The sequence below is a fragment of the Apium graveolens genome, chromosome 1 (assembly GCF_009905375.1).
Source record: "Apium graveolens cultivar Ventura chromosome 1, ASM990537v1, whole genome shotgun sequence".
Lineage (NCBI taxonomy): Eukaryota > Viridiplantae > Streptophyta > Magnoliopsida > Apiales > Apiaceae > Apium > Apium graveolens.
This window is the reverse complement of record NC_133647.1, coordinates 78,869,884-78,941,972: the sequence shown is the minus strand read 5'-3', so window position 1 is coordinate 78,941,972 and position 72,089 is coordinate 78,869,884. Positions and strand designations below refer to the sequence as shown.

The window sequence follows — 72,089 nt, the reverse complement described above, 5'->3', positions numbered from 1 at the left end:
GAACTTCAGGGTTCGGAGTCCCACTACCATATACGATAACGAACTACGCTTCTATCACGATAATTATAAGGGTTCCCATAAGGGTTTTAACTGTCAGTACTACGTTAGGTAGTCTGACTATGAACTTGGCAAGAGTTCTTATTATCTTAGTGAACTTCTTATCTTAATGTCGCATCATCTCTGAGGTTTATAACGCTTAGCTCTGATACCATTTCTGTAACACCCCCAAATCCGGGGTCGGGGATCCGGGTTGTCGCGAGTTCCATTTCCCTTAATAACACTTAATCTTAATAAACAACCAACTACTGCGTACTGTGACCCCACAATATACACACACACACCACAAGTTATAGTCTCAGAGATGAATACCAAAAATAAAACAAGTCATTTTATTCCACAATTATAAGCCATTACACTCAAAAGGTTTCTGAATAAATTTACAAATTCCTTGCCATTATTACAATTCATAAATATACATAAGTCTGACACAATAAAAGTTGAAAGCCTAGCCTATTGGTAGTTTCTACCTCAGCTACAACGGCATCAACGCCTACAGGAAACTGCGGAACATTTCCTAACCGCTCACGAATTAGGAGCTTGATCATGTTCATCTTGTCTATCTGTTGTTGTGTGATGAAAGAAGAAAGCAAGGGTGAGCAACAAGCCCACCAAAATAATATGTATAATAATTAACAATATACGAGCATTCTCATAGTTTTCATGAAAGTATTGGTCAAAAAGAAATGAACCAAGTTTGATCTCTTAATGCGACCAAGTCGCAAAATATTTAGTATATATGTATATATACTTTTCAAAATCTTGAAATCCTCTGCCATGTATAATATACACAGAGTTCCAGTTTATAACTGTATAAAAAATATCGTTGTAAGGTGATCTCATATATTTAACCTTGTCTCAACGTTTTTATGAAAATCTTTGTCATGCATAAGATAATCATTAACCAGATATAAGTTGAAAAGGTGAAGTTACGAGATACTCCAATATACTTATATCTTTTCCGAATACTACTTGAACTACCACCGTTCAAGGTATAATCAGTTTCAAAAGTTCATCACATAGATGAGACTACAAGATAAGATTTGAATAGATTCAATCTTTGAAATATCATTCAGAAGAAATGAAGTTACAAGATACTTCATTAAGTCCCGATATATATATACACCTATATATATCTCATACTTTCCTTGGAAACCTCTGTTATGAAAAGTGAAAACAGAGATATAATATCCAATGAATTTGGAAAGAAGAAAACCTTGGTATAAACCTGATATCTTGCTGATCAGGCAAAGATACAAATAAGTAACCTTTTCTACGAGTAGATGGACGAATTCCCCACTGGTCATCACCCTGGACGCATTAGGACCTATGTTGGACTGCCACTCAGCCACTTACGCATTGATGGACTCTCACTGAGCCACTTACACTTTCATGGACGCCTATTGAGCTCATGTTGCTTATGCCGACTAAAAAAGATGGACTTACTTCCTGAATGTTGGGCAAGTAATCAAAATGTTCTCTCAAAATAGCAACCTCGTTGCGAATATAAAATACACCACAGAGCCGGATCCCTCAGGTTTTGAGCGAGTATTTAAATCCCCTTTGAAAGGAAGATCTTAAATCTAAAAATGAGTTTTAGGATCCGCTCTAACTTTTAAAAATTATTTTGAAGACTCGAAAACATTTTTAAGAATGTTTGGAGTAATGCTGATTTAATAAAATAAATCAGTCTCGATATGTTAGAAATTATCTGAATATTATTATTTAAATAATATTCCCATAAAGGATAATCTTTATAAAAATAATCGAAGTAGAAGTTTTACAACTCATAATTGAAATGAATAATAAATAACCAAATATATACTTATACGAAAGTACGATCTTTATTTGAATAATCGAAAATAAGTTTGATTAACGAAACATTATTCTTTAATAAAATAAAGAATATTATTTAATAAAAGAAGCGGAGTCATAAGTCCTCGAATGAATATTCAAAATAATATTCATTAAATAAAATAAAGTTATTGAATAAACCTTATTTGATTAATAATTTTGAAAACTATATATATATATATATTATACTCGGGAACATCGACTCCCGGTTTAGAAAATGTTCACCTTTGGGTCCCCTATACTAAGGGTATACGCAACTACTGTTCATCTCTAGCATAGGTTTTATGCAACTTATAAGCATTTGAATCAACAATTAGATATCAAGATTATGAAAAAAACATGCATATATACCATATCAGCATGCTCCAATATATCGCAAAATTTGCTAATAACAATCATGCACTTATCACAAGATAATGCATATACATATATTTACATCACAACAACAGTATAACGGGTAGAAAACTTGCCTGAGTGTTCCCGGATAGACTTAAGCTTAGAGTGGGTCCGATAACCTATGAACAACATAAGTTGAAATTAAACCCCGGTGGCTTAAGAAACTAGACTTTAACCAATTGAACCCTAACGTTCGCTATGGTCACTCCTACGCTTAACGAATCACATAAGTCGTTCGAGTACCCTCGGCTCCACCATTTTTAATAAATTAAGAATTAAGAATTTTAAGGCGATTCTTTTGCGAGTACTCTACCAACTGCCTAATACACTTTACATAATTGTTTCATACTCCAATTAGTCATTTAAGGGTCTTAACCAAGGTTTCAAAGTAAGGCGAGGGGTAATGGTTCGTTCGCGAAACGCGGTTACTTAAAACGGTCGTTTCTCCTAAACCGTACATCGGATTTTAGAGAACCTCATATCAAAACGAAGCTCGTAACATGAACTATCTAAACATGGCAATGGTCAGAATCTTACAGTGAGTTCACGGGTCCTGAAGTTAAGAACAAAAACAGTCTAAGGTAAATCGGGCATTACGACCGCTATGTTTACGCGATTACCAAAGTTTATACTACTCCAAATTAATCACAAAACAACTTACAACCAACATTACAACCAAAATCCATTCAAACCTCACTACATCAGTCCATTACTTCATGTTTTATCCAACTCATTCAATCACAAACAAAAGCTACTAACCATACTAAGGTTCATTAACTATAAACAAGATTCAATCATCCAAATCACTACAAACCCAATCCAAACTTTAAACACACAAGCATCATGCTTCTCATGAACTATATTAATTACAACCACTCCTAAACATTCAAGTAAATCTTAAGGTTTGAAGTTTTTATACCTTCTTGAAGCTTTTAATCAATGAAAGATCCTTGGAATGCCCATGGAAGCCTTGATCTATGCTTAAGCTACCTTGACCTTACAAATAAAATCAAGAATCAAAAGTTTGTTCTTCAAAGTTACTATTCACCCTAAACTAAAATGATTTATTTGAGCTAGCAAACCTTGGATTCAAGCAATCAAACTACTTGCTCTTCTTAGTTATGAAATATAGGAGTTATAGAGACTAACCTTTTGATTTATGATGGAGTAAAGCTTGAGTTTTGAAATTTTCCTTCTTGTTTAAAGAAGAAAAGCCGAGGCAATGAAGGAGAAGAAGAAGAAATAGCTTCTTGATTTTTGTTTTGATGATTTGTGTGGTGTTTAGCTTGGTTACATGGAATTTGCCATGGTGAAAAATGTGTGGCTCACAATCAACCAACCAATCCTTCCCACTTATCATGCTTATGTCATCAAGCTTAGGTCATCTTGTTACACTTATCTTCTTCTTGTTGGTGTGATGACATCATCATCCACTAACCTCTTTCATTAACCCTTAATTACTTGGTTAATGACCGCTTATCTGTTATACGGTTCGCTTAACTTTCGTTCGCGTTTATCGTTCGAGGGATCATATCCAGGATCTTATTACTTGGGTTCCCCTAAACCTTTATCAATATTTTATATTCTTCTATGATCCTCTCTTATAATCCTTGAATTTAAATCCTTGTAATCATGTTACCTTATACTCAATTCTTTCGGTATCTGGTGGATTTTCGGGGAAAAATCAAAGTGTCCGGATTCGAATTCTAACGACCTTTACATACATTCATTTACTTTATGGAATACTAATACGATCTTAGAATTTCCATAACAGTACTCCTATATAGCGTGGCCTGATAATATTCCTTAATCAGCATCATCAGCAAAAGTTACTATTCATCCGTATTTCAAAAATTCCAAAAATTGGGGTTATTACATTCATGCTCAAATCACCAAAGTTCAAGGTATTGAGTACTTTTGTGATGCAGCCTGGAAGAAGAATAAGGAGAAGCTGGAATCCAATTTGGTTGAAGGATTGCTAACGGATGTGGACTCGACGGATGATGAGTGTCATCTGTCGGATAACCAAAAGGATTATCCGTCGAGTGACATAAATCCTCATCTGTCGGCTATGAGCAAACCTGTGAGTAAAGCCAAACTTGCCAAGTTAAATGAAAAATATGGATCAGTTTCCAAAAACTTCATTTCAGGAGAATCTAGTCAAGTGAGGAAGGAGAAGAAAGTGAATGTTGGTCATCTGTCTATCAAGCAATTGAATGACAGACTAGAAAAGATTGAGGTTCAAAACAGATGCTAAAAAGAAAAACAATAGAAATGGTAAAGTAGGGATTAACAAACATAACAACTACACACCTGATAAGTATGCTCCAAGAAAAATCTGTGTTAAGTGTGGTAGTGTAAATCATCTGTCTGTTAATTGCAAAACTGCCATGCCTACTTCCATATCTGTGCCACCTCCTTTTCCCAACATGAATGTCATGCCTTCTATGCCTATGAATGCTATGTCTACACAGAATATGAATGCATAATTTGCTAATATGTCATTTGCACCTAATCCTTATTATGCTGCATTTAGTGTGCCTCAAATGCCATTTAGCATGCTCTACTGGAATAACATGTTTGCTAATAGCATGCCATTTCCTGTTAATCAAAATGTGCATGATAATTCTGTTTTAATGAATGGTTTCAAAGGTCCAACTCACATGACTAAGGATGAATCTGATATCCCCAAGTCAAATGAGATCAAACCTAAGAAACAGAAAAGAAAGCTAACGAGGAAGGACCCAAGGAAACTTGGGTACCAAAATCTACTTGATTTGATTTTAATGTGTGCAGGAAAACAGAAAGAATCTGTGGTACTTGGATAGTGGTTGTTCAAGACACATGACTGGTGATTCTACCCTGCTCACAGAGTTCAAGGAGAGAGCTGGCCCAAGTATTACTTTTGGAGATGACAGCAAGGGGTATACTGTTGGATATGGCTTGATTTCAAAAGACAATGTCATCATTGAGGAGGTTGCCTTAGTGGATGGTCTTAAGCACAATTTGTTGAGTATCATCCAACTTTGTGATAAAGGCAATTCAGTGACCTTCAACTCAGAAGCCTGTGTTGTGACAAACAAGAGGAGCAACAAAGTGGTTCTCACTTGAGTGAGAAAAGGAAATGTGTACCTTGCTGACTTCAACTCATCAAATGCTGAATCTGTTACTTGTCTTCTCAGTAAAGCAAGTCAAGATGAAAGTTGGCTTTGGCACAAGAAGCTATCCCATCTAAACTTCAAGACCATGAATGAGATTGTAAAGAAAGAACCGGTTAGAGGCATTCCTCAAGTGGAGTTTTCTAAGGATAGACTGTGTGATGCTTGCCAAAAGGGAAAGCAAATCAAAGCATCATTTAGAAAGAAGCTTGATTCAACAATTGAAGAACATTTGCAACTACTACACATGGATTTGTTTGGACCAGTCAATGTGTTGTCCATCTCAAGGAAAAGATTTTACCTAGTAATTGTAGATGATTTCTCAAAGTTCTCTTGGACATATTTCCTTAAGTCCAAAGATGAGGCTAGTGAAATCATCATCAATCATATAAGGCAAGTCAACAATCATCCTGATTTCAAAGTTAGAAGAATCAGGAGTGACAATGGAACTGAGTTCAAGAATTCTATAATGAGAGCATTTTGTGAAGAAAATGGGATTTTGCATGAGTTTTCAGCAGCAAGAACTCCACAACAAAATGTAGTAGTAGAAAGAAAGAACATATCACTTATTGAAGCTGCAAGGATAATGCTTGAAGAATCTAAGTTACCAACATATTTCTGGGTTGAAGCTGTAAATACTGCATGCTACACTCAGAATATCTCTTTAGTTAATCAAGCAAATTGCATGACTCCCTACCAATTGTTCAAGAACAAGAATCCAACTCTAAATTTTCTTCATGTCTTTGGCTGCAAATGTTATATCTTGAGAAATCAAACTGATCAGAATGGGAAGTTTGATGCTAAAGCACATGAAGGAATTTTTGTTGGATATGCTATTGGTAAAGCATACAGAGTCTACAATATGAGAACCAGCATTATTGTGGAATCAATACATGTTGTGTTTGATGATAAAAAGATTGAAGGACTACGAGATGGAGATTACCATGAGAGCCTCATATTTGACAATGTGGAGATGGTTAGTGATGACAGTGATGATGAAAGTGTTCAAGAAACAGTATCAAAGGATAATGCAGAAAAATCTACTACCAATGAAGCACAAAATTCAACATCTGTCGAGTTGCAAAATACTTCATCCGCTGGGAGACAATCTGCCTTATCCGTCGGGAGACAACCAGCTTCATCCGTCGGTACTCAAAATTCACCATCCGTCGGGACATCAAAAGAAGCTGAAAGTCAGAATAGATCACTTACAGAAAGTTTCCCTTTCTCAAATCAAAGATCCATAAACTCAGGGGGAGTTTTTAATAATCAAAACTCAATCACACATCAAGACAACAATGAGGCCTCTTCATCTAAAGCTAATCTACCTCAACAAAGGAAATGGATAAAGGATCACCCCTTTGAGCTCATCATTTGTGATGTATCTTCTAAAGTTCAAACAAGAAGAGCAACTCAAAAAGAATGTCTATATAGCAGCTTCCTCATTAAGGAAGAACCAAAGAAGGTAGAAGAAGCTTTGTTGGATCCTGATTGGATTTTAGCTATGCAGGAGGAGCTAAACCAATTTGAAAGGAACAAAATATGGAAGCTGATACCCAAGCCTAAGGGAAAGAATTCAATAGACACCAAATGGGTATTCAGAAACAAGATGGATGAAAATGGCATAGTTGTCAGGAACAAAGCTACATTGGTTGCTAAGGGCTATTGTCAACAAGATGGAATAGATTTTGATGAAACATTTGTTCCTGTTGCAAGACTTGAAGCAATCAGAAACTTCTTAGCCTATGCAGCCCATGCCAATTTCAAGGTCTATCAAATGGATGTCAAGAGTGCTTTTCTAAATGGAGATTTGGAGGAGGAAGTCTATGTCAGTCAGCCTCCTGGTTTTGAAGATCCAAATTTTCCAGAATATTTCTACTATCTTTTGAAAGCACTTTATGGACTGAAGCAAGCACCTAGAGCCTGGTATGACACTTTGTCAAAGTTTCTTTTAGAGAATCACTTCACTAGAGGTACTATGGACAAAACTTTATTCTTTAGAAATGGTAATGGCTCTAGCATATTTGTTCAAATTTATGTAGATGACATTATTTTTGGCTCTACGGATGAGAAACTTTGTAAAAAGTTTGCCAAATTGATGCAAAGTAAGTATAAAATGAGCATGATGGGAGAACTAACTTACTTTCTTGGTTTGCAAGTTAAGCAAGTTAGTGATGGAATATTTATTAGTCAAACTAAATACATTTATGATTTTTTAAATAAGTTTGATCTAATGGATTGCACATCTGCAAAAACTCCCATGGCCACTGCAACTAAGCTTGAATTAAACACTACTGAAAAGTCTGTGGATATTTCAAGTTATAGGGGCATGGTTGGCTCACTTCTGTACTTAACAGCTAGTAGGCTAGATATAATGTTTGCTACATGTCTTTGTGCTAGATTTCAGGCTGATCCTAGAGAATCTCACTTAGTAGCTATTAAGAGAATTTTCAGATATCTCAAGGGAACACCAAAACTTGGCATTTGGTACCCTAGAGATTTTGATTTTGATCTAACTGGTTATTCAGATGCAGATTATGCAGGTTACATAATTGATAAAAAAGTACAATAGGAACCTGTCAATTTCTAGGAAACAAGCTTGTGTCTAGGTTCAGTAAAAAGCAAAATTCAGTTTCTACTTCTATAGCTGAAGCTGAATATATTGCTGCTGGTAGTTGTTGTGCACAGATTTTGTGGATGAGAAACCAATTGCTAGACTATGGTCTGCAAGTGGAAAGGATTCCCATTTTCTGTGATAACACAAGTGCAATTATCATCACTGAAATCCAGTACAACATTCAAGAACAAAGCACATAGACATCAAGTACCACTTCATAAGGGAACATGTAATGAATGATACTGTGGAACTACATTTTGTTCCAAGTAAAAAACAGCTTGCAGATATATTTACCAAGCCACTGGATGAATCCACCTTTTCAAGGTTGGTAAGTGAGTTAGGTATGCTTTATTACTCTTGAACCTTTTCAGATAATTTGCAAGTTGTAATACAGCCAGAACTTTAATTGATTTTTCAGTCTTGGATGAAATTTTGGCTAAGTCAAAATTTAGATCTCGGCGGATGATCATTATCCATCGAGTTTGATCATCCGTCGGTATATAATTTGTTAATAAAATCAATTATTTTTCTGGAATATTTATGTATCGACGGATAACTGATTTATCCTCATCCGTCGAATTGTCTTATTCTTAACCGTTGATTCTCTGAACATTATTCATCGAGTATACTTACAGTTTGTAAGCATAACACGACGGATAATTGATGGAATTTTTACAATTTATTTTGAAACGGCTATTTTGGGCAATTTTTATTGCTTACCTTATTTTACTTTATTATTTTTTACAGTTATTTTTGAGATAGTATAAAAGCATAATTCATTTTCATTGCTTTTCTTTTATCATTCTCAAATCATCTGCTCTAACTTCTCTCTTTCTCAAAAGCAATTATCATCTCTCTCTATGCAATTTTCACTCTCTAACAATGGCACTAGTCGTCAAGATCATGTCTCAAACTGGATTTATCTATGAGAAGAACAACTTCACGGCTCTAGTGAACAAGGGGATTCAGCAGTCTGGCGACTACCACAAAATGACGGATTTTGTGAAGAACTGCAAACTCAACTATGCCATGTTGGAATCACCCACCATTTACTGTGAGGTTGTAGAAGAAATGTGGATGACTGCAACATACAACTCAACTGATAAGACTATCACTTTCACTATTAAAGGTAAAGAATTATGTGTTAATAGTGATATTGTTAAAGCATGTTTCAAAATTCCTGATAATACTGTAACTTCTCCACACACAAACACTGACATTGTTAATATCCTTAATTTCATGGGCTATGCACTCTCTACTTCTAAATTAATTGAAATTATGAGGTTGGGTCTTAGGAAGAAATGGAGTTATCTGTGTGATGTAGTTACTAAAATTAGCAATTTTGATTCAGTTAATATCTCTATGCTCAACATGCTTTACATGCTAGTAACTGATAAAATTTTCAACTTTAGTGATCTTGTCATATTTGAGTTGGGGTTTAAGTTAGGGGAGCTAAATAAGAGGGGTAAAAATGTTTACTATGCTAGATTTTTAATGATGCTTGCTAACCACCTCTCTGAGGATATTGTGCTTGAGAACTCAACCAACGAATTAGATTGTTGGGTTCAAGAAAGGAGAATCATTGCAGATTTGAACAGGGCAAACCATCAAAAAGAGGTGCTACTCTTCTATTTTCCGGTTATGGAGGCACCTCAGGTAAGTGAGGTAATTTCAACTGTCTCTACTCTTCCAACCTCACAAACTTCTTTGCATTCTAGTGTAGCTATGGCAACTGTATCATTGACCCAACAGTTGCCTACCCAAGCTACCAAATCCAAAATTTCAAAAACAAAGAAAAAGAAAGCCCCCTTTGGTGTCTCTCAAAAGACGCCAGTTGTAAACTCCATAAAACCTAAAGAGGGGATTGTGAAGGTGGGTAAGAAAGGTGAGGGACAGGGTGAACATCAAAAAACCCTAAGAATAAGGTTGGAGAGGTGAGTGTTTCTCAGCTTAGCCACACTGCAGTTTCCCAACAAACTGCAGTGCTTAATAAGGATATAAGCCCATTAATAGTTGCATCCTCCCAAAAGGATGTGACTATTGAACATAGCTCTCAGCCAAGAGCACATTCCAAAAGGGTAAGGGACACAAGCTTACCCCAAACTTACACTAGAAAGAAGAAGTCAAAGACCCTTGGGGATGCACAGGGTCCACACACTGTACAAACTGGTGCTAAAGACATAGTCACTGCACCTTCTCAAAGTCAGGTTGATGTGGCTCCAATAAATGTGGAGTCACAGCCAAAATCTCTAACAATAGAAGCACCTGAAACACCAAATTCTCCCACACACTCTTTGGATGTTGACATGATAAACACATCACTTCCAAATTTTCCATCTTTAACTCTCTTGGAGAAGCCAAAAATTCAAGCAAGTGAGCATCATCTTCAAGATGATTTGTTGGCTCAGTTGCCATTTTTTTCTGAGACTGTTGAGACATGTGTGCCAAAATTTTCATCAATCTGCACAAAGTCCACAATAGTCTCCACTCCAAACTCATTTATTTCTACTCGCTCGATGGATATTGTTCATCCGTCGAGTAGTGATTGTATCCCGACGGATGTGCCTAACAGCAGTCATCCGTCGGTTAGCAAAATTACTACCCCGATGGATATTCCTTATTCGTCGAGTGTCTTTGCACAGCTTCAAATTTCATCAATTATTACAAGTGCTGAAGACTTAGTAGTAGTGCAATCACTCCTAGGACTGAGGGAAGGAAGTGAAATGAGTGAGAGTCTGGGTTGCTCCCAGGAAAAAGGAGAGGAAAAGAGTGAACCAATGCAGTCCATTTCTTCAGTTTGGCAAAAGAGAGTGTGAGGAGTCCCACCTTAGATGGTGAAGGTGAGGGTGTGAGGGTGGGGAGCCAAGGTGAGACCTTGATGTAATAAAAGAGAGATCATGAGAGAAATGCAGGTACAAGAGTGATAAGGATGGAAACCATTGCAAGTGAGTCAATGAATGTCAATGATGCAGAAAGGGAAATGCTATTTCAGCAAGAATATCAAGCTGTTATGGATTCTATTTCCCTGGATGTTGAGACATTTACTCACCCTGTGACAGCTTACCAAACACTAGCTATACAGGGCAATGAGGAGGCTGGAAGATTGCTGAACTTGGTGCATACTACACAATCTTTACAGAGAGCAAAGGATGCAATCACTGCTATGCCTTCCAACATTGGCAGTGATTTTGAACTGGATGAAACTTCTTTTGGGGATGCTGGTGGGGATGATGAGGAAGATAGCATGGACATAGGGGGAGATGCAGATGTTCCTACCTGGATGCTAACAAAAGAATGCTCCTACTCACATCTCCTATCAACACTGTTCAAGCTAATTCATGACACCCAAGCAGCCATTCAGACATCTACTAATGCCAGCACAAAGAAGCTACTCACAGCACATCTTGAAGCACTTCAGCTGCATAAAATTCAAGCCCTCCAACACAGTCAGAGTGTGGATGCAATCAAGCAAGAAATTTTTGAAGTCGAGTAAGATGTCATAGAAAGGATGAATGCTACCACCATGACTGAAATTGTTCAAAAGCTGAGGAAGGAGGCTGATCTCAATAGGAAAGTTGGTGGCTGCTCAACTCCCTCCCACACAACTTGATGATAACAAAAAGGGGGAGAAAAGCTCAAGTGAGGGGGAGAAACAGCTTAACATTCAAGTTAGCAAAGTAACTGTGCCTACAATTGCTTTCCCAAAGCCACCAACTAAAGACAGCATTGATCTGATTAATGAAGCAGCAGCCACATTGAGAGCAGCTGAAAAGAAGCAGTTGAGCCCAATTAACTGGGAGAAAATTGATGAGGATATTCAAAAGAGGTTTGGGCTAGCAAAGAAGCCAGAAAAATCAGCCATTCATCACTCTCAAGTCAGGAAAATCTATGTGAATGATATGAGTATGAATAATCTGGAAAGAGGACAGCCATCCTGCATCAAATATCCAAAGGCTGAGCTAATTTTGAAGACAAAGGTGAACTATCCTAAACCTTCTTTAAAGAACCCTTTGGATACAGTGTATGAGACACCAAAGCCTGATGAAAAGAAACTGTTGTCAAGATCTATTGCATTCTACAGGGATCCAGCTGATTCAGCATTGAAAAGAAGAATTGCCAAGATTTTCTGGAATGGTAAGGAAATTTGTGTGGTGGTTGGACACCCTCAATTTGCTGAAGCAAAAAGAGAAGAAAAGGCAAGATCGAAGCAAGAAAAGAAGCAAGTTGCTCTAGATGCTAAAAAGGTTAAACAAAAGAAGGAGCAAGCTGCTATCTTGGCCAAGCTGCATGCTGTGAAACCTACACAACAAATTTCTGAACAATCATCTGAAACCACTGAATCTAAGGAACTGAAAATGCAAGAAAAATAACAGCAGAGAAAATTTTTTAGATATAAACTTCATGCAAAGAGAAAAGTGGACTTTGATAAAAAGGAATTGGAAGATCAGTTTCCCAAAAAGTCTACATCTGTAACAACTCAAACATCCATGTCCTCTGTGGCACATGGAGAATTGAAGATAGATCCATCCAAGAATTTTTATGGTAAACCTATCATTCCAAAGGATGAGCCAATAGACTGGGATAGTTTACCAATACCTGAACTCAATCTACCTCACTTCATGAAGCCAAAGAAGATAAAGACCAGAACAGTCAAGAAAGTGAAGCCCTCAACTCTCAGATCCAAGTCCCTAACCAAAGCTCAAACCAAAGTCAACAAGGGAGACATTATGTACATCTGTGACATCAAGGAATTCTCAGATTTAAACCTCTATCTAGATGAATTGGAAGAAGTTAGAGGGATTGATGCTTACAGGAATCTACCTGAAAGGTTAGTATTCAAGTACAAGGGAGGAAAATAGATACAATGGCCACTTCACATGATCCTTGAAGAAAGCCAATCTGTGTTGATAAAGGTTTATTCATCATTTAAGAAGAAATTTGGATTCAATGTGACAGCTAGAAGACTGGTTCTAAAGAAGATTGAAGAACTGAGGAGTATTAAGGCCAAAGATGCACTCTCAAAGATTCTAACTATTCCTTACACTAGAAGTAGAGTGCAACTAAGGCCCTACTGGCTGATGGAATTCATGGATGATAAGGGAGTTAGAAGATTATTCAGATTAGAAGACCAGTTGAGCATCTCTAGCAATGAGACTCTTTTGGAAATGCAAGGAATGCTAAATCTCTCAGAATCTGATGAACTGGAATTCCACAGACAGCTCCAAAATTAGATAGAAGAAAACAACAGAAAGCTTGGAAAGAGATCAAGATCATCAAGGAAATAGATCAATCTGCTCAGGCTAGAGGAACACCTTGAAAATGACTGTGAGCAAATCTTTGTACATTTTGTTATTTGCAGCACTTTACAGTTTATCTACTTTCATTTAAATTTGTATTTTTAGAGTGTTTTGTTATCATCAAGTTTCTCTTAATTTATGGCTACAATTTTAGTAGACATAAATTGGGGGAGATTGTTGGGAATATGTTGTGAACTTGATGATTTCATTAACAAAACACCTTAGTAGATTCAACTTAGTGTATTATGTAGCACTCGATGGATAAGCAAATATAGTCCCGACGGATGACTCAATACAGTCCCGACGGATGATGATTTGACATCCATCGAGTGAGTAGCTTATGTAACAGTAAGTCATGTAGCACATTTCTGCAAACACCTTTGTATAGATTCTGTAGTAGCATATAAGTCATGTTGACTTTAAATAGATATGCAGAATAAGTTGATTAATTGTACATAGATGATGTCTTGTAATTCTGCATAAATGAAATGAAGTCAAGTGTCAAATAGCTACCCGACGGATGATCAACAAAGCTACCCGACGGATGATCAACAAGGCAACCCGACGAATGATCATGTACCCGACAGATGATCAATTCAAACATCTGTTGACAGTGACAACACAGTCACATGCGTCGAGTGTATGCAAAAGGAATGTGGAAGTCTATTCAACTGGGTTTTTGAGAACAAAGAAGCATTGGCATTTCCATGCTTTTATGAAGATATTCAAAGATGCTGGAATAGAGTAGTGAAGCAGCATAGTATTAGACTTGATAGGTTTTGTTTTATTATCTTGTCTTATTACTGTGTAATCTTGGTGATATATAAACCAAGAGTAGCAAATAGAATAATAAGAAGACTAAGCAAGTAGTTTTCTCAGAGAAACAATTGTAAGCTGAATCCTTTAGCATTTCTCTTTAAAGTTTAGTCGTTCTTATTTGTAAGCAGCTGTGAGCTATTCAAGCTTCACAGAATTCTCTTGATATATATATATATATATATATATATATATATATCTGGTGGATACATTCAAATCCACCATAAAGTTTTAAAAACTTGTGTTTTTATCACTTTGTGTTTTGATTCATATTTAACTTGTCATTCCGCTCTTTGCAAATCAAAACACTGACATATATATTTTAAGTTAGAACATTTTTAATTCAGAAAAAGTTTCAAGAATTTCATTCAACCCCCTTCTGTAATTTTTGTTGCATTGTTAGGGACTAACAAAACAGGAATAAAATTATTTACGCAAGGATACAGGGTATATAGAGGGAGTCAAATTGGAGGGAGGAGAGAGAATGAGTGGATAAAATTTGTGTGGGGGAGATTCGATTCAAGCTATAAAATTAGTGGTTGTCATTGGTTTCTAATTTTTAGAATAAAGTTGGTTTTTATTTGATTATCTTCGTATATATATAAATATAGTCTTACTCTATACAAACTAAATTAAAATACAAACTACACCTCCAACACACAACTCCTCCTAATTCCCTCCATTTTTAATTGAATTTTTCCCGTCAATTGGTAATCTATTTTTAAAATCTAACTTCACTATATTTTTCTACATCCTACAACAATTAGTATGAATACCATATTTGATATATTTCGGCGATAAGTCACTAATTATGCCTACGAGAATCACTAAAATGTACTGGTTCGTGAAATAACACTGATTTCAGCTTAGTGATTCAGGTAAGTTTAATTACCGATTTGTGGTCAAAATATAGCAAATATGCTATGCAAATCGATGAGTGGGAGATGGAGAAAAATACTGTGAAATTATTTTTTTAAAAAAATTAACCAACGGAAAAAGTTAAATTAAAAACGAAAGGGAAAATATATATATGAATACAAAGTGCATCATGGAAGAGAGAGAAAGGGATTAAACATGTGACTGTTATTGGTTTGTAGTATGTATTCTAATATTGATTTGTATTTGAGCATTTGCCTATATATATATATTTATTTATTTAAATGTCGTGTTAATAGAATGACTGTTAATACAATGACCAAAATATTTATTTTTTTAGTAATGTCCTACATTTAAATGTATGGTCATTTCTATCGTGAAAAGTACGTTACTTGTTAAATTTGCATTTGATATTTCCAGAAATTACTTAGTTCCGCGACTAGATTAGAGGTCGATATGTTTATTACATATTGTATTCGGGTTAACAAAATACTCGTTAACAAATATGTATTCATTTGTACGAAATAAACTTTAAAAGGAGAAAAAATTTATGGAGACCACATTTTTATTAGAGAATTCGAAGATCACCTACGTTCTGCAATCAAAATATTATGAAATATATTATTTTGTCAAGTATGTTTTACGAGTATCACTAATTCATTAAAATTGATGCAGATCATTTAAGTTTAATAAGTATAATATATATGTTCTACAATTTGAAAAAATCTTCTGCAAGCTAAACATGTTTCGTAAAATAAAATATTTTATAATGTTCTATAGCCAGTACATGTGTGATGTTCAAGATTTTGAATAAAATAATGATCTTTGTAAAAAATTATTCGTAAAATAATACGTTTTGTAATGTTTTTATGCAAGATTTTAGTTGTAGAACAAAAGTGGTTTCCGTGATCTCCAATAAAAACGTGGTCTTCATAGAATTTGACTCATCTAAAAATATATTTTATTTATTTTGACAAACAAAAACATTTTATTTATCAGTTGTGTATTGCTCTAATAAAATTATACAAAAAAATTAAAATAAGTTTCCTTTCACTTTTATCATAAAAATGGGCAAAAATAAGTTTCTTCCATTATGCATGTTGTCCACAAAGTAGGACATATTTGGTTAGGAAATATTAATAACCGGGTAGAAAAGAGAGATTATCGTACAAAGAGAGGGGATCAACAATTTTTTAATCTAGCCAGTTACATGAGTAAATGTAGTTGGACAAAATTAAATTATCGGGAAGCCTCTGGATCAATTTACGATATATCAATTTACGATATGGCGGATTTTTGTGGTACATGCACAATTAGGGTGTAACGGAGCCGAATATAAAAGACTCGGCTTAAATTTGAAAAAAATAGTTTGGATGCAAGTTCGAACTCGAACTCGATCGAGTTTTCAATTTCAAGTTTGAAATTCGGCTCGTAAAAAATTCGGCAGACTCAAGTTTGCCTCGAAAATTCCAACTAATTTCACTGAATATTAATAAAAATTCAAAATATGATCGGTTTGACTCGAGTTCGATTCGATAAAAAATATATAATATATAAAAAATATTAAATATTTATATAAAAATATATTTATAATAATATATAAATATTAATAATAGAGGCTCGTATCTCGACTCCTTTATAAATTCGAAAAGATCGAGTTCGAGCTCGACTCAATTATTTTCGAGCCGAATTCAAATTTTTTATGAACCAAGCTCGAATAACTTACAAACAATTTGACTCATTTACGCCTTATACACAATATTTGAATTTGTTAGAATTTTAGTGTTTCGCAAAGTTACATTCACATGACTCCATTATATAAACTGTTTTGCCAAATTTCTTGTCAAATGATTAAATTTTTACTCATAATTTCAAAAAACCGAAAAAACATTTTAAAGTAAATTAGCTTTCTAATGATATAGGTTTTAAAACTTTCTTAATTATATACCATGTATAATTAGCGACAAAATTTGATAAATTTAACTACAAACAGCATATAAAATGAAATGGATGGGGTACCAATTATTATATTGCAACATGATATGCAATCTTTCCCACGTAATTCAAATGAACGGTTACATGAGAGAACAAAATTACAAGAAGCATGGATATCTAGTATCTTCTCAGATATTAATAATGTATTTTGAATTTTTATATAAAATTTAAATAGTCATTGTTCTTTCTTGCTGTAGATCACGTGTTAAAACCTTTTGTGAACAAGAGTAATAGTTGCTTGTATTGAAGTTTATTCAGATCACACATATGCCAATGAGCTTAAAACTAGTAAAGTCGAAAGCAAATATGAAAGTTATTCTGCTTTATAGATTTTATGCTTGGTTCTATACTTCTATTATCTAATTTATTTGTACAATTACTTTCTTGCTTAGTTCATCCAAAACATTTTAAATCATTTACAAAAAAATGGATTTTTTTTCAAAAATACAATATTTTTTAATAAATATTTCAAAAATACTGTCATTTTTGAACTTATTTTCAAAATTATAATTTTTTAAGTTTCATTTTCAAAAAATAAAAACGATTTGCAACCTATTATGCAACTTTTAATTTATTTTTTTCAAAATTGATTTTAAGATTGATATGATTGCAAACTTGAAATGCAACTAATATATCCTTAAAATCAACCTTTTCAAAATTTGAAATTAAGTTGCATAACATGTGGCATAAGTTGTAAAACCGTATTTTTGATACCAAATGATTAAGTTGCATAATAGGTTGCAGAAGTTGCAAACCGTATTTTTTAAAATAAAACTTAAAAAATATATTTTTGAAAATAACTTTGAAGATGATAGTATTTCTGAAAATAAGTTTAAAAACATAGGTATTTTCAGTAATTTCCCAAAATAAATCAAATATAACCTCCGTCCCCTACAATAAAAATATTTAAAATCAGAAACAAAATTTCATTATCAAAGTCTCCGTACAAGAACCCATTTTCCCAATATAATACTAGTGATGAGGATAAAATATAAAATAAGAATAACTGAATAATTATGATTCAATGAAATATGTAGTTATATCATTAAATAGGGAAGCAAGTAAAACTGCTGAATAAAAAGTTGCATGGCTTGAGGTGTATTATATGGGAGATATAAATAATAACTCCAACATCCAAAATTAGGTCACCCATGCAACTGAAATCTTTAAAAGCAATCAACGCTCTCTTTTTCCGCTCTCTCTCATCTATTAATTCCCATGCTTTCAACTACAAGTCTACAACTCCTATTTCCAAACTTCACAACACCCCTACTTCCTTGGTCTTATTTGAAACACCCACCACCACCTCATGACAACATTTCATATACTATGTTTGGATATCATTTCTTATATAGTAGAATATGTTTTTTCACAAGAGCAGTGCAAATTATAAGGGAGGGATAAACTCGAACTTGTGACCTCTCGTACAATATCACCTGTTAGCTTTCGCCACTAGGCCACGATTTCATCAATTATAAATATATAAATATATGCATCTCAATTATTGACAAATAATTGTTGCAACATTAATATCATTCCTAATTTCCATAAATATATACATATTTAACCTATTTATTTATTTGAATCAAAAAAATATTGTTTAGGATTTTTTATTTTTTCGAAAACTAAACAAATGCTAACTAAACAAATGCTAGTAGAATGAGGTTTATCTTGTTTCATTCATTCAAATGCCCTTGAAACAACTTGAATGCAAAATTTAATGGCAAGAGGGTGAATGTTGATATCACCTCACTTAAATGCACAATTGAATGACAAGAGTATAATATAGATTATATCACATTAGAAAATACTCTACTATATTTTTCATATTATATTTTAGCATACTAATATTATAATTCACCATGACAACTGAAGATGCAAGCATGATAGTTGCACAAGCATACTCTGATCTTATCACATTGAGTTCAGATTTGTACTTCACTACTTTTATCTTAATTCAGAAAATTAGCAAAAAACCTATTTACTAGTAAAGTTAGAGTAAACCAAACCAAACCAAACCAAACCAAACAAAACGTACCACAAAAATCTCGCTCTAAAGTAGGGGAGTGGGAAAAACTTATTTACTCCTCCGGTAGGAGTAAACCAAACAAATTGAATTATAACATGTATATCTCTCTCTAAAGCAGGAACTGTCAGATTGTAAGATAATAAGTCACTGAGATGTAAGCAAACATTACCAGGATGATATAGTAAGGACCCCGGCTTAGACAGCACAGTAGTAAAAGTACATTCATGCATATTTTATTCATAAAAAAAAATCACGCATATTAGAAATTGGGGTTTGAAGATCCTACTATGAAATGTGAACCTAGGCAGTTTTAGATGGTGGCACACTCATTAACTAAATTCACCTAATGGAAAATGGACACTAAAGGAGTTGATCCTATTTATAAATAATTTTACATTATTGACTACAGTCATATATAATTTTCTCTTTAATTTCTCCTAAAATTAATTCTCGGTGCACAATGTGCAATAGCCTAAACATATACTGAAATAAAGGTAAAGCAAAATGTGGATGCAGATCGAGGATACATATAAGCTTTTAGCACTAGAAACCTGCCTCCTCTCAGCTACTAAATCAAGCAAAGGCTGATAGGATGTTCTTCTTAAGTGTAAACTGATCAGCTTTAGCTGCACTTATGGACTGCATCAAGAAATGAAGGAATATTTTTATATGTACAAGTCTAGTAGTTAGTAACTACCTATATCAGGATTTAAAAAAAAAGCATGCTTGTAAAAAAATTACAAACCTAATAGAAAACCTATGCAGAGTAACTGAAAGAAGTACATGCTGTTACAATAACTCTTATGTGGTTCATTAATAGGAACTTTATTTGATTTTGAGTACAGCAGAAAATTAATTTGAGAAGGTTGCATTTTGTAATGGTTAAATATTGTATCTATAATAACTGTACCAAACTATATCTGCAAGTTCCTGACAATCATAGATTTTTTTTTGTTTTTCTAAATAAATTCCGGATTTGCAAAACCATGTCACTCTTGTGTATTCTTAATCCTTGTTTTCAGGTATGTGTGATTGTCGCATATTGCATTGCCTCTTAAAACCTTGGCTTAAGTAACACATGACAATTAAAATGATAGAACAGCCTAAAAGTAGATGCAGGAAAAGCAACAAACCTGCGAATTGCGATACAGGGCAGCCTATAAAGAAGCCCAAAGAGACTAGGGTTGAATAATATTGTAGGCTTTAGAAGCCCAAATTATATTAAATACTTAACTCTTAAACTTAGGGAAAGTTATTTTTAGAGTTTGATTCTTTTATGAGATATTGTTAAGGACATTTAAGAAAAAGGATTGGTTGTAATCAAAAAACATTATTGATACTAAAAAAATACTGTTTTGTGTAGTATATCTCTGAATGAGAACTCTTTCTCATGAAGTTGTCCCAAAACCCTAGTTTGCGAGTGGAATCATAAAGCTCCCTGCTTGTTTGGGAGTAGTTTAGTTGCAAGAAAAGAAATGGGCAGAGAATCCAGCTTTCAGTCCAGATTCATCTATCCAAAAGTGTGAAGATTCAGGAAGAAAATCAAAGAAATGCGACTCTAATTCGCTCCAAATATCTTACTGAGTTCATGCAAGGTGTGAAGGGAGTAAATAAAACAGAACGTATATAAGCTGAAAACAATAAGTACTTGGGAAAACCGTAAGGAGATGAAATAACATTATTAGCATAATTAAAATAAAGAGAAATTACTAGACAAAAAAATAAAGAGGAATAGAGTTGAAGAACACCTTTCCGAGAAGACGTTCTAATCGCTCTATTTCTTTCTTAGGATAATCAGAGCCTTTGTCCATACAGCTCTTGGCAGATTTTAGGTAGATCTGGCCATATCTATAACAAAGATTAATCAAGTTTTCAAAGTTGGATGATAGTAAAGCATAAATAAGATTAATGACTACAACTAATACTGCACGTCGTGAAGCAGTCAATGCTTGACAGATATATGATAACAGCTTTACGATACTGTATATATAGGCAAGCACACAGTGTTATAATAACCTTGCAGAGGAATCATCTAGTTTTTCAAGTTCTGCCTCTAGACGGGCATATGCTGCTTTTTTCCCATCCTTGTCATCAGCAGATACAAATTCCTTTACCAAATTGTCCAAACTTGCAACTATACCAGCCTATATTTAATTGTAAAATGGTAAGCAAACTGGTAGTCTGGTACAGTACAATCAATTGTTATACTAAGGATTGTGTATCAGATAACCTCGGAAGTAAGTTGTCCATTTGCATCACGACTAGTAGTACACTTCTCGTTGATAAAATTCACAAAGTCATTCAAATCTCTCCCGCCATGATAATCTTCACCAGCTTTGTTGCCTTTAGGGAAGAATTTCAGAGTTGGAAAACCCTTAACATCATACCTGTATAGACAGAATCATGCAAATCTAAAAGTAATAAGCAGGAATCCTGTGATCATAGTATATCACAACAATCTTCAGATTAAATAAAAGAACAGGCGGCTACAGAGATCCGCAACTATACATGTGAAATATATAATACTCACTCTTATATCTAGAAATGATCGTTATAATTTTCTATACTGGAAACTTAAGGAACAAGATAAAATGGAACTCACTTCTCCCCAATATCCTTATACTTGTCAGCATCAAGATTAGCAATAACTACATCTTCCTCCATGTGAAAGGCAGCTGCAACCTTTTCATAAATCTACAAAACAGACTGTAACTTCAGCAATTAAGAATAAAAAAGGCTCAATCTGGTCAATATAACAGTCAAGTGCTTACAGGAGCAAGGTTCTTGCAATGACCACACCTGAAACATATATCATGCAATAACCCAATTAGACGCATTGTAGCTAAATTAAACCACAAAGCTTTATTTTTAGGGAAACAAAACGATTTTAAGTCTAAAAAATTCAAATGGTCTGGACTAATTAATCTCTAAATCAGAATATGGAAACAATGGATTGAAGTAGATCTCCATGCATTCTTACCAAGGTGCATAAAACTCAACCAGGACATTCTTTCTTGTATCCAAAACAATACCCTCAAAATTATCTGAATTCAGTATTACCACACTCGACGGAACTGAAGTGATTTTAACATTGGTCCCTGAATATAAAATAACATATAAATGTCAAAAACAACCAGGGAGTACTACGGAGTGTCCTGGAATCATATTGCTGCAAGCAAAAAAATGATAAGCCAATAAATCAGTATCAAGATATCCTTATCCATCCATGTCAAAAGGCCTTACCAAGACCAGTGCTAAGAATCAAATTAAAAATAAAATAAAATATACATATATATATGCATTAAAAGGCAATCAATTCATAATCCACATAATTTGTGATGATATACAGAGAAAGAGCAAGATAACGAAATATACCTAGAAAACGCAAAGCCTTTATTGTAAAAACTAATTGGGTTAGAAGCCATGGGCTCAGACACTAACCAATCTATTATTTCCTTTAGATTACAAAAGTCTAGTGCAGCTGCATGTTGTTGTAACTAATGAAAAAAGGATGTCCTATTAACCTGATACTACTCAGTGATCGATACATTAAAAAATAAGGTTATAAGGTTAAGTACATTCCTTTGGCAAAAGATGTTTAATAAACTTTAAGGAAGAATATTACCTCCTTCACTATTAACAAACTCAGCAAGGGCTTCAGCAGTTCGTGGTCCTTCATACCTTTTTGACAAATAAGTCAATAAGAAAAGGCACATGATAAATATGGGTTCATAAATTTTGGATAGTAAAATCAATTAAAGAAAAGGTAAAAGATAAACAGAGGGGAATCAGGTGGGAAATTATAAAGTAAGCAAGTGCATTTAAAACAATTTATGAGCTACATATCTCAGTTCAGATACTAACTTTTTGGGTTCCAAAGATCCCTTGGGAAACCATTTAATTGTAGGGTATCCGGAAACTCCATACTTGCCACAAACTCCTTTATGTTCATCACAATCAACCTGCACAGAAGAGAGAAGTTGTAAAACAAAACAAGGACCAGAAAAAAAAATCCTAAAATCCATCATATCGAAATATAATTGAACATAATCGTTAATCAAGATCTAACCTTCGCGATCAAGACGGATTTTGCCTTCTTGAAACTTGCAGCAAGCTTTTCATACTCCGGAGCAAGCTTTTTACAGTGACCACACCTGCAACAAGAAAATCATATTTGCAATGGCAGCAAAACATAATTATTTCGGAATTAAATTAATAATATAAATAGCTATAAGTCAATTGTCTCTTAGACATTACACTGGTATAAATTTACTCATCCAAGTCCCAAAACAACATCATTTAACCTTGAAGATGGTGGGCCTGAAATGACATGCAAAGTCATTCCAAACTCGCATCAACGAGTGGTATAATGCATCTTTTACGACATTTTAATTCGAAAAAACAGGCTTGTCTATTTTGCAGTATAAAAATCCCTTTACATTCAATTCACGCTCAACATAATTTCAAAATTACATACTAAAATAACACGCAATCGCTATTAAGTCTAATATCAAAAACATATTAGAAAATCATCCACTCATCTCTACTCATACGTCATGCCTTTACGAGACATCACGTAGACTAATCATACAATTTATAAAAACTGCTTAATTCTCCGCCAATAACAAAACAAAACCTTATACTCCCTACACATCACCTATCTGTAATGTCTCCATATAAACAACGGCTCGTTGCATTTTGCATTTAATCAAACCAATTAAATTCAATTCAGTTATTTTAGCAGTGAAGAGAATCGAGTAATCACTACAAATCTCAAACAAAAATCCAAAAGGCACAGATCCAGATCACAATCGATAGACACTCAATCAGCAGATTATACAAGCACATATATATACAATAAACAGATCAAAACAATTCAAAACACAGAGAGAGAGAGGGAGGGAGGGGGAGAGAGAGATTAAGGGAGAGAGGGAGGGAGAGAGAGAGAGAGAGAGAGATTGAGGGAGAGAGAGAGATTGAGGGAGAGAGAGAGCGAGAGGTGTATTACCAAGGTGCGTAGAATTCAACGAGAGCGGCACGATCGAGACCAACCTGGTTGTGGAAATTATCTTGTGTCAAAACAACAACATCAGCAGAAGCTGTGTGTATACATACATATAAAATTGTAGCTAGGGTTCCTAATGCCACTGATATTCTTGAATTATCCATCGTTGCCTTTGTTAATTGCTGCGTGTGTTTTGTCAACAATTGATAGAGCAACAGTGGTAGTGTGTTCAGGTTAAACTTCTCATGGTTAAACTCCTTTACATGTACTAATTTTATTTTTAACATTTTATGTCAGCTAACCGAAAATTTTTATTGTTGGAGTTAGTGGACATTTTATTTTAGTTTTATATGCTTTATTTTGCTTAATAAGGTCTTTTTCTTTAATGGAAGGAATAAATTTGAATGATCTGAGAAAAAATGTAAGAGAGCGGAAAATGGTATAATAATCATCGCTCTCGTATAGCATAGCAAAGATCCACCAAAAACATTTTCTTCTGTTTTTGAGTGGTTTGCCAAGATGATTATTGTTCGAAAAGTTGTCTACGGATGTCTTTGCAGGGATGAACAACGCATAGTATCTTGTCAAGCTACAACTATGTCTAAGTATCTATACAATTCAAATGTTTGTAATCGAATGGAATTGAATTGTAATAGCTACTAGCTGCTATTACAAACGAAACAAACCCGTTGCTATCTCCCCATTCTTATTGAATTACGCAATCAGCATATGCCGCATCTCCTGTTCCGACTTAATTAGCTTATCTATCTGCGATGGAAAAATGATTTTATCTATCTGCAGATTTAGAAAGATTCAAACCAAACTACTATAACATGCGGAGACCATCCATAGCTTTTACACGCTGAACTATATTGGTCCAACCATAGTACTTGTTTTCCATGGTCCAAGTTACAAGTATTCGGAAACATGAACATAACATTAGCTGATAGTATAGAGGAGTATATTAAGCTGGAAAATTTAGACACTGCATATAAAAAAGAAAGAGCAGTGATTACAAACAGTTCAACTGAACTTCCGACAGAGATGGAATGTGACATTACAAAACTCAAACACAAAACCAGTTGTCCCTTCAAACTACAAACCTACACTAAATGTATTGTGAAACCCACTTGAAACCTTCTCCATAGCCCATTTTCCTGACAATGCTGCACATGAACACCTCGAGTGGACGAACACCCGACTCTTCCAAGTTAACCTTGCCCTTGCCAGTTGTGAAGTTATCCAGCCCCAAATGGAACCGAAGTTCTTCTTCAGATGCAGCATAAGGAATGTCTATCTTGTTACCCAATATGAGAAAGGGTACATTAGCCAAAGATTCATCGGAAAGAAGGGCATCAAGCTCTTTCTTCGACTCTGCAAACCTTTCCTTATCATAGGCATCAACCAGGTAGACAACTGCATCCACCTATTAATACTTGCATCTTATATTATTCTTGCAGAAAATCTCTACTAGGCTTTTGTATATATTTACAGGAAAACATAGAAAAAGTTCATCAAAGGACAACACTATGCAAATCCAAGAAGATTCTTTTAATTAATAACAGCAAAATATCTGGTTCGAGGGGTGAATAGATAGTGAGGTATACAAATTGTATTTGTTCCCATATGATCATAAAAGCTTCTAACTACCAGAATGGAAGTTCAAAAACATTTTGGCTATGCAAATACTATGAGATTAAAAGACATAGGTGAGGCCTGTTGGAACGACTCAAATTACAGGTGTTATCAGTGAATCCCTATTGTCATTGGAGCAAGATAAACAGACAAATTGTTTCACTGGGAGAATAGAGGCACAACATATATCCTAACATGTAATTTAGCTACTAGGTCGTTAGGGCAAGTAAATGTTGTTGGTGCTGAAACAAATTTTTGATTTCAATATCAAACAAATACAGAACTGTTTCCCTTCTCCTGAAGGTATGATCATTTGCTGCTCAAAAGAGTCATGTTAGAACCTCCTCCCCAAACTTCAAGATTTTTCCACAGAAAAGCTACTACCATCCACAGCTGTGAATGTCGTTCCAGAGTTGGTAAAACCAAGTTGTAAGCTAAACACTAAAACCTCCAGAATAGAGCTATTATTTCAAATCCATACGTAAGGTATGTATGTTCCATATATGTACACAGGTGCAAAATCGCACTATATAAATACAAATCATCAAATAAATCACCCCCTGGTGATTTTCACTGATTAAATAATCGCTGGAATCATGTGTATGGTGAGGTACTATTGGATCACCTCCTGAATGGTAAAGGTGCTGCCAGCGAACTCCCATGGTCAATGTTGGACTCCCGTGAATGAAATAAACACAAAAAAAGTTTACTTGGGATTATGAAGGCACCAAAGATCCTAATCGTTCAGGAATCATATGTTTAAACATAACAATTTTTACAATTACACTCATACAAGTAAAAACTTTGGGAGTCAATGGCCAAATAATTTTCACTGTACTTAAAAGTTCAGTTACTTTATTTTTTGTTCACAGAGAGTCGTAAATGCAAATATGATAACTGATGAATACAAAAAAGGGCTTTGTTAAAGCACCCAGAGAAACACACAACATCGGTGCAAAGAATCAATGCTCTTGCTAGAATGTAAGTTCCAACAAAAGCTACTGAAATTTGAAGGAACACAATATGTACAAAACAAAAACTATGAAAGGAACAATATTCTTTGTACAAAACAAAAACTAGGTATGGAACAATATTCGTTGTCATAAAATAAAGCATAACATTTGCATACCTTAGCGTAGTAATCTTTCCAAACCCGGCGAGCAATTTGATGCCCTCCCAAATCAAAAGCCTTGAACTTGATTTTCCCAATACTTAGTTCCTCTGATGTTGGATACTGAGTAGGCTGGTGCTGAACCAATCTCTGTCAATCATAACATAGTATTAAGCCTTTCTCCATAATCAGATTTTTCCAAAACTTTCAAACGCATCAATAACTTTAAACTTATATTGTAAAAGCATATCACACACGATGACTAAAAAATACAAGTGTACTACTGTAGTAACCTTACAGTATAACAAGTAAACACCAATTTCAAACCCCCACCCAAGTTCAAAAATCATAATTGCACTCCAGTTTTAATTTTGAAAAAAAAAAACCTGTTTGGCTATCAAAATTAACAATTCATATCAGCTCATTTGGTCTCTGTTCACTTAAACAAATTATGACTCCAAAATTATTAATTCATTTCCAAAAATAAGCTTACAACATAATATTTACTTCACTAGACTAAATCATCCAAACACACAATAAATTATATACTATATAAAAACCAATCTTTTATCATTTACCAATCAATAAATAACCTTAAATCAACATGGAAATTTTGTTTCCTAACCAACGAGAATAATAAAACTATCAATCAATACAAATGAACAGAACAACATCAAACCAATCAGTACAACAACATGATCAATCACACCAACAAAACATAAATCTCACTGAATTTCTATTTATCCACACTCCTATCTAAACATGCACATGTATAAAAAAAAACAATATATACACACACATACACATCAACATATTAATATGTGATTAGACCTCATCTTTCAACATATGAAGTAAGGTGGTTTTTCCAGCGTTATCAAGCCCCAAAAACAAGATCTTTGCTTCTTTCTGCCATAGCCCTAATGAAGCAAGAACCCCATAAAACCAATCCACAAGAAACATCCTTTTTCTCTAAAACCAACCCACAAAATCAAAAACCAAGATCGACCCACTTCTTAAAACATGAAAAAACTAGAGCCCAGATATATATTTAGAGAGAGAGATCAAAGTAATATTCTTTTTCTTGATACTTGTGTCATTCTTTTTGGCTTGTTCTGTGGTGTATGTACTTTGATTGTATGTATAGGTGTGCGTGTGTATATGCAAAATAAACAGGTTTCTGTGGGCTTTGTGTAATTTGGTAAAGTGTTAGGGCCAATAGGATTTGGAGATTTTGATTTATGTTGTCATCGGATTAATGTGAGCCGTTAGATTGGTAATGGATGGCTAGGATTGTTTCCGGTGACAAATTTAGGAGTAATTTGATTCAAGTGATACTTTACGTGAGGTTACCTTCTAGACTATCTGTTTTCATATTTCCAGTAAAAATTATATGTAAATATGTTTTTTTGAAAGTTAATAAATCCATTAGTTAAAAGATTTTCGATATTTATAAGAACAATGAAAATTGAATAACAAATATTAAAATCGATCAAATTAGAAACTTCTTCAACAAAATTATGATTATTGATTGTATATTTTATTAATGTATATCCTCCGCTACTAGGTATGGTCGGATTTGGAAGAAATAACCATCCAAACCGAAAAATCGGTTTATTATTATTATGATCATTAAAGTAAAATTGCCTAAATTATGACGGTTTGATTGGACAATTAATTGATTTAAATTATTAAAATGAAAAATGTAATCATGCTCGCAAATAATTAAGTAAAATTTATTTCTTATCAATTGTGCTTAAGCAAGTTTTTATTGAAAATATTTTTAATTCATCAACAACCATTGTTGAATTTAACGAACTAATGTTGCATATCTAATCTTCCTTTATTTAATTTATTGATCGTTGATTTTGATTTCGTAAGCTTACTTATAAGAATTAATATTCCAAAATAATTTTTAATATATTTTTTTAACAAATATTTAACAAATTAGTTACAATTTCGTCTCTAATGTCCGCCGACCCCATATTATATAATTTTTTTACATCAATAAATATTTAAAATGTGTCATATATAATATGTGATACATATTTATATATATTTGGATGTTTTGGTTATTGTTTTAATCAGTACTGTAGCGACTGAGATTTTCGCAATGTATTTATATGAATAAAGTATAATTCTTGTGTTGTTATGTGGATTAATATGAATAAAATAAAATGATAAATGATTTTGTGGTTTATATATAATTTTTGTGATATAGCGGTAAGAAACGGGTAAAGTCTCATTCCAGTTTGATGAGTCAGCTAAGTGCTTAGGCTGTGACTGTCGCGCCGTCAAGTAGAACGGGATCCATTATTCAGATGATAAATCGAATTATAATGAGTTGTGATAAATGTGAAGACCTTTGTGTGTCTCTGTGATTTGAGTTTGTAATTAAAAAGTTATTTTGATTATTTTATCAAGCGATTGTTACTCACATAATCAGAAGTTAAAAGAGCATTATGTGCTAAGGTAAATAAATGTGAATGGTGGTGCCTAGTGTTATGTGAATATGTGTTGTTTGTTAAGTACGTGTATGAATTGTAAATGCGTGAGCTCTTAAATATTTTAAAAATGATTTATCTGATTTAATGGTCCTTTTATATATTTATAAAATTATAGAAATGTGATCAAGGTGCAAGATTGATTTTATTGCCTTTAAGATAGTCCAAGGGAATTTTAAAAATAAAATTTGGATTTATGTTGATGTCTTGATGTTTTAAAATAATTTTATGGAATTTATTTCCAATATTTGGGATTTATTTGTAAAATCTATAATAAATAATCTGTTAGCTCAAAAATGTATTTTAAAATATGGGAGAAGAGCTAATTTTATGATCATTGTTTTAAAAATGGGATTTATAAGACTTTCTAGATTTATAGAGATGTTTTATAATTTATAAAAGGATTTATGACTAGTGCTTGAGAAAAGAAAATAGAAATTCAAAGAATTAGATTTGCAATTTACCAAAATGCCCCTGCCATTTTGGTTATAAAAACCCACCCTCCCTTTTTTTCTTTTTTTTTCCTCCACCCGACCACACTTTTTCTTCTCTCTCTTTTCTCTCTTTTCTTCTTTCTCTCTCGGCTTTTCTCTCTCTCGATATACATCTCTCTCTCTCTCTCTTTCTCTTGTTTTCTTCCAAATCCCCCATTAAAACTCAATGTTTATCTAAGATTTGAGTTCCTTGTGTTCTAAATATACATATACATACTTGCATGCGTGTGTTATGTGTGTGTTGCTCGTTTTTTATCAAGAATCATTCGGTTCTTAAGTTTGAGTTAGTTTTTGAGTTTGATTCTTTGCAAGAAAGTGATGGAATAGTGTGCATGCTAGTTATCTTGTGTTATTGATGGAGAATAGGTGGTTTTTTTGGTTGGATACCCTCAAGTGAGGGCACCACCAAGAAGTCACCGCCACCGGCGATGAACTCCGGTGAGTCGGTGGTGAGCTATGATTTTTGGCTGAGCTCTTACCAATCGAAAATACTTAGTTCGATTGTTGCATGTTGTGTTTTTGAGAAAAAACGAATGCTAATTTGGTTTTAAAAAGAATTGGGTTGAAATAATTTGTTAAATTAGATGATTATTTATAGTTAGATTTAAATTATGTGTTTGAGTTGGTTATATAATTGATTTGGATGAGTTTTTGGTTGATTGTCACATGCATGTCAAGATTTGTGATTTCATGTTATCAATTTTGACTTATAAGAGTTAAAAAGATTGGTTGTAATCTAGGGTAATGAATTTAGTGTATTTAAGAAGAAATTTGTTATTGATTTGAGTTTTATAAAGAATTTTGATTCAAAAAATTTGGTTATGAGGTTCGGCTTTTAAGAAGAATGATTCGAATTGATGGTGTTTGGCTTGGTTTAAAGTTTATGTATGATTCCTGAACTTGCATGTTGATTTTGCTACTTGCATGTTATCATTTTGATTGAAAACTTGGATGAATCATAACGTTAGCAAGGTATTGATTTGAATAACTTAACTGAGTCGATGTTATGTATGATATAGATCGAGATGGGTTTGGTATCTATCTAAAAAGCATGAATGTTTGGTATTAGTGAATGCATGTCGATTACCCAAAAGAATTTGCTTGGTATACTTTATTTTGGTTCGAATTTTTGATAAAAGGAAAGGGAAAAGTGTTTTTCGTGTCGTAATATTAGAATCAATGATTATGTGCTAAATGATAAGTATAGTTATGATATTAAGAGTATAGGAGTATATCATATTATGTGTTATGTATAACGTTTGAGAAATATTATGTAATAATTTTTATAAATAAATAATTATTATGTGATTTTATGTGAATTTTGGTGAATTATTTGATAATTGATATTAATATTTGGATGTTTATTTCTGATACAATTTAGATATTTTAATTTTTAATTATTCAAAATTAAATGTAAATAATTTTGGTATTTTTCTGGTAATTTTTAGATTATTTTATGATTTTATAAGAATGTAGTTATCGAATGTATTAATAAATAAAATATGTGATGGCTCTGTCAGCTATGTGTTGCTGTATTATTAATTGTTTGTGATTTGTTGGATGAGAAGATTAATTTTGTAATTAATTATCGAGTCGTATGAATTTAATTCATTTTTAAAGTAATTTTATTGGATATTTATTCGTATAAATGCTAAAATTGTTTCTAAAATTATTTTTATTGTTCTATAATTTTATTTATTATTTTTAGGGATTTATAAAATTTAGAAATCAATAATTTATTAATCATTTATCTTTAAATAATTTTCTGATTTTATTTAATTATAAAATCAGTATTTAATTCCAGAATTCTTCAAAAATTATGAAATTCACATTTTAATTAAGGTTGGAATATTCCGAGAATTTTAAAAATATTTTGGGATTAATTGCATCGCGCGTTGATTCGTTTAATTGTTAAAAACAGGTATAAATTATATTTCAGAAATTATTTTAAATTTACAAAATTTACATTTTTATTAACATCGGAATATTTATAACATTTTAAAACTACTTTCGTGATTTTCTGAATTTGTTTTAAGTGTAGCTCGGTTCGTTAATTGTGAAATGCGAGTATGAGTTGTGTTTCAAAAATGCTCTAAAAATTATGAAAATTTTATTTTATGAACTTTTGAATATTTAGAGATTTTTAGTATTAAAATTTGCAATTTTTCGATAAATTTTAAAGTATAGTTGATTCCTTAAATTACCCGAGAAACGAATCAGAAATTGTATAAAATGATGCAAGGACACGTGGTTTGCTTTGGTTATTAAAAGGCTGAGTCATTTGTTTGTATTTGGGGGATAAACATCCCGACTTTGTCTCTCATCTCAATCTCTCTATCTCTGTAATCTCTCGATCTATCTCTCTCTGAATCTCTCATCCCTCTCTTCTCCCTCTCGTCTCTATCTCTCCCGTCTCTCCCGTTCACTTCGTTTCTCTTTTCTTTTTCCCCTGCCGTCGCGTTTTCCGGCCGCCGGTTTCTTTTTTCTCCGGTAACCACCGTTCTGATTGTTCTTTTCTGGCATATGTATGTATGTATATGTGTGATATCATGTGGGATGTGTGTGTGATTGTTGTGGTCTGTGTGGGTTTGTTTCCAGTTGTGGTACCGGCTGTTTTCCGGCCGTTTTCCATTAAGGCCGCGTGTGGTGCGCGTGCCTGTGTTGACTGACTGAAATTTTTATTAATTTTTATTTCATATTTTCTGCAGGGAATAAATTGATTAAAGATTCGTGAAATAAAATTCGTGCAAGAAAATTTTTAATTTTAAATCGGTGGAATTCGTATGGAAACCCGAATTTAGCAGGTACCGACGAATTTTATCGTTGTCGGCGATGAGCCTCGGCGAGCCAACAGTGGACAATGATGATTAATTCTGATTCCTAAATTATAAATAAATAAAAGTAGTTGTGAAATAAATTTTGGAACGAAAATAATAATAATAATTAATAAAGTGAATTCGGATTGGTGGACGGGATTAATAAATGAATTTATGAATTGCTTGATGTGATTGTTGATTGTGATTGACGTCGAATTGTTCGACGGGTAGGCCGATAAACAAAGGAGACTCTGCCCGATTTTCGGGAAATTAATTCTGAAAATACGGAAACGTAACCTATAATTATCGGAGATGTCGAATAACTATATATATAGTTATATTTTATACGGACTTAATTACGGTTGAGACAAAATAATTTATAAATAATCGATTACCTGTTTTTCAAAACGACGAGTATACATATTTTCCGAAAATAAATACCGAACCGAGTTTTGAAGACGTGAACCCTAATTTCTGTGTGTATTTTAATAATACATATAAATATATGTCGGGTTATGAAATCGCATGGGTAGAAGTGATAGTGGTATTAAGTTGAGTTTAAGCGATTATCTGAATGAGGGTATTTCAACCCTGTAGGTCTTAGTCGAAAGACCCGAGACGTGACGTCGGACTAGGAGTGATCTAGAGATTAAATGTCGAGATTAATGAAGTTCCAATCGAAGGGCCTGAGTGTTGGGATCGTATCCAGAATGGGATAATAGTTTGACGATAAGGCCGAACGTTCAAGTCGAACCAAAGTCAACTAGTAATAGCGATTAAAGCTTATTGAGGCAAATATTCCTGATTTTTCCTTTAAAATACTGCAATTATTTCTTCATTCCCATTCTAAGTTCATAATAGTTAAATGTTTTATATTTCGCTGCAATTACTCTGATTATGCATGATTCTTTTATTCTTGTTCCTATAATTCGATTGCTCTCTTGAGCAAATACCCATTCTTTCGGGTTATTTGCGAACCCTGAATTGGGATGTTTTGAATTTGTTAGGTCACACACACTGTAGAAGGGGGTTGAATACAGTGTTTACTACAATCAAATCGAATATATATAAACTCAAGTAATAGAACACAGATTGTATTCAACACAATAAACTCTGTTACAAAGAACTGTCATCTCTCAGTGATGAACAAATTATCACGAGAGCGGCTAGGGTTACAATGAATAATAAACTCGATTAAGATAACACATATAGTGTAAACCCTGTGTCTGTGTTTATATACTACACGATTACAAGATAATCTTCTAATTGATATCGAATATAATTCTGCTTCCTAATATATATCAATCATTTATCTTTTCTTCCAAGTATTCTATTCCTTATAGAATTCTTCTTCTTCATGCATATCTCTTCTTGTTTCAGTCTCGATCTTCTTTCCTTTCAATCAGCCGCCTTCCTTATCTGAAAGTCTCCTTAAGTCCTGATATTATCTCCTGATAAATATCTCCTGATAACTTAAGTTCTGACAACTTAAGTTCTGATATCTTAGGTCCTGACTTCAGTATAAGTACTGATCTCCAGTTAAGTACTGATTTGTCCTGTTAAGTAAGATCTGAAAAACTAAACACAAATTATATTAGACATGACATCACAAATATATCTAACAATCTCCCCCAACTTGTAAATTAGCATAATATACAAGTTTAACAGATATTTGATGATGTCAAAAACATTAATTACAAATGCATGAGAATTTGACTAGATAATTACAACTTACAGTCCTTATAGCTTTACCATCCTCAAAGTTTGATAACAGCTTCAGTCTGTATACACTTCAGAATTTAAGCAGTTGTAGAGCTTTGACTTGGCTTCAATTTCTGATCTCTTTGATATCAGGAGTTGTTCTGAGATAGTTCTTCAACAAACATCTCTCAGCATATTTAAGTTCATTGATCATCCTCCTTTTAGCATTCTTCAGTTCAACTGTATCTTCACCAGTTTGACAAATAGCAGCCCTGAGATCATTTATTTTAGCTTTTCTTATCTCCTGATCTAGTTTGATGATATAGGCTTTATCAGACTCTGGATTGAATTCAAGTCCCTTAATACCAGAAAATGTAGTGATGATTTTAGCAGTATTAGGCTTCATTGCAACAATTTCTCCACTGTGAGATCTGTACTTAGGACAGTATGGGCTGTCAGACTTTATAGAGTAAAGCTTCTTCTGTCTTTGAATATTTGATTTTAAACACCCTGCAGCACCATCTGTTGATCTGTTTTTCACTTGAAGCAGAAATAGAACATGTTCCAGTTCTTCAAAATACTTCAATGAAATTGCATTCTCCCTGATCTGGAATACCCTCCCATCTGTCATAAAGTATAACATGATGTCTTCTTTCAAAACAGAATGGTAAACCATTTGTATAGATTCAAGTTGATTCAATCTCTCAGGAGTTGCTCCTACACCTGGTTCACTTAAGGAAGTTGGATCATTGGTAGTGTTGTGTACTCTCCTTTCTTTAGAACTACCCAATCCAGATTTATCTCTTGCTTCCTTTCCTGTAACAACTCTTGTTTCAAAACCACTTGATGTAGTCTTCAAATGTTGAGTCTGTTGAGCTTTAGTGAATCCTGGTGATAGCATCTTTGTAGGTTTAACATGAGCAATGTCAGAGGTTTCCTTTTCCTTATCTTCTGATATCAAGCCAACTTAAGCTATGTCAGAGGTTGCTTGCTTCACTGTCATATCAGAATTTACTAAGTCCTGATCTTGAACAACATGAGCTATGTCAGAGGTTGTTTGAATATCCTTTTTCTTCAAAATCAAACTAGCATCTTCATCAGATATTTCTTCATCCATGACTGGCACATATACCTTTACAGGTTCATCAATTTTTTCTTTGCCTTTGGATCTTGGATCTACCCCACTTGTGATTTGGCTTTGGTTGCCTCAGAAATTGACCTTTCTTTTATCACAATGCCCTTTGGCTTTGGTGGTTTCCTTTTAACAACAGAAGCTTTAGACTTGAAGTTAACATTTTCTGCTTTGAGTCTAGCTTCTTCTTCCTTTAGAATTTCAAAGTCCATTCCTGGATTTTCTTTGAGAAATAATCTCTTTGAAATTTCTTCATCAAGCTCCAGATGTCCAGTAAAACTTATCCTTTTACCAGTATCAGAACTTATTCTTCTCCCAGCATCAGAACTTGTTCTTTGTGTAGAAATTTCAGTTGTCCTTGATGAAGAACCTTTACCTTGACCATGACCTCTACCCATTCCAGAGTTTCCCTGGTCATCTTTTCCATCATCCTTACCCTTCAGTAGTTGAATAGATTTGCATTTGGACTTAATTACTTTCTCCCCCTTTTTGGCATCAGCAGGTAAAAGAAGAGAGACAAGCAATTCCACTGAGGATTGGATCTCATTGAGTTGAGTTTGCTGAGAAGCTTGATTCTTTAGAATTTCAGAAATTTGATCTTGTTGCTTCTCCTGAGTCTTTTCAATAAACCTAATTCGGTCAAAGGCTGGCTTGAAAAATCTGTTCTTTTCTAATTTTATATTCATATCTTGCTGGATCAGAGATTCTTGAATTTTATTCACCTTGGCATGAGTTATGGAGTGTTGACCTTGAAAGTGCCTTGTACTCATTGCAGTAACTCTCAGCTGTGCCTTGAAATCATCATTTATCAGCATTTCATCAGCTTTGACAAGGTGCTCAACAAGAATTTTTTCAGTAGGAACAAAACTAACTGAGTTCCATTCCTTAGTCCACTCCTTTCCTCTAGGAGTTTCACTCCAAGGTACTGGTGCATCCTCTCTAACAAACTTCTTAATTAAATCAGCTTTGCATGGAGCTTGTTGAGGTGCATGTCCTGATGGACTAGCTGCATTAGCATCTACACTTGCAGCAGCTTCACCAGTAAGTTCAGCATTATCAGCATCAAAACTTACAGAGCCTGTAGCATCAACATCTTCTGATAAAATAAGAGTATGTGAGGCTATAGAGGCTTCAACATCATCCTCTAAGTTCTGATCTAAAACTAAGTTCTGATCAACAGCCAAATCTTGATGCCCACCTAAAGTCTGATTTTCATCATCCAGATTCAGAATTGGTGTGGTTGGAATAACTTCATTGAAATCAGCATCTAGAATTGGTGTTGTTGGTGGAGTGAGTTGAGTTGGTGGAGCTTCCAAGTACAGAACCTCAGGTACAATCAAATTATGAATATCAATTTCAGCACTTGTACCTGGGTCTTCAACATGTACTGGATTAATGATAGGAGACACAGGAGGTGTAGGCACTTACTCTGGAATATCCTCTTGCTCTTGAATATGAGACTTTGGAGCTTGAGTAAAGTCTGATTCAGTTGTGGGAAGTAATTCAATTACTATTGGTTCTATTGGGATCAGAGATTCCTGACCCCCTTCCTTAGCTGCTGCTTCCAGAGTGTCTTCAGAGTGTGATGATACACTTACAACCCTCCTGGCTCTTTGCTTTTTAAGTCTCTTTGCAGAATTAGAGACTTTGGGAGCTTCACCATCAGAATTTAGCTTTCTAAGCCTTTTGAGGGGCCTAGAACTCCCAGTTTCAATATCTTTCTGAGAAGAGATCTTCTCAGCTTCTACAACAACAGGTTCTGATATTGGAACCTGTTACTCAGTATCTGACTCATCTTTCAGAACTATTCTTCTTCTCTTCTGTTGAGTCTGAGGTACTATCTTAGTCCTCTTGGGTTTGGAAGATGAAGGATTCACATGATGTGCTGAAGGTTGAGATGACTGTGATGGTTTGAAATATGTCCTGATGGAGGGTTGAGTTGGTTGAGGTTGAGAAGTTTGAGGTTGGTGAGAGATGGTAGGTTCTGATGGCTGTTGAGTTGGCTGTGATGTGTTGGTGGGTTGAACATCAGGGTAAACATATGTGTATGTTTGTGGATCAATATTTACCAAGATCCGTTTTACTAACTGAGGAATCTGTAAGGGTCTCTGCACTTGTTTCTTAATGTCAGTATTTAACAAATCATTAAAAGCCCTTTTTGCAAGCTTAAAGGGTGGAATTAAATCACTGGTAGGCTGGGGTTCATTAGCACAACAGAAAGTATATATAAGCTGACAGAATCTAGCAAAGTATACTACATTCCTATCCCCTGTCATCCTATCCCCAATGAAACCTAGCACAACACTTGCAAAATCAAAATGAGTTTGATGAATAAGGGCATACCCGAGTTGCTGACTCATGATGGGAATAGCATCAGAGTTGGAGCACTTATTGGTGAATGCCTTAGTGATACAATCAAAGAAAAAGCTCCATTCCTTTCTGATATTTGCTCTTTTCAGTTGACCCAACTTTCCCAAACTTTTCTCATAGCCCAAACTGGCCATAAGCTGCTGTAAGACAGGATCCTCCATTGTTGAGAATGTACAACCTTCAGGTAATTGGAGAGCTTTACAAACTGCTCCAGGAGTAACCACATGCTCAACATCTCCTGATGTGAAAACAATGCTTGGAGTACCAGTAGCACCACCATCATCAAAAAGCCCAGTTCTCCAAAATGTCAGCACTTATTGGATTGAAATAGTTTGAGGTTGGTTCAAGGCATACCCAATCTCACTATGAGCTAATAAATCTTGCACAAAGTGCAGATCTGATGGAGCTTCAGCCCTATTCAAGATTGCAGCATAGTTATTCGGTACAAATTTGGCTCCATCAATAATTAAATCCTTGGGTGCCATCAGAAATAAGTAAGAAATTAGAGTGCCTCTAAGGTGTTTGAGAAAATGTCTGTAAAGAAAACGTAAGAAAATGTGAGAGAGAATAAGAAAAGAGAGAGAGTGAGTAGAATAAAAATAAAAATAAAAGATTTGAAAATCTTTTAGCTCTTTTACTTAGACACCCCACGTGAAAGCAGTTAATGAGAAGTGGAACATACCTTTACACCTGCCAGCCATGCAGCAGTTAAGGCAAAAGTTAATGGGCACGGTAAATAAGTAATAATTACATTGCACGTTCAGTTTTTTTAAAAAAAACGTTCCCACTAAACAAATGATTATGACTGCTTTATCTCACATAAAACAATATTCTGTAAAAATATGACCGTTCAAGTAATGACCAAAAAATAAACCAAGTAAATAAATACTGCCACGTCAGCATCAGAACTTGATTATTATCAGAATTTAAAAGTCATCAGAATATGGCTCCTTAACTCAAAAAGTGAATGTTTATTTCTATAATTCTTCACACAAGTACTGATATGAGTACATCAAAACTTAATCATCAGAACTTCCATCAAAACTTGTCCTCAGAATTTATGCAACTGACACTAAGACTGTTCATCTATAATAACACCACAGTAATTTTCATCATTCATATGGAGTGTATGTGTGTGCATTAAGCTAAATATCAGACAAAGAGTAAAGTCTGATTCACTTCAGTACATCTTAGAAATAAGGCATAACTCAGAACTTTGCTCAAAATCTGTCATTATTCTGAAGTCTACTATAGAATGAGTTCATGCATGAGTCCACCTCAACTGTTTTATGCTCATTTTATGCACCTTTTGAAATTCCTTTTTACAGTGGCTTCTCAGTGTAAGTGAGTCACGACTGCTTATCAGAATTTATGCTGTTATCAGAGTATTTCTCCAGTAATCAGAGAATGTAAAAAGTCACCAAGAAAATTTTATTTTGCTTTTCTAATGCATATTACTTGATACCAGCAATGCACTTGGGTCTTCCCTTCCACATTTTTACTCTAGATCTCAAAGGAGTACCTGATATTTATTTCTTTTCTTTTTCTTTTTCTTTTGATAAATAAGGCTTATCAGTACTTAGTAAATCCATAAGATCAGAACTTAACAGATAAGAAGCATTATTCTAGTTTTTGACTTAGTAATAAGATACACAAAGTAAACTTTAACTAAGCTCAATATCAGAATTTGCTTGTGTTAAAAGATATCCACATAAACAATTACTTCAAACATGGGATCTTTAGTATATTAAAGACTACTAGGTCAGCATCTAGCACAGTTATCCTCATTGGATTGAATAGTTACAGAAACATTCATATCACTATCAGAGTTTAGAAATACACATCAAACAACAATCAACAATTAAAAAATTTCAAATTAAACACAGAATACACAAAGATAGTAATATCTGTAAATACTGATCATAAAGTCTGATGTATCAGAACATAAACTAAGCAGATTTAGAGAAAGAACCTGAAACCATTCCAAGTTCATTTACCAATTTTTTAAAAGTAGTTTCACACAGTGGTTTTGTGAAGATATCTGCTAGTTGTTGATCTGTTGGAACAAAATACAATTCCACTGTACCTTCATCCACATGTTCCCTTATGAAGTGGTACCTAATGCTGATGTTCTTTGTCATTGGGTGTTGAACTGGATTATCTGTCATAGCAATAGCACTTTGATTATAACAGTAAATGGGGATTTTAGAATATGTTAACCCATAATCCAATAACTGATTCTTCATCCAAAGAATCTGTGCACAACAGCTTCCTGCAGCAATGTACTATGCTTCTGCAGTTGATGTGGAAATTGACTTCTGTTTCTTGCTAAACCAAGAAACCAATCTGCCTCCAAGAAATTGGCAGCTTCCACTTGTGCTTTTCCTGTCAATTTTGCATCCTGCAAAATCTGCATCTGAGTAACATATTAGCTTAAAGTCTGATTCTCTAGGATACCACAATCCCAGATCAGTTGTACCCTTAAGGTACTTGAAAATTCTTTTCACAGCTGTTAAGTGAGGTTCTCTTGGATCTGCTTGAAATCTTGCACAAAGACATGTAGCATACTTGATATCAGGTCTACTTGCAGTTAGATAGAGTAATGAGCCAATCATACATCTGTAATCAGTAATATCTACTGATGTACCAGTATCCTTATCCAATTTTGTTGCAGTGGCCATATGAGTGGATGAACTTGAACAATCTTGCATTCCAAACTTCTTCAACAAATTTCTGGTGTACTTAGATTGACAAATAAAAGTTCCTTCTTTATTCTGCTTGACTTGAAGGCCTAGAAAATAGCTAGGTTCTCCCATCATACTCATTTGATATCTTGACTGCATTAGCTTGGCAAAACTTTTACAAAGTCTGTCATTTGTAAAATCAAAAATGATATCATCAACATATATCTATACTAAAAGTAAGTCCTTTCCATGGTTGAGATAAAATAATGTTTTGTCAATAGTCCCTCTGTTAAATCCACTTTCCAAAAGAAACTGAGCTAATGTCTCATACCATGCTCTAGGAGCTTGCTTAAGGCCATAAAGTGCTTTATCAAGTCTGTAGACATGACGAAGAAATTTTGAATCTACAAAACCTGGAGGTTGTTCAACATATACTTCTTCTTCTAATTCTCCATTAAGAAAAGCACTTTTTACATCCATTTGAAAGACTGTAAACTTTTTGTGAGCAACATAAGCCAAAAATATCCTTATGGCTTCCAATCTAGCAACTGGTGCAAATGTTTCATCATAATCAATTCCCTCCTGTTGAGAGTATCCTTTTGCAACCAGCCTTGCTTTATTCCTTGTAATTATGCCATCACTATCAGTTTTGTTTCTGAACACCCACTTTGTACCAACAACAAATCTGTTCTTTGGTCTTGGCACTAGAATCCAGACTTTATTTCTTTCAAATTCATTTAACTCTTCCTGCATTGCTTGCACCCAATCAGCATCTTGAAGAGCTTCTTCCACTTTCTTTAGTTCAGTCTGAGAAAGAAAAGAGTGATAAAGACATTCATTTGATGTTGCTGTTCTAGTTCTAATACCTGCTTCAGGCTCTCCAATAATCAAGTCAGGTGTATGTGCTTTAGTCCACTTCCTTGTAGATGGAAGGTTATCTCTAGAACTGGATGCTCCACCATGATCCATGCTGTCTCCATCAGCATTTTCTGATGCTCCCCCTGAAATTATGCTCTCTGAGTTGGATCCTTCAGAATTTGAGTTTCCAAAATTATCAGTATTTGAGTTTCCAGAATTATCAGAACTTGCCCCATTATAACTTGACGAATCAGAACTTGAAGAGCCTATTCTAGATTCTGATGCTTCTTGAGATGTGGTTAGATCTTCAATATGCTCCCCCTGCACAGGTGCATTTTTCTTTGGCATAGTCACCACAGTTTCAATAACATCAGAGTTTAACCCATCAGAGTTTGTAGTCTCGGGATTTAGTCTTTCAGGATTTAGACTATCAGGATTTACAGAATCAGAATTTAAAACTTCATCCTCAAATCTCAGCTGATCATGATCATTGAAATCTTCAAGTCCAGTAATCTTCTTATCATCAAAAGAGGCATTGATAGATTCCATGACAACCCTTGTTCTTAAATTGTAGACTCTGAAGGCTTTTGTGGAAAGTGGATATCCAACAAAAATTCCTTCATCAGCTTTTAGATCAAATTTGGATAGCTGTTCAGGATGAGTCTTAAGAACAAAACACTTGCATCCAAATACATGAAAATACTTCAGATTTGGCTTCTTTTTCTTCACCATCTCATATGGTGTCTTTCCATGCTTGTTGATAAGTGTTGCATTCTGAGTAAAACAGGCAGTTTGCATAGCTTCATCCCAAAATTAGGTTGGTAACTTTACTTCATCAACCATAGTTCGTGCAACTTCAATAAGAGTTCTATTCTTTCTTTCAACAACTCCATTTTGCTGTGGAGTACCAGGAGCAGAGAATTCCTGCTTTATTCTATGGTCTTTGCAGAACTCTTCCATTATCAAATTCTTGAACTCAGTGCCATTATCACTTTTTATGATTTTTACAGAGTCTTTGACCAATTTATCCAGTTGTTTGACATGATCAATCAAGATAGATACAGTTTCACTTTTTGTGTGCAAGAAATATACCCATGTGTATCTGGTGAACTCATCCACTATGATCATAGCATATTTCTTCTTTGCAATAGACATGACATTCACTGGACCAAATTGATCAACATGTAGTAGGTGATAAGGCTCAAGAATTGAAGATTCAGTTTTGCTCTTGAATGAAGATTTTCTTTGTTTTGCCTTTTGACATGAATCACAAAGGCCATCAGGAGCAAATACTGATTTTGGAAGTCCTCTCACAAGATCTTTCTTGACTAGTTCATTTATATTGTTGAAATTTAAATGAGAGAGTTTCTTGTGCCAATTCTAGCTTTCTTCAATTGATGCTCTACTTAACAGACAGATTGCAGAACCATCAGTACTTGTTGAAAGCTTGGCTTCATAAATGTTACCATGCCTATATCCTTTCAGAACAACTTTGCCTGTAAATTTGCTTACAACTTCACAGTGTTCTACAAAGAAATCCACATGATAACCTCTGTCACAGATTTGACTAACACTCAGCAAATTGTGTTTAAGTCCTGAGACTAGAACTACTTTTTCAATGATGACATTCCCAAGATTGATATTGCCATATCCCAGAGTTTTTCCCATATTGCCATCTCCATAAGAAACACCTGGGCCAGCTTTCTCCACAAAGTCTGATAGTAGGGCTTTATTTCCAGTCATATGTCCTGAACATCCACTGTCCAGAACTAGGATGTTTTTTCTGTTGCCCTGCAATCACAAAGACCACTAATGATTAGTTTTAAGGACCCAGACTTGCTTGGATCCTTTGGTCTTATTAAGTTTGTTAACATTTGCAGCGGATTTAGCATCAGAGTTTATGTTAACAGTTTTCTTATCAGAATTTACAATATCAGACTTTACATTAGAACTTACACTAGAAGGAATAAAGCTAACTTTCTTTAAAGAAGGTTTTATTTGATAATAATCATAGTACAAACTATGATATTCCTTACAAGTATAAATGGAATGCCATAAACTACCACAATGAAAATAAGGATTTTGTGGCCTATATCTAACAGGCTGACTCTTAATTCCTGATTTTGAAGGTAAGGAGTTTATGTTCTTATTCTTCCTGCAAAAAGAAGCCAGATGGTTAGAATTTCCACAGTTATAACATTTCTTTCTAGGAGCATTAGGAACAGACTTATAATCATTGCTTTTATTCACACCTTTCTTTCCATTCCTATTTTTCCTAGGTGGCTTTACCTTGTTTACATTCTTAACATCTTTCAGCTTATGCTTAAGCTGCTTCTTTATCATTAAGCCTATGTTAACTTCAGTTGGCTTATCCTGTTTTGGTTTGTCAGAAGTTAATTTCTCTTTAACTTCTGATTTATCAATATCAGACTTTATAGCTACAAACTTAACAGGATTTACCTTTGGCTTCTGTTTAACAACTATATGCCCAATTTCTACAATTCCTTTATTATTCTTATCATCTCCATAACCTAAGCCCTCTTTCCAGTTTCCACTACTTAACAAATTATGAGTTGTTCTGCCAGAGTTAGTCCAAGTCCTGATAATCTCTCTTTCCTTTTCTAACTCAGTTTTTAGAGATTCATTCATTTTAAGCACTTCATCTCTAACATAGAAAGCATCATCTCTATCTTTCTGAGTTTGATGGAACATAACTAACTCTTTTTCTAAATAATCATTCCTCTTTTCATAAGCAAGATTTTCAGAAGTTAATCTTTCACATGTTAAAGTTTGATCTCTATAACTAATGAACATGGTTTTAAGATATCTTCTCAACTCAGTAATATCATCAGTATGAAAAGCATAAGTTGTTTGAGGTACCTTTAACTCAGCAGCATCAGAACTGCTATCAGCATTTGACATCAAGGCATAGTTCACCTCACTTTCAGAATCTGAAGTGTCTGTTCAACTTTTCTTCTTTATGACAAGAGCCTTGCCTTTGTCACTTTTTCCTTTCTTGCAATCAGGAGATATGTGGCCTTTCTCACCACAGTTGTAGCATTTAAAATTTGAGTAATCTCCTCTGTCAGACTTTCCTCCTTTGCCTTCAGATTTTCTGAAACCTTTCTTATCAGAACTTGCACCTTTCCTGGAAAACTTCTTTCCCCTTCTGAATTTCCTGTATGCAATCTTTGTGATTTCTTTCACCATAAGAGCACACAGCTTCATCATCTCTTCATCAGGGTCCATCTCAGATAGACTTTCAGTGTCAGAATCCTCATCACTATCAGAACTTGATGACTCAGTATCAGACTTTGTGATGAGAACCTTTCCTTTGCTTTTCTTTGAGACAACCACTATAGGGGATTCCTCCTCAGCTTTAAGAGCAACTGTCCTTGACTTTCTCCCATGCCTCTTGCTTCATTGATCCATCTCAAGTTCATGAGTCTTGAGCATGCCATAAATTTCATCAAGAGTAGTTTCATCAAGAGCATAGTTGTCTCTTATAGTCGTGGCCTTCAAATCCCAACTTTTAGGAAGAGCTAAAAGGAATTTGAGATTAGTATCTTCAAGATCATATTCCTTATCCACCAGTGACAGATCATTCAAGAGTTTGACAAATCTATCATATAAACCAGTTAATAACTCATCAGGTTTTGATTCAAAGTGCTCATATTCTTGAGTGAGTATAGTCCTCCTGTTCTTCTTAATTGAATCAGTTCCCTGACATCTTGTCTCCAAGGCATCCCATATCTCCTTTGTAGTCTTGCAGTTAATTACCCTGTTTGACATGACATTATCAATGGCACTGTGCAACAAATGTCTTACCTTTGCATCCTTTGCAATAGATGAGATATCTTCAACTGTATATTCACTTTTCTCCTTTGGTACAGTCTATGCTGGCTGATCTGCAACTATAACAGAGAGCTTGGTTGGCTTATGTGGTCCTTCATTGATTCTGTCAAGGTATTCTAGATCTGTAGCTTCCAGAAATATAGACATCATCACCTTCCATATGGGATACTCAGACGGTTTCAGTTTGGGAACCCTAATAGTCTCATATCGATTATGGATTCGAGTCTTTGGAGTTTCTTCAGTTTTGGTGGGCTTGGTTGGAGTTTATGCTTCTTCAGACATGATTGTTTTTGGATCTTTACTGTATGTATGTTAATAGATCGCTCTGATACCACTTGTTAGGTCACACACACTGTAGAAGGGGGTTGAATACAGTGTTTACTACAATCAAATCGAATATATATAAACTCAAGTAACAGAACACATATTTTATTCAACACAATAAACTCTGTTACAAAGAACTGTCCTCTCTCAGTGATGAACAAATTATCATAAGAGATGCTAGGGTTACAATGAATAATAAACTCGATTAAGATAACACATATAGTGTAAACCCTATGTCTGTGTTTATATACTACATAGTTACAAGATAATCTCCTAATTGATATCGAATATAATTCTACTTCCTAATATATATCACTCAGTTATCTTTTCTTCCAAGTATTCTATTCCTTATAGAATTCTTCTTCTTCATGCATATCTCTTCTTGTTTCAGTCTCGATCTTCTTTCTTTTCAATCAGCCGCCTTCCTTATCTGAAAGTCTCCTTAAGTCCTGATATTATCTCCTGATAAATATCTCCTGATAACTTAAGTTCTGACAACTTAAGTTCTGATATCTTAACTCCTGACTTCAGTATAAGTACTGCTCTCCATTTAAGTACTGATTTGTCCTGTTAAGTAAGATCTGAAAAACTAAACACAAATCATATTAGACATGACATCACAAATATATCTAACAGAATTCAAAATGATTTGATATCAAAATACTCCACAGGATGGATATTGATATTTTGGGGATTGAGTTTTACTTAATCCTAAGGACCGGGACATGACTGGTGCCTTGAGATGGGCCGTAGAGCCTGGGGACCCGACTGGATCTATACAGGTGGGTATAGATCTACACTGTATCTTGACTGATCAGGAGGATATAGATGCGAACTAGTGTCCAGTCTAATTTGTTGTTGATCGCCATTAATGGTATTCTCTCTCGAAAGTATTTATGATTCCAAAACCGGATGAAACCCTGATTCAGGAAATGAATTGGGGAATCGTTTGTCTTTTTTGGATTTATAGTCAAAGACTGGTGACAACCAACGTTTATTCGCTCAACTCACTTAAATAAATAGAATTGTTTAAAAATTGTTTTAAGATTTTGTCCAGAAGTTTTTCTTTTGGTATTAATGCTTGAAACTCAAATTATATACTTGCTGGGGCATTTTTGGCTCACTCTTGCTTTATACATTCTTATTTCTGCCAGATCAGATAAAGATAAAAGTGAATACCTTTCGTTAGACAGCATAAGTTAGAGAGATCTCCGCTGCGAAAGGACGAAGATGTGAGAAATAAGACACAGGCATTAGCATAAAGGTATTTAAACTTGTATTCTAGTTATTGTGAGTTGTAAAAGGTTAGATTATTGTTTCATACCATAACCTGTAAACGATCCGGATTCAAGGGGTTAATTGAATATTCTTTTATTTTATGTAAAGATTATTTAGTGACACCAAATCTTGACCCCGAATTTGGGTTGTTATAAGTTGGTATCAGAGCTACAGGTTATTGGTCACTGAAATAAGAATAGGTGAGCGTAATATAGAAATAATAGGCTATCTGAGATAGGAAAGACCCTAGGCATACTCGTGTTAAGTTGAGTTTAGTGCGAATTAGGGTTAGCAGATCCGATATGGAGTTGGCAAGATAGGATTGTTGAGAAATTGTAAGACGAATATCGCAACGTTATAGGTATATTGAGTTCTTAGATCCTATAATAATGAGGAATCGACTGATCGACGGAGACTGGGTATGTTACCCTACTTTTCATGTGGTTTTGAAGAATATGCGATCGATTCTTGTAAGAATTTGTGTGAGGGAAGCGAGGTGAGTATTAGTACGATTTAACTTAGGTATTAGGAAGAGTTCCACATCAGAGGCAACCAGTTGATGGAAGCTGATGAAGAACCAACATTGTACGTGTCGAAGGCACCACCATTGCGAGAAGATTCTGATCACTTATCGGGAGCTGCGCAAAGAATGATATCTACCTTACTAGGTATAGGTAAGATTAACAAGAAGATGCGACTCTATCTATAGATCGAACGCCGAATCATATGCGTGATTGCAAGCATAACATTAAGGACGGCGATAAGAATGTCAAATACGGTACTAAATGTCAGCGTTGCGGTAAAATTGTGAATAAAATGATATACAACGGTAAATGAAGTTTCGTCGACTAATAAGTGCGAGCAGAATCCAAGGAAAAGTAGAAGAGGTACCAAAGTGGAGAGACCCTTATATGGGCATTCTTTTAATTGGACATTTCATTAGTGGATTATAAGAATAGCAAGTAACTTATATAGTAATGACGACCAAATATTTGATTTCCAAAACTTTAAAATGAGATTTCGGAAAAGATTTTCTTAATCAACTTTCACAAGATTTTTGCATGAAATAAGTTTTACAATTTGGTTGTTGAATTACTACTTAAGTTCTTGTTATTATAAACAGAAAGTGATCCAAAAAGAAGAATGAATTTGGACTCAATATTGTTAATTTGGAGAATCAAGTAGACCCACCAACAGGGAGAAAGTTTAAAGTTCCTTGAAAAATGAACATGAATTTGTTTCATAATATTAATAATTGAATCAACATGTTAAAATATTATTTACCTAATTCATGAAATATTAAAATTTAATAAGATTCGTGATTCGAGCGGTTAGAGGGTGATTGAAGGAGATAAAAGAATCTTCCAGAGGATTGAGAAGAATCATATTCTTATCAACAAAATTGAGACGTTGCGTGATGGATGGTTAATCCACGCGGCATAAATGAAATTGAAAGCAACAATTATAAATTTTGTAAGGGCGCAATATGATCGAATTATTAAAGCTCTGAATATAGACGCATTTTCAGACGACATTCCGAAGTTATAACGTGACCTAAACGATGAATCTCTCATTCGAATGGTTTCTGAAGGCATGTTCAAGTAAAGCGTAGACAGTGCCCAACAATGTTATTCTTTCCTCTAATATGACAACATATGTTTATCTTGATCCGTGAATACGTATGAGCTTCTTCTGTTGATAAATCATATGAGGCAAAAATGAAAGAAAATTTCTTGTATTCCTTTTGAATTGTTTCTCTTCTCAAATTTTCCTGATTGAGACAAACAGTGTTGTGGTATGACGCTTAGTCGAAATGACGAAGAGTCGGGTGGGACGCCATCAAATCATGTGCTGTATGCCATATAGTATGAAAGACTAGCCATCTTGAGTACAAATATGGTTGTCTCATTCACATCTAAATCTTCACTCATTCTCCTTCCTTCAATTTATTAACTTACAGCTCTTCCCAAGCAGTTGTTGCATCATTATTCCTTACTCAGTTTTTCATTCAAAATCCTATTCACAAACTCTCCTCTTGCATAGAGTCTGTTCTTTGACGATTACAAAAGAAATGGAATAGTCCCGTGGGACAGGTAGAATTACGTGTCGAAGAAGGATATGATTGCAAACCGAGAAATGGTGGACATTTGCGAGTAAGAAGGAATGGATACACCGACCAGTGGACATGGCGAAGACATCAAATCAGACAGTTGTTCGTGTTGCGAGGATCTCATCAGTATAGTGGATTACGTTAATGCGATGCACTTCAAATCGGAAGATTTCAACGAGAAATGAATTGTTAGTGAACCGTAATGAATAAATTAATTATAAAATAAGGAAGTAAGGCTATGCACATCAAACAATGCAAACGAGTATCAGGAAGACAATCGAAGATCAAGGAAATTCTAAACAATGACTCAGACAGGTGATTAATACGTGAAGCATCCCTTCGTTGCGAGAAGATATTTGTCGTGAAGATTCAAGATAGAAGAAATCTTAGATGCAATCAAATTTCGATCGTGTTCTTCAAGGAACTGTGAGGTTCTTCAATTTGAGTAAATAAGTTATGGTGAATTGGATACCCGTAACTGGACCAACGACGAAAGTTTGATACGGGAACATAAGTGGAGATGAAGGAATGGTGATTCAACTATGGAATCTTTTAAGAAATAATGAAAACCATGCATGGTTATTAAAAGATAAACAGATTAATCAATGGAATTGAATGTGTATCTTCAAAGATAGAGGAATGGCGTGACTGATTAAAAGATGCGGCATAATTCTTAAAAGTAGCGGTACACAATTAGTAATGACAAAAGATAAGTTAAAATACTCGCGGAATAAAATTTTTGAGAAAACAATGAGATAAATTTTAAGTTCATTTGTTAGGTCACACACACTGTAGAAGGGGGTTGAATACAGTGTTTACTACAATCAAATCGAATATAAGAACTCAAGTAACAGAACACAAATTTTATTCAACACAATAAACTCTGTTACAAAGAACTGTTCTCTCTCAGTGATGAACAAATTATCACCAGAGCTGCTAGGGTTACAAAGAATAATAATCTCGATTAAGATAACACATATAGTGTAAACCCTATGTCTGTGTTTATATACTACACAGTTACAAGATAATCTTCTAATTGATATCGAATATAATTCTGCTTCCTAATATATATCAACTAGTTATCTTTTCTTCCAAGTATTCTATTCTTCATAGAATTCTTCTCCATGCATATCTCTTCTTATGTTTGTCTTGATCTTCTTTCCTTCAATCAGCCGCCTTCCTTATCTGAACGTCTCCTTAAGTCCTGATATTATCTCCCAATAAATATCTCCTGATAACTTAAGTTCTGAAAACTTAAGTTCTGATATCTTAAGTCCTGACTTCAGTACAAGTACTAATTTCCAGTTAAGTCTTGATTTGTCCTGTTAAGTAAAATCTGAAAACTAAACGCAAATCATATTAGACATGACATCACAAATATATGTAACATCACTAATAACATTTTGTAATATCCTGAAAGAACCGAGGAAGGTATGGTTATATTAATCATTGTGGGTTTAAGACCCAATTCCAATTAAAAAGATATATGATGTACCAGTTAGATGCTGATCAATATGATATAATGTGAATTGTGGTGAATTTATGACTTTGGTGGACAAAAGTGGGTGGATATGATTGTTGATGCTTTGGTGGATTGATGGTGTCGGCCTGAGCCCGACTGGTAGTTGATGGTATAGGGGAAGTACTGCCCAAACTTTCAGAAATTACCCTACGTTCAAGAATAAAGAAGTATATTGTCATTTTCATCAATACTCTGAATGATTGCGATCTTGGTTCTTGAGAAAGAATGTTATGAGCAAACCGAATTTATGTAATTGGTCTTTGATTCCAGTTAGCTAATCATCACTTGGTTTAAGTGATCAGTTAAAAGAGTTAATTGATCAACTTTACCAACTAATGGTTAGATAAATGGAGATCGATTCCAACTAGATTAAGTCAAATTCTGACATAATTTTCAGATCCGAAATTAAAGCAATGAGCAATTTAGAGGAAATAATGACATTAGAAGAAAGTGGAAAAGTAGCATGATGTTATTGCAAGCCTGTGCGAGGTTTTATCTAGATGAATACACCCTTTTCGATAAACAAGAGGAACATAAAGTTATTGGCCTGCTAGTAAGAAGAATATTTTTAAGAACTAAAGGTGTAAAACAAAACAAAGAGCTGTTATCATATATAATAGCGTTCCAGGAAGGACTTGGATGTATACCCATATCGAATGACGATTTAATGGAAGCTACTATAAATTAGTGGAGAGAACGTTTGTAAGAATTAAAGATCCAAGATAAAGCAAAGAAATATTATCCCCTGTAATAATACTCCATGAGGGACGTGAATGTACATCCATGTCGAATTATAATTTAAGGGAAGATACGGTGAAATACTGGGAAACTCGCAAATCCAAGAATCCGATGTAAGACAGAGACTGATGAAGTCCGCATGTGAATTCAAGAAAAAGAAATGTTGATTAGTTGGAAAAAGCCAAATATGTGATCAGTGATGATTTAAGCCAAGCTAAGAATAGCTACTGATAAATTCTAATAATTCTGTTAATAAGAATTGTTAGGTCACACACACTGTAGAGGGGGTGAATACAGTGTAAAATACAATCAAATCGAACTTTTAATATTTCAAGTAACGGAAAACAAACTTTATTGAAACAATAAACTCTGTTATAGTATGGAACTGTTACCTCTCAGTGATGAACAAATATCACGAGAGCTGCTAAGGTTACAATGAATAATCTTCTCGAATATGATAACACTTATAGTGTAAACCCTATGTCTGTGTTTATATACTACACAGTTACAAGATAATCACTAATTGATATGGAATATAATTCTGCTTCCTAAAATATATCAATCAGATATCTTTTCTTCCAAGTATTCTATTCTTCATAGAATTCCTTCTTCATGCATATCTCTTCTTATGTTTATCTTGATCTTCTTTCCTTTAATCAGCTGCTGTCCTTATCTGAACGTCCTTCAGCACTTAAGTTCCGATATCCATCTTCTGATGATTATCTCCTGATAATATAAGTACTGATATCCTTAAGTCCTGACTTCCAGTATAAGTACTGATTCCCAGTTAAGTACTGATTTGTCCTGTTAAGTAAGATCTGAAAAAACTAAACATAAATCATATTAGCCATGACATTATCAAATATATCTAACAATTTCCCCCAACTTGTAAATTAGCAAAATATACAAGTTTAACAGATATTTGATGATGTCAAAAACATTAAGTACAAATGCATGAGAATTAGACTAGATAACTACAACTTACAGTCCTTAAAGCTTTACCAATCTTTAATTTCTGATAACAACTTCAGTCTGTACAAACATCAGAATTTAAGCAGTTGTAGATCTTTGACTTGGCTTCATCTTCTGATCTCTCTGATGTCAGGAGTTGTTCTGAGATAGTTCTTCAACAAACATCTCTCAGCATATCTAAGTTCATCAATCATTCTCCTTTTAGCATCTTTAAGCTCTGCATTATCTTCACCAATCTGAAAGATTGCAGCCATGAGATCATTAATCTTTGCTTTTCTTATATCCTGATCCAGTCTGATCAGATAAGCTTTATCAGACTCAAGATTGAATTCCACAGCCCTGTACCCTAGAAATGTAGTTATAATTTGAGCAGAATTGGGCTTCATTTCAACTATATCACCCTTGTGATCTCTGTACTTTGGAACATATGTGCTGTCAGACTTAACAGAATAAAGCCTTTTCTGTCTCTGAATCTGATCCTTCAAATAGTTTGCAGCAGTTCCTGTCAATCTGTCATCCACTTAAAGTAAGAATAGTACATGCTCCAATTCTTCAAAATACTTCAATGGAATGGCATTTTGCCTTATATGATAAACCCTACCATCTGTCATGAAGTACAACAAGATGTATTCTTTCAAGTAGGTATGGTAAACCATTTGTACAGATTCCAGTTAATTCAATCTCTCAGGAGTTGCTCCAATACCTGGTTCACTCAAGGAAGTTGGATCATTGGTAGTGTTCTGTATTCTTCTTTCATCAGCACTACCCAATCCAGTTTTATCTCTTGCTTCCTTTCCAGTAACTACTCTAGCTTCAAAACCACTTGCAGCAGTCTTTAAAGGTTGAGTCTGTTTTGCTTTAGTGAATCCTGGTAGGAGTGTCTTTGGTCTATCTTCTGATATCAAGTTAACTTGAGCTGTGTCAGAGGTTACTTGCTTCTTTTGAATATCAGAACTTACAGTTTCTTGACTCTGAACAACTTGAGCCATGTTAGAGGTTGTTTTAAGATCTTTTCTTGAAGTCAGAGCAAGATCATCCTTTTCATCAGTGATTTCTTCATTCTCAGGAGGCACATAAACCTTGATAGGTTCACCAACCTTTTCTTTACCCTTGGATCTTGGATCTATCTGCGGTTATGATTTAGCCAATGTTGCTTCAGTACGTGTCCTTTCTTTGATCACAATGCCTTTGAGTTTTGGAAGTGGCTTTTTACCAGAAGCTTCAGATTTAGATGTGACTTTCTCTGATTTAAGTCTGGCTTCTTCTTCCATTAAACTCTCCAAGTCCATTCCTGGATTTTCCTGAAGAAATAACTGTCTTGACATTTCTTCATCAAGATCTAAAAGTTCATCAGAACTTATCCTTTTACCAGTAGCAGAACTTATTCTTTTCCCAGTATCAGAACTTGTCCTGTGACTTGTGATTTCAGCTTTTCTTGATGTGAAACCTCTACCTTGACTATGACCTCTACCCATTCCAGAGCTTCCTTGATCATCCTTTTCATTATCTTTCCCTTTCAGTGTCTTGTCAGTCTTGCATTTGGACTTAATTACTGTCTCCCCCTTTTTGGCATTAGCAGGAAGTAGAAGAGAGATAAGCAATTCCACTGAGGCTTGGATTTCAGTAAGTTGAGATTGCTGAGAAGCTTGATTTTTCAGAATATCATTAATCTGAGCTTGTTGTTTCTCTTGAGTCTTCTCAATATAAGCAATCCTGTCAAAGGTAGGTTGGAAGAACTTTTTCTTATCAATCTTTTGAACTTGTTCCTGTTTGATGAATTCTTCCTGAATCTTGTGTAGCTCAGCATGAGTAGTTGAATGAAGACCTTGTAGATGTTTAGTACTCAATGCAGTGACTCTAAGCTGGGTTTTGAAATCATCAGAATTTAACAATTCATCAGCTTTAGTCAAGTGCTCAGCAAGATGCTTTTCATTTGGAACACAGGAAACTGAGTTCCATTTCTTAGTCCACTCCTGTCCTGCAGGAGTTTCACTCCAAGGCACTGGTGCTTCTCTGGTAACAAACTTCTTAACAAGTTCAGACTTAAGAATAGTTTGTTGAGGAGCATGTCCTGAAGGACCTGCTGCATCAGCATCTGCAGTTGGAGCAGCATCACCAGTATCTCCAGCATTTGCAGCATCAAAACTTACAGAATCAGTATCTTCTGATAAAACAACAGTGTGAGTAGCAATAGAGGCTTCAGCATCCTCTAATTGCTGATCTGGTTCTAAGTTCTGATCAACAGCCATATCCTGATGCTCACCTAAATTCTGATCATCAGCATCTAGATGCAGAGAAGGTGTAGTAGATAACTCTGGAGTTTGAACAGCATCAGTAACAGGTGTTGTTGAAGGATTAGTTGTTGTTGGAGCTTCTAAGAAAATTACTGCAGGCACAACCAAGTTTTGAACATCAATATCAACACTTGTGCCTGGATCAACAGGAGATGTTAGGTCACACTTTCACTGTAGAGGGGGTGAATACAGTGTTTATTACAATCAAATCAAACTTCAAGAACTTATGTAACAGAAAACAAACTTTATTTAAACAATAAACTCTGTTACAATCTGGAACTGTTATCTCTCAGTGATGAACAAAATATCACGAGAGCTGCTAGGGTTATAGTAAATAATATTCTCGATTATGATAACACTTATAGTGTAAACCCTATGTCTGTGTTTATATACTACACAGTTACAAGATAATCGCTAATTGATATGGAATATAATTCTGCTTCCTAAAATATATCAATCAGATATCTTCTATTCCAAGTATTCCATTCTTCACGGAATTCCTTCTTCATGCATATCTCTTCTTATGTTTATCTTGATCTTCTTAACTTTAATCAGCTACTGTCCTTAACTGATCGTCCTTCAGCACTTAAGTTCTGATATCTATCTCCTGATGCTTATCTCCTGATAACATAAGTACTGATATCCCTTAAGTTCTGACTTCCAGTATAAGTACTGATCAGTTAAGTACTGATTTGTCCTGTTCAAATAAGATCTGAAATCTAAACATAAAACATATTAGCCATGACATTATCAAATATATCTAACAATCTCCCCCAACTTGTAAATTAGCAAAATATACAAGTTTAACAGATATTTGATGATGTCAAAAACATTAAGTACAAATGCATGAGAAATAGACAAGATAACTACAACTTACAGTCCTTAAAGCTTTTACCAATTCAACTTCTGATAACAACTTCAATCTGTATAAATGTCAGAATTTAAGCAGTTGTAGATCTTCGACTTGGCTTCATCATTTTCTGATCTCTCTGATGTTAGGAGTTGTTCTGAGATAATTCTTCAACAAACATTTCTCAGCATATCTGAGTTCATCAATCATTCTCCGTTTGACATCTTTAAGCTCTGCAGTATCTTCACCAGTTTGAAATATTGCAGCTCTGAGATCATTAATCTTTTCTTTTCTCAACTCCCGATCTAGTCTTATGACATAAGCTTTGTTAGACTCTAGATTGAATTCAAGCCCCTTAATACCAAGATATGTTCTGATCTGTGCAGTATTAGGCATCATATCAACAATATCACCATTGTGATTTCTGTACTTTGGAACATATCTGCTGTCAGACTTAACAGAATAAAGTCTTTTCTGTCTCTGAATCTGTTCCTTTAAGTAGTTTGCAGCAGTCTCTGTTATTCTGTCATCCACTTGAAGTAAGAATAATACATGCTCCAATTCTTCAAAATACTTCAATGGAATGGCATTTTGTCTTATATGATAAACCCTACCATCTGTCATGAAATACAACATGATGTATTCTTTCAAGTAGGTATGGTAAACCATCTGTACAGATTCTAGTTGATTCAATCTCTCAGGAGTTGCTCCAATACCTGGTTCACTCAAGGAAGTTGGATCATCGGTAGTGTTGTGTACTCTTCTTTCATCAGCACTTCCCAATCCAGTTTTATCTCTAGCTTCCTTTCCAGTAACTACTCTTGCTTCAAAACCACTTGAAGTAGTCTTCAAAGATTGAGTCTGTTTTGCTTTAGTGAATCCTGGTAGGAGTGTTTTAGATTTATTTTCTGATATCAAGTTAACTTGAGCACTGTCAGAGGTTACTTGCTTCTTCTGAATATCAGAACTTACAATTTCTTGACTCTGAACAACTTGAGCCATGTCAGAGGTTGTTTTAAGAACTTTTCTTGAAGTCAGAGCAAGATTATCTTTTCCATCAGTAATTTCTTCTTCCTCAGGAGGTACATAAGGCTTGATAGGTTCACCAACCTTTTCTTTACCCTTGGATCTTGGATCTATCTGTGGTTGTGATCTAGCCAAAGTTTCTTCAGTATTTATCCTTTCTTTGATCACAATGCCTTTAGGTTTTGGAAGTAACTTTTTACCAGAAGCTTCAGATTTAGATGTGACTTTCTCTGATTTAAGTCTAGCTTCTTCTTCCTTTAAACTTATCAAGTCCATCCCTGGATTTTCTTGAAGAAATAACTGTCTTGACATTTCCTCATCAAGATCTAGAAGTTCATCAGAATTTATCCTTTTACCAGCAGCAGAACTTATTCTTTTCCCAGTATCAGAACTTGTTCTGTGACTAGCTTGTCTTGATGTAAACCTTCTACCTTGACTATGACCACTACCCATTCCAGAGTTTCCTTGGTCATCTTTTCCATCATCCTTTCCTTGCAGTGACTTGTTGGTTTTGCATTTGGACTTAATTACCTTCTCCCCCTTTTTGGCATCAGCAGGTAATAAAAGAGAGATAAGTAGTTCCACTGAGGTCTGGATTTCAGTAAGTTGCGATTGCTGAGAAGCTTGATTTGTCAGAATTTGATCAATCTGAGCTTGTTGCTTCTCTTGAGTTTTCTCAATATAAGCAACCCTGTCAATGGTAGGTTGGAAGAACTTTTTCTTATCAAGTTTCCAAACTTGTTCCTGTTTAATAAAGTTCTCCTGAATCTTGTGTAGCTCTGCATGAGTGTTGGAATGAAGACCTTGTAGATGTTTAGTACTCAATGCAGTGACTCTAAGCTGGGTTTTAAAATCATCAGAATGTAACATTTCATCAGCTTTAGTCAAGTGCTCAGCAAGATGTAAAGCATTTGGAACACATGAAACTGAGTTCCATTCCTTAGTCCACTCCTGACCTGCAGGAGTTTCACTCCAAGGTACTGGTGCATCCCTGATAACAAACTCCTTTACCAGTTCAGACTTAGGAAGAGTCAGTGGAGGAGTATGTCCTGAAGGACCTGCTTCATCAGCATCTACAGTTGTAGCAGCTTCACCAGTATCTCCAACATTTGCAGCATCAGAACTTAGAGAATCAGTATCTTCTGATAAGACAACTGTGTGAGTAGCAATGGAGGCTTCAACATCCTCTAATTGCTGATCTGATACTAAGTTCTGATCAACAGCCATATCCTGATGCTCACCTAAAATCTGATCATCAGCATCTTGATGCAGAGAAGGTGTTAGTGATAACTCAGGAGTTTGAACAGCATCAGTAACAGGTGTTGTGGAAGGATTATTTGCTGTTGGAGCTTCTAAGAAAAGTATTTCAGGCACAACCAGGTTCTGAATATCAATTTCAGCACTTGTGCCTGGATCAACAAGAGACATAGAAGGTGAATTAGCCTTGTCAGATACAGGTTCCTGAGATGGAGTTGATGGAGAAGAAGTGACTGGAGCAAATTCCTTGTCTTGTGAGATCAGAGATTCCTGATCCCCTTCCTTAGCTGCTTCCTCCTCATCATCTGAAACTGGCCTCTGTGCCCTCTGTTTCTTGTACTTCCTTGTTGATTTGGATTCCTTGGGAGTTTCTGGAACCGTCATACGTCTAAGCCTCTTGAGAAGCCTAGAACCCCCAATTGCAGAATCCTTCTGAGAAGTTGCCTTCTCAGCTTCATCTACCACAGGTTCTGAAGAGGGAATCTGATCCTCAGAATCTGATTCATCTCTCAAAGTAATCCTCCTCTTCTTCTGAGATGTTTGAGGAACAGTCTTTGTTCTCTTTGGCTTAGAGGATGCAGGCTTCACAGTAGGTGCTGAAGAAGAAGGTTGAGCAGTCTGTGAAGTGGAGAGATAGGATTTGAGATAAGTTCTGAGGGTAGGTTGAGTAGAATGAGAGGTAGGGACTGAGGTTGATGGATTTTGGTTATGGTGAGTTGGTTGAACATTTGAGTAAACAGATTTGTAAGTAGCAGGATCAGCATTTACCAGAATCTGTTTCACAGACTGAGGAATCTGTAATTGTCTCACCATTGATTTCTTTGTGTCAGCATTTATCAGGTCGTTAAAGTACCTTTTTGCAACCTTAAAAGGTGGGGTTTGAGTGCTGACTAACTGGGGTTCAGCAGTACAATACGTATAAATAAGTTGACAGAATCTAGCAAAATAAACAACATCTCGATCCTCTGTCATCCTATCCCCAATAAAACCAATTATTCCAGTTGCAAAATCAAAATGAGTTTGATGGATAATAGCATACCCGATGTGCTGACTCGGAATTGGGATGGCATCAAAATTTGAACACTTGTTGCCAAAAGCCTTGGTGATGCAATCGAAGAAGAAACTCCATTCTCTTCTGATATTAGCCCGTTTCAACTGTCCAAGTTTCGTCAGACTCTTTTCATATCCCAAATCAGTCATTAATCCCCGAAGTTCTGATTCCTCTGGTATAGAGAAGGTACAATCTTCTGGAAGATGTAATGCTCTTCGTACTGTACCAGGAGTGACTACATAGGAAGAATCACCCACTTGGAAGATAATACTGGGAGTTCCTCGTTTACCACCATCATCATAAACTCCAGTCCTCCAGAACCGCAGAACTTGTTGACTTGAAAATAATTCAGGCTGAGTTAAGGCGTACCCAATCTCACTATGTGCAAGAAGATCTTGCACAAAATGCAATTCAGATGGAGCTTCAGCATGATCAAGAATTGCAGCATAGTTGTTTGGAACAAACTTTGCTCCATCAATGATTAAATCCTTTGGTGCCATGTGAAAAAATATTGAAATTCAAGTATGCCTGTTAGGTGTTTGAGATAATGTCTGTATGAAAAACCAACGTGAGAAAGAATGAGAAAGAGAGTAAAAGTAAGAAGAGAGATAAAGTATAAAGAAAATAAAAGATTAAAGAAATCTTCTCTCTGTTGTTCTTATACTCTGAAAAAAAATGTTACCGTTGGACACCTGTCAGACATGCAGTAATAACGGATAGTTACTGGGCTCGAGAAAACAGGAATGATTACTTACCCAGTTGCCTTGTTTCAAGGAAAAACCATTTCAGTTATCAAGAGACACAGTTTTAATTCAAAATTGAAACCGTTAGCACTGATTGAATTATTTTTCACTGCAACATTAATATTCTGAAAATGAATCATGTTAAAAATGACCGAGATAATTTCGATGAATAAGTGCTGACAAAGAATCAGAACTTAAATAAAGACAAAATTTAAATGGTCATCAGAATATCAAGCAGGATTTAACAACACAGATAAAATAACTCAGAGACAAAATCTTGAAGTAAAAACAGTTTTCATTAATATATCAAGTCAATACATATATGAAATAGAAATTACATCAATACAAGATTTTCCCTAAGCTTCTAATCCTAACGTCAACAGCTTTAGTCCTAGCTAAGAAGCCTGACAAAGCTGAGGATGAAGAAGAACAGGAAGAAGACGAGATTAAGTCATCTTCCTCTTCCTATCTTCGACAAACAAGATGGCGAGTCGTATGATTCGCTCTTGCTGATGGATACGACGAAGGTGAAGGTCTCTTCGAACGGCCACCAGATCACGTTTGATAACCTCTGGAAATTGAATCCAGAGATTGTGAGGGATGTTGGTGATAGGGTAGGGAGTTGGAATTCCATTCAAAAAAACATGCACAGTCTCATCACCGTAATTGTAGAACCAGCCAAATTCAGCCATTTGTGATAGTAAATGAAAAACAAGACTGAATTTGTGATACAAGTGTGATGAGAAGACTAATGTGAAGTGGCTGTGTATATAGGCAAGAGAATGCCAAGAGACGCAAAGATATTTAATGCTGACAGGTAGAATTAATTCTACCTCGTCTCCCTAGACTTTGAAAAAGAATAACAGTCATTGGAAAAGAGAATGTGTACATGTAACAAGAGTGAACTGTTCAAGGACGAGTGCCATTATGTTTTAACCATAGACTATTAATCTTCCACTTCAACATTTCGAAATTAATCTGAGACTGTTACCAAATTTTACTCACAGATAAGTCAAGTAAAGGGTTAGACTGAAAAATCAGAACTTAGACCTATACCAGAACTTAACAGTCATCAGAACATAATGTCTTAACTCGAACAAGGAATATCTATCTTAGTAAATACTCATACAAGTTCTTAGTTATGAACGTCAGAAATTAATCATTAGGACGTGTAACTAGAACTTGTCCTCAGAATTTGTGCAAAAATGACACAATGACTGTTTATCTAAAATAACATAGACCACCACAGAAATGTCATCATTCATATGGAGTGATTAGTGTGTGCATTAAGCTAAATAACAGACAAAGAGTAAAGTCTGATTCACTTCAGTACATCTTAGAAATAAGTCATAATTAAAATTTTGCTAAAGAGCTGTCATTATCCTGAAACCTACTGATAAATGAGTTCATGCATGAGTCCACCTCAACTGTTTTTGTGCTAATTTTATGCATCTTTTGAAATTCTATTTTACAGTGGCTTCTCAGTGTAAGTGAGTTACGACTGTTTATCAGAATTTATGCTATTATCAGAGTATTTCTCCAGTAATCATAGAGTGTGAAAAGTCACCAAGAAAATATTTTGCTTTTCTAATGCATATTTACTTAATACCAGCTATGCACTTGGGTCGTCCCATTCACATTTTTACTCTAGATCTCAAAGGAGTACCTGATATTATTCTTTAATTCTTGTTCTTCTTCTTTTGATAAGTGAGGTTTATCTGCACTTAGTACATTTAGCAGTTTTACTAGAATCAGAACTTAAACAGATGAGTAGCATTATTCTAATTTGGGACTTAGTAGTAAGATGAATAAAGTAAACTAAACTAAGCTCAAGTATCAGAATTTGCTTGTGTCATAAGATTTCCACAGAAATAATTACTTCTTTCATGGGATCATTTGTTTATTGAAGACTAGTAGATCAGTATCTAGCACAGTTATCCTCATAGGATAGAATGATTACTTAAACAGATATATCACTTATGAGAGTTAAGAGATATGTATCAGACAACAGTCAGTACTTAAAAATATTTATCAATTAATGCACAGAATATACAAAGAGATTAATTCTGTAAATACTGATCATAAAGTCTGATAACATAGAACAAGTTTAAGCAGATTTAGAGAAAGAACCTGAAATCATTCCAAGTTCATTTACCAATTTTGTAAAGGTAGCTTCACACAGTGGTTTTGTGAAGATATCTGCTACTTGTTGATCTGTGGGAACAAAATGCAATTCCACTGTACCTTCATCCACATGTTCCCTGATGAAATGGTACCTGATGCTGATGTGCTTTGTCATAGAGTGTTGAACTGGATTACCTGTCATAGCAATAACACTTTGATTATCACAGTAAATAGGGATTTTGAAATATGTTAACCCATAATCCAGTAACTGATTCTTCATCCAAAGAATCTGTGCACAGCAGCTTCCTGCAGCAATATACTCTGCTTCTGCAGTTGATGTGGAAATTGACTTTTGTTTCTTGCTATACCAAGAAACCAACCTGCCTCCAAGAAATTGGCAGCTACCACTTGTGCTTTTCCTGTCAATTTTGCAACCTGCAAAATCTGCATCTGAGTAACCTATTAATTTAAAATCTGATTCTCTAGGATACCATAATCCTAGATCAGCTGTTCCTTTAAGATACTTAAAGATTCTTTTTACAGCTGTTAAGTGAGGTTCTCTTGGATCTGCTTGAAATCTTGCACAAAGACAGGTAGCAAACATGATATCTGGTCTACTAGCAGTTAGATAGAGAAGTGAACCAATCATACCTCTGTAATCAGTAATATCTACTGAATTACCAGTATCTTTATCCAGTTTTGTTGCAGTGGCTATGGGAGTGGATGCACTTGAACAGTCTTGCATTCCAAATTTCTTCAGCAAGTTTCTGGTGTACTTAGATTGACAAATAAAAGTTCCTTCTTCACTCTGCTTGACTTGAAGGCCCAGAAAATAACTAAGTTCTCCCATCATACTCATCTGATATCTTGACTGCATTAGGTTGGCAAACTTTTTGCAAAGTTTGTCATTTGGAGACCCAAAAATAATATCATCAACATAAATCTGGATCAAAAGTAAGTCCTTGCCATGGTTGAGATAGAACAGTGTTTTGTCAATAGTTCCTCTGTTGAATCCACTTTCCAGAAGAAATTGAGCTAAAGTCTCATACCATGCTCTAGGAGCTTGCTTAAGTCCATAAAGTGCTTTATCAAGCCTGTAGACATAATCTGGATGTTTGGAATCTACAAAGCCTGGAGGTTGTTCAACATATACTTCCTCTTCCAATTCTCCATTGAGAAAAGCACTTTTCACATCCATTTGAAAGACAGTAAACTTTTTGTGAGCAGCATAAGCCATGAATATTCTTATGGCTTCTAACCTAGCAACTGGAGCAAATGTTTCATCATAGTCAATTCCCTCCTGTTGAGAATATCCTTTTGCAACCAGCCTTGCCTTGTTCCTTACAATTATGCCATCACTGTCAGTTTTGTTTCTGAATACCCACTTTGTACCAACAACCGATCTATTCTTGGGTCTTGGCACTAAGGTCCAGACTTTGTTTCTTTCAAATTCATTCAACTCTTCCTGCATTGCTTGCACCCAATCAGCATCTTGAAGAGCTTCTTCCACTTTCTTTGGCTCAGACTGAGAGAGAAAAAAATTGTAAAGACATTCATTCGAAGTACCTGTTCTAGTTCTGACACCTGCCTCAGGATTTCCAATTATCAAATCAGGTGTATGTGATTTTGTCCACTTCCTTGCAGATGGAAGATTTTCTCTAGAACTGGATGCTCCCCCATGATTCATGCTGTCTTCGGTTTCATTTTCTGATGTTCCCCCTGAAACTATGCTCTCTGAGTTGGATCCTTCAGTATCAGTACTTGGCTTATCAGAACTTGACGAATCAGAATTTGAAGAGCCAGATGTATGTTCTGATGCTTCTTGAGATGTGATAATATCTTGAGTATGCTCCCCCTGCATTGGTGCATCTTCCTTTGACGTAGTCACCACAGTTTCAATAACATCAGAGTTTAATCCATCAGAATTTACAGTATCAGGACTTAGACTGTCAGGACTTGAGGTATCAGAATATGAATCTTCATTTTCAAATCTCAGCTGATCATGATCAATGCAATCTTCAAGTCCAGTGATCTTCTTGTCATCAAAAGAGACATTGATAGATTCCATGACCACTTTTGTTCTCAAATTATAGACTCTGAAGGCTTTTGTAGAAAGTGGATATCCCACAAAGATTCCCTCATCAGCTTTTAGATCAAACTTGGATAGCTGTTCAGGATGAGTCTTGAGAACAAAACACTTACATCCAAATACATGAAAGTATTTGAGATTTGGCTTCTTGTTCTTCACCATCTCATATGGTGTTTTTCCATGCTTGTTAATGAGTGTTGCATTTTGAGTAAAACAAGCAGTCTGCACAGCTTCAGCCCAGAAATAGGTTGGAAGATTTGCTTCTTCAAGCATTGTTCGTGCAGCTTCAATGAGAGTTCTATTCTTCCTTTCAACAACTCCATTTTGCTGTGGAGTTCCAGGAGCAGAAAATTCCTGCTTTATTCCATGATTTTTGCAGAACTCTTCCATTATCAGATTCTTGAATTCAGTGCCATTATCACTCCTCAAAATTTTCACAGAATCTTTGATCAATTTATCCAGATGTTTGACATGATCAATCAGGATAGATGCAGTTTCACTTTTTGTGTGCAAGAAATACACCCATGTGTATCTGGTGAACTCATCTACTATGACCAACGCATATTTCTTCTTTGCAATAGACATGACATTCACTGGACCAAATAGATCAACATGAAGCAGATAATAAGGCTCAAGAATTGATGATTCAGTCTTGCTCTTGAACGAAGATTTTCTTTGTTTAGCCTTCTGACATGAGTCACAAAGACCATCAGGAACAAACACTGATTTTGGCAGTCCTCTCACAAGATCTTTCTTGATCAGTTCATTTATCTTGTTGAAGTTTAAATGAGAGAGTTTCTTGTGCCAATTCCAGCTTTCTTCAGTTGAGGCTCTACTCACTAAACAGATTGCAGAACCATCAGAACTTGTTGAAAGCTTAGCTTCATAAATGTTACCACGCCTGAATCCCTTCAGAACAATTTTTTCTTTAGATTTACTAACTATTTCACAATGTTCTGCAAAGAAATCAACATGATAACCTCTGTCACAGATTTGACTTATACTCAGTAAGTTGTGTTTAAGTCCTGAGACCAGAGCTACATCTTTAATGATGACATTCCCAAGATTGATATTGCCATATCCCAAAGTTTTTCCAATGTTGCCATCTCCATAAGAAACACTTGGGCCAGCTTTCTCCACAAAGTCTGATAGCAGGGCCTTATTTCCAGTCATATGTCCTGAACATCCACTGTCCAAAACTAAAATATTTTTCCTGTTGCCCTGCAATCAAAAAGACCACTAATTATTAGTTTTAAGGACCCAGACTTGCTTGGATCCTTTGGCCTTTTTAGGTTTGTTAACATTTGCAGCGGATTTAGCATCAGATTTTATGTTAATAGTTTTCTTATCAGAACTTATACTACCAGACTTTGAATCAGAACTTACACTAGAAGGAATAACAGAAACTTTCTTTAAAGAAGGTTTTATTTGATAATAATCATAGTACAAACTATGATATTCCTTACAAGTATAAATGGAATGCCATAAACTACCACAATGAAAACAAGGATTTTGTGGTTTGTATCTAACAGACTGACTCTTAACTCCTGACTTTGTAGATAAGGAGTTAATATTCTTATTCTTCCTGCAAAAAGAAGCCAGATGGTTAGAACTTCCACAGTTATGACATGCTTTCCTAGGAGCATCAGGAACAGATTTATAGTTATTACTTTTATTCACACCTTCCTTTCCATTCCTGTTTTTCCTAGGTGATTTTACCTTGTTTGCATTCTTAACATCTTTCAGCTTATGCTTAAGCTGCTTCTTTGTCATTAAGCCTATGTTAACTTCAGCTGTCTTTTCCTATTTTAGTTTGTCAGAAGCTAATTCCTTTTTAACTTCTGATTTCTCATTTTCAGATTTTTCAGTTACAAACTTAACAGGTTTTAACTTCGGCTTTCGCTTATCAACAGGCTTAATTTCTACAGTTCCTTTTTCATTTTTATTTTCTCCATAGCCTAAGCCCTCTTTCCAGTTTCCACTGCTTAGCAAATTTTGAGTTGTTTTGCCAGAGTTAGTCCAAGTTCTGATAATCTCTCTCTCCTTTTCTAACTCAGTTTTTAGAGATTCATTCATTTTTAGCACTTCATCCCTAACATAAAAAGCATCATCTCTATCCTGCTGAGTTTGATGGAACATGACTAACTCTTTTTCTAAGAAATCATTTCTTTTCCTAAAAGCAAGATTTTCAGAAGTTAATCTTTCACATGTTAAAGTTTGATCTCTATAACTAACAAACATGGTTTTAAGATATCTTCTCAACTCATTAATATCATCAGTATGAAAAGCATAAGTAGTCTGAGGTACCTTTGTTTCAGCAGCTTCAGAACTGCTCTCAGAACTTGATTTATCAGCATTTGCCATCAATGCATAGTTCTCCTCACTTTCAGAGTCTGAGGTGTCTGTCCAGCTTTTCTGCTTTATGACAAGAGCTTTGCCTTTGTCACTCTTGGTCTTCTTGCAATCAGGAGATATGTGGCCTTTCTCACCACAATTATAACATTTAACATTAGCGTAATCTCCTCTGTCAGACTTTCCTCCTCTTCCTTCAGATCTTCTGAAATTCTTCTTATCAGGACTTATGCCTTTCCTGGAAAACTTCTTTCCCTTCCTGAACTTCCTGTATGCAATCTTTGTGATTCCTTTCACCATAAGAGCACACAGCTTCATCATCTCCTCATCAGCATCAGTTTCAGGCAAGCTTTCAGAATTTGAGTCATCATCACTCTCAGAACTTGATGACTCAGTATCAGACTTTATGATAAGAGCTTTACCCTTGTCTTTCTTTGAGGAAGGTGGTTTGGGGGATTCCTCTTCAGCCTTGAGAGCAACTGTCCTTGACTTTCCTCCTTTCCTCTTGCTTCTTTGTTCCATCTCAAGTTCATGAGTCTTCAGCATTCCATAGATTTCATCAAGAGTTGTCTCATCAAGATTGTAGTTGTCTCTTATTGTTGTTGCCTTCAAATCCCAACATTCAGGAAGAGCTAACAGGAATTTAAGGTTTGTATCTTCAAGATCATACTCCTTATTAACCAACGACAAGTCATTCAAGAGTTTGACAAATCTATCATATACATCAGTCAATGACTCATTAGTCCTAGAGTCAAAGTGTTCATACTCTTGAGTGAGTATTGTCTTCCTGTTCTTCTTAACTGTTTCAGTTCCTTGACATCTTATCTCCAGTGCATCCCATATCTCCTTAGCAGTCTTGCAGTTGATTACCCTGTTTGACATTACATTATCAATGGCACTATGCAATAAGTGTCATACCTTGGCATCCTTAGCAATAGATGCTATATCTTCAGCAGTGTAATCACTCTTTTCCTTTGGTACGGTCATTGCTGCTTCACCTGCAACTACAACAGCGAGCTTGGTAGGTTTGTGAGGCCCTTCCTTGATTCTATCAAGGTATTCTGGATCTGTTGCTTCCAGAAACATGGTCATCCTTACCTTCCATATGGGATATTCAGATGGTCTCAATATGGGAACTCTGATAGTCTCATATCGACTCTGAGTTGATGTCTTTGATGATTCCTCAGTTTTGGTAGGCTTAGTTGGAGTTTCTGTGTCAGACATGATTGTGTTTGGATCTTTAACTGTATGTGTGTTAACAGAAGGCTCTGATACCACTTGTTAGGTCACACTTTCACTGTAGAGGGGGTGAATACAGTGTTTATTACAATCAAATCAAACTTCAAGAACTTATGTAACAGAAAACAAACTTTATTTAAACAATAAACTCTGTTACAATCTGGAACTGTTATCTCTCAGTGATGAACAAAATATCACGAGAGCTGCTAGGGTTATAGTAAATAATATTCTCGATTATGATAACACTTATAGTGTAAACCCTATGTCTGTGTTTATATACTACACAGTTACAAGATAATCGCTAATTGATATGGAATATAATTCTGCTTCCTAAAATATATCAATCAGATATCTTTTATTCCAAGTATTCCATTCTTCACGGAATTCCTTCTTCATGCATATCTCTTCTTATGTTTATCTTGATCTTCTTAACTTTAATCAGCTACTGTCCTTAACTGATCGTCCTTCAGCACTTAAGTTCTGATATCTATCTCCTGATGCTTATCTCCTGATAACATAAGTACTGATATCCCTTAAGTTCTGACTTCCAGTATAAGTACTGATCAGTTAAGTACTGATTTGTCCTGTTCAAATAAGATCTGAAATCTAAACATAAAACATATTAGCCATGACATTATCAAATATATCTAACAGGAGATACAGATGGTGTGTTGACCTTTTCAGAAACAGCTTCCTGAGATGGAGTTGATGAAGAAGAAGTGACTTTAACAAATTCCTTTTCCTGTGAGATCAGAGATTCCTGATCCCCTTCCTGAGTTGCTACTGCTTTATCATCTGAAACAGGTCTTTTTGCCCTCTGTTTCTTGTATCTCTTTGTAGATTTGGATTCCTTGGGAGTTTCAGGAACTGTCATTCTTCTAAGCCTCTTGAGAAGCCTAGATCCCCCAATTCCAGAATCCTTCTGAGAAGTCACTTTCTCAGCTTGTTTAACAACAGGTTCTGAAGAAGGAACCTGTTCCTCAGTATCAGATTCATCTCTCAAAGCAATCTTCCTTTTCTTTTGAGGTGTTTGAGAAACAGTCTTTGTCCTCTTAGGTTTGGAAGATGAAGGCTTCACAGTAGGTGCTGAGGATGAGGGTTGAACGGTCTGTGAAGTGGAGAGATAGGATTTGATATATTGCCTGAGGGTTGGTTGAGTAGAATGAGTGGTAGGTGCTGATGGTTGTTGTGGTGTTTGGATGGTTGTTGTTGGTTGGAGATCAGAATAAACAGATTTATAAGTATCAGGATCAGCATTTACTAAGATCTGTTTTACAGACTGAGGAATCTGTAAAGGTCTAACCACTGATTTCTTAGTGTCAGCATTTATCAGGTCATTAAAGTAACGTTTTGCAACCTTAAAAGGTGGAGTTGAGGAACTGACTAATTGAGGTTCATCAGTACAAAAAGTATATACAAGTTGACAGAATCTAGCAAAGTAAACAACATTCCTATCCTCTGTCATCCTATCCCCAATAAAACAAATTACAGCAGTTGCAAAATCAAAATGAGTTTGGTTTATAATAGCATACCCGATGTGCTGACTCATAATAGGAATAGCATCAAAATTCGAAAACTTGTTCCCAAAAGCTTTAGTGATGCAGTCGAAGAAGAAGCTCCATTCTCTTCTGATATGAGCCCGTTTCAACTGCCCAAGCTTTGCCAAACTCTGTTCATACCCCAAATTGGCCATTAACTCCTGAAGAGCTGATTCCTCTGGAATTGAAAAGGTACATCCTTCTGGGAGATGTAGAGCCTTGCGTATTGTACCAGGAGTGACTGCATATGAAGAATCACCCACTTCGAAAACAATACTGGGAGTGCCATGTGTACCACCATTATCAAAGTGCCCAGTCCGCCAAAATGTCAGAACTTGTTGGCTTGAAAAGACTGAAGGCTGGGTCAATGCATACCCAATCTCACTGTGTACAAGAAGATCTTGCATAAAATGCAATTCAGATGGAGCTCCAGCATGATCAAGAATTGCAGCATAGTTATTTGGAACAAACTTAGCTCCATCAATGATTAAATCCTTAGGTGCCATGTGAAAAATTGAGATTTAAGAGTGCCTGTTAGGTGTTTGAGAAAATGTCTGTATGAAAAACCAACGTGAGAAGAAGAAAGAGAATAAAAGCAAGTAGAGAAAAAGTTTGAAAGGAAATTAAAGATTAAAAAATCTTCTCTCTGTCTTACTTATACTCTTTTTAAAAAAAAATAACCGTTGGACACCTGTCAGACATGTAGTAATAATGGATAGTTACTGGGCACGAGAAAACAATAATCATTACTATGCCACTTGCCGTTTTTCAAGGAGAAACCGTTCCACTTACCCAGATATTCCATTAATCAAGGTGAAACAGTTTTAATTAAAAATTGAAACCGTTCCCACTAAATTATTTTTCACTGTATCATTAATATTCTGAAAATAAATCAAGTGAAAATGACCAAAATAAATCAGATGAGTAAGTACTGATAAAGTAAAATCAGAACTCAAATTAAAACAGAATTTATATGGTCATCAGAATATGAATATTTATCAGGATTTATCAATGCATTACAAAATATCTTAGAGACAAAATCTTGAAACAAAAACAAATTTCATTAATATATCAAGAGAATACATTCACGAAATTGAAATTACATCAGAATTTATACAAGATTTCCCTAAGTTGCTAAACCTAACATCAACAGCCTTAGTCCTAGCTCAAGAAGCAGGGCAAGGCTGATGATGAAGAAAAATAGGAAGAAGAAAATAAATCATTTCTTCTTCCTACTCTCGACAAACAGAATGGCGAGTCGAATGATTCGCTCTTGCTGGCGGAGAGCTTCCAGCCTTTCCTCCTCCAATCGCTCCAGATGGCGATGGTAATCCATATAGAAGAACAGGAGGTGGGTGAGTACCTCCTGGGGCACAGAGTCCCATATTTCATCAGGAATGGCAGTGACGTGCCATTCCTGCTGCCAATCGGCACAACTTAGCTCCATATTGAAGGTTTCGTAGTTCAAAAACATGTTGTATCTGACCATAGTGTTTTTGATAGAAAAAAGTATGAAGGTAAGTTTGTGAGAAAAGATTTGATGGGAAGGCTGTTGTGGAGTGGTTGCTTATATAGGCAAGAGAATGCCAGGAGACACAAAGAAATTTAATGTTGACAGGTAAAATTAATTCTACCTCGTATCCCCAGACTTGGAAAAAGAAAAACATTCATTGGAAAGAGAAAACATGGTTTTAATGCGCACAAGAAGCAAGTAAAAGTTGACTGTTCATGTACGAGTACCACTATCCCTAAATATAGTGACTGTTAATCTTCCACTTCAACATATCAGGTGTAAACTGAGACTGTTTTTAAATTTTATCCATAAATAAGTCAAGTAAAGAATCAGACTTTAATATCAGAACTTAGACTTATATCAGAACTTAACGGTTATCAGAACATAATTTCTTAACTCGAAAAATGAATGCCTATCTTAGTAAGTCCTCACACAAATTCTGATTTATATTCTTCAGAATTTAATCATCAGAACATGCAATCAGAACTTGTCCTCAGAATTTGTGCAATGTGACACAATAACTGTTCATCTAAAACAACATAGATCACCACAGTGATTTTCATCATTCATATGGAGTGTTTAGTGTGTGCATTAAGCTAAATATCAGACAAGGAGTAAAGTCTGATTCACTTCAGTACATCTTAGAAATAAGGCATAACTAAAACTTTGCTAAAGAGCTGTCATTATTCTGAAACCTACTGTTGAATTAGTTCATGCATGAGTCCACCTCAACTATTGTGTGCTAATTTTATGCATCTTTTTAAATTCCAATTTACAGTGGCTTCTCAGTGTAAGTGAGTCACAACTGCTCATCAGAATTTATGCTATTATCAGAGTATTTCTCCAGTAATCATAGAGTGTGAAAAGTCACCAAGAAAATATTTTATTTGCTTTTCTGATACATATTACTTAATACCAGCAATGCACTTGGGTCTTCCCTTCCACATTTTTACTCTAGATCTCAAAGGAGTACCTGATTTTTAATCCTCGATTCTTTTGCTTTTTCTTTTGATAAGTGAGGTTTATCAGCACTTAGTACATTCAACAGATTTACTAGCATCAGAACTTAACAGATGAGTAGCATTATTCTAGTTTGTGACTTAGTAATAAGATAGATAAAGTAAACTCAACTAAGCTCAATTATCAGAATTTGCTTGTGTCAATAGATTTCCACATAAATAGTTACTTCTTATATGGGATCCCTTATTTATTGAAGACTACTAGTTCAACATCTAGCACAGTTATCCTCATAGGATTGAATAGTTACTTAAACAGATATATCACTTATCAGAGTTTAGAAACATATTTCAGACAACAGTCAGTACTTAAACACATTTGTCAATTAAGCACAGAATACACAAAGAGATTAAATTCTGTAAATACTGATCATAAAGTCTGATATAATAGAACAAAACTAAGCAGATTTAGAGAAAGAACCTGAAACCATTCCAAGTTCATTTACCAATCTTGTAAAAGTGGCTTCACACAATGGTTTTGTGAAGATATCTGCTAGTTGTTGATCTGTTGGAACAAAGTGCAATTCTACTGTACCTTCATCCACATGTTCCCTTATGAAGTGGTACCTGATGCTGATGTGCTTTGTCATAGAGTGTTGAACTGGATTACCTGTCATAGCAATAGCACTTTGATTATCACAGTAAATAGGGATTTTGAAATATGTTAACCCATAATCCAGTAACTGATTTTTCATCCAAAGAATATGTGCACAACAACTTCCTGCAGCAATATATTCTGCTTCTACAGTTGATGTGGAAATTGACTTTTGTTTCTTGCTAAACCAAAAAACCAATC

General features: G+C 34.9%; 2 protein-coding genes and 1 non-coding gene across 3 annotated transcripts; all 3 read right to left on the bottom strand.

The window, feature by feature from the left end:
* Positions 1-19,302: 19,302 nt before the first annotated feature.
* On the bottom strand, positions 19,303-24,384 carry LOC141664641 (putative protein disulfide-isomerase A6). The gene is made up of 11 exons (XM_074470594.1): positions 24,104-24,384; positions 23,165-23,249; positions 22,960-23,057; positions 22,721-22,776; positions 22,076-22,193; positions 21,867-21,894; positions 21,698-21,789; positions 21,326-21,482; positions 21,112-21,239; positions 20,844-20,943; positions 19,303-19,734 (listed from the first exon to the last, which is right to left on the bottom strand). Exons 1-11 carry the CDS (start codon positions 24,262-24,264, stop codon positions 19,669-19,671), a joined length of 1,089 nt encoding a protein of 362 aa, XP_074326695.1. The 5' UTR covers positions 24,265-24,384; the 3' UTR covers positions 19,303-19,668.
* A 655-nt stretch (positions 24,385-25,039) lies between these two features.
* On the bottom strand, positions 25,040-28,028 carry LOC141664632 (small COPII coat GTPase SAR1A-like). The gene is made up of 3 exons (XM_074470587.1): positions 27,678-28,028; positions 26,865-26,996; positions 25,040-25,526 (listed from the first exon to the last, which is right to left on the bottom strand). Exons 1-3 carry the CDS (start codon positions 27,804-27,806, stop codon positions 25,209-25,211), a joined length of 579 nt encoding a protein of 192 aa, XP_074326688.1. The 5' UTR covers positions 27,807-28,028; the 3' UTR covers positions 25,040-25,208.
* LOC141680697 (small nucleolar RNA snoR83) lies at positions 26,332-26,452 on the bottom strand. The gene has a single exon (XR_012558391.1). It is a non-coding gene; the product is annotated as a small nucleolar RNA snoR83 (small nucleolar RNA).
* Positions 28,029-72,089: the final 44,061 nt, after the last annotated feature.

Excerpts from the sequence above, each read along its gene's own strand:
- LOC141664641 (XM_074470594.1), bottom strand. The coding sequence starts at position 24,264 with ATGGATAATTCAAGAATATCAGTGGCATTAGGAACCCTAGCTACAATT. Across the intron at positions 23,058-23,164 it reads AATCCGTCTTGATCGCGAAG|GTTGATTGTGATGAACATAA; the intron begins GTTAGATCTTGA and ends TCTTCTGTGCAG. Across the intron at positions 21,483-21,697 it reads TATAAGGATATTGGGGAGAA|GTATGATGTTAAGGGTTTTC; the intron begins GTGAGTTCCATT and ends CTGTCTATACAG.
- LOC141664632 (XM_074470587.1), bottom strand. The coding sequence starts at position 27,806 with ATGTTTCTTGTGGATTGGTTTTATGGGGTTCTTGCTTCATTAGGGCTA. Across the intron at positions 26,997-27,677 it reads TTCATATGTTGAAAGATGAG|AGATTGGTTCAGCACCAGCC; the intron begins GTCTAATCACAT and ends TATGATTGACAG. Across the intron at positions 25,527-26,864 it reads GGAAAGATTACTACGCTAAG|GTGGATGCAGTTGTCTACCT; the intron begins GTATGCAAATGT and ends AAGTATTAATAG.